This window comes from Lotus japonicus, chromosome 5 (genome assembly GCF_012489685.1).
Source record: "Lotus japonicus ecotype B-129 chromosome 5, LjGifu_v1.2".
Taxonomy (NCBI): Eukaryota; Viridiplantae; Streptophyta; class Magnoliopsida; order Fabales; family Fabaceae; genus Lotus; species Lotus japonicus.
In genome coordinates this window covers 13844079-13897187 of record NC_080045.1, presented here as the reverse complement: position 1 = coordinate 13897187, position 53109 = coordinate 13844079, and the positions used below count along the sequence as shown (strand labels likewise).

General features: G+C 37.3%; 3 protein-coding genes, 1 long non-coding RNA gene and 1 pseudogene across 6 annotated transcripts; 2 read left to right on the top strand and 3 right to left on the bottom strand.

Annotated features, from left to right (window-relative positions):
- Positions 1 to 26407: 26407 nt before the first annotated feature.
- On the top strand, positions 26408 to 38453 carry LOC130719117 (uncharacterized). The gene is made up of 17 exons (XM_057569756.1): positions 26408 to 26568; positions 32749 to 32822; positions 32909 to 32978; positions 33093 to 33205; positions 33299 to 33346; positions 33674 to 33745; positions 33834 to 33923; positions 34181 to 34354; positions 34750 to 34833; positions 35354 to 35409; positions 35683 to 35816; positions 35907 to 35999; positions 36176 to 36240; positions 36698 to 37497; positions 37571 to 37894; positions 37970 to 38249; positions 38328 to 38453. Exons 1-17 carry the CDS (start codon positions 26526 to 26528, stop codon positions 38451 to 38453), a joined length of 2646 nt encoding a protein of 881 aa, XP_057425739.1. The 5' UTR covers positions 26408 to 26525.
- On the top strand, positions 27163 to 31518 carry LOC130720531 (uncharacterized). The gene is made up of 6 exons (XM_057571182.1): positions 27163 to 27762; positions 27932 to 29149; positions 29234 to 29807; positions 29886 to 30559; positions 30651 to 30939; positions 31026 to 31518. The coding sequence occupies exons 1-6, from the start codon at positions 27515 to 27517 to the stop codon at positions 31284 to 31286; spliced, it is 3264 nt and encodes a 1087-aa protein (XP_057427165.1). The 5' UTR covers positions 27163 to 27514; the 3' UTR covers positions 31287 to 31518.
- LOC130720532 (uncharacterized) lies at positions 31564 to 32632 on the bottom strand. The gene is made up of 2 exons (XM_057571183.1): positions 32093 to 32632; positions 31564 to 32007 (listed from the first exon to the last, which is right to left on the bottom strand). The coding sequence occupies exons 1-2, from the start codon at positions 32276 to 32278 to the stop codon at positions 31783 to 31785; spliced, it is 411 nt and encodes a 136-aa protein (XP_057427166.1). The 5' UTR covers positions 32279 to 32632; the 3' UTR covers positions 31564 to 31782.
- Positions 38454 to 38632: 179 nt separating the features above from the next.
- LOC130720088 (uncharacterized) lies at positions 38633 to 40604 on the bottom strand. 3 transcript variants are annotated; one of them, XR_009012918.1, is made up of 3 exons: positions 40402 to 40604; positions 40225 to 40276; positions 38633 to 38827 (listed from the first exon to the last, which is right to left on the bottom strand). It is a non-coding gene; the product is annotated as an uncharacterized LOC130720088 (long non-coding RNA). The 3 variants fall into 3 exon arrangements; XR_009012919.1 differs by having other exon boundaries at positions 40225 to 40303; positions 40406 to 40604; XR_009012917.1 differs by having other exon boundaries at positions 40406 to 40604.
- Positions 40605 to 50224: 9620 nt separating this feature from the next.
- The window catches only part of LOC130719116 (uncharacterized), a 3809-nt pseudogene continuing 924 nt past the window's right edge, over positions 50225 to 53109 (bottom strand).

Below are 53109 nucleotides of genomic sequence, written 5' to 3'. Positions count from 1 at the left end.
GAGTTTCGATCTTATAGTTACCACACCTGCCAAAACTCTGCTTGCCAATACTGCATGCATGTATTGCCCAGTAACCTATAGGGATAAAGTTTACCATGCTAACCTAGTGTGCCTAACTCTCAAGAACCTAGATGTTATCCTAGGGATGGACTGGTTGTCTCACTACCATTGTCTTCTGGACTGTAGCCGAAGAGAGTGGTATTTCCTGACTCGGACCTTTCCGAGTAATCTATCCGCCAATCATATTAATGTCTCTCTGAATGAAGGATCTCAAGAGTATTCAGTTTTGTTGAGCTTGGAGAGTAAAGGAAATTCGGAAGTGAGTAATATTCCAGTTGTGAGGGACTTCGCGGATGTTTTTCCTGTCGATGTACCTGGTTTGCCGCCTGTACGCGACATTGAGTTTGCTATTGACATCGTACCGGGAACAGGACCGATTTCGATTGCACCATATCGGATGGCACCTGCGGAATTGGTGGAGTTGAAGTCTCAACTTGAGGATCTTCTGTCGAAAGGATTCATCCGACCAAGCGTTTCACCTTGGGGAGCACCCGTCTTATTGGTGAAGAAGAAGGATGGGAAATCTAGACTTTGTGTCGACTATCGACAACTGAACAAAGTAACCGTCAAGAATAGGTATCCGCTACCCAGAATTGATGATTTGATGGATCAACTACGAGGAGCTGCGATATTCTCAACGATAGACCTGAAGTCGGGTTACCATCAAATTAGAGTAAAGACTGAGGATATCCAGAAGACGGCATTCCGGACTCGTTATGGACACTATGAGTATCTAGTGATGCCATTTGGGGTGACAAACGCACCTGCTATCTTCATGGATTACATGAACAGGACATTCCATCCGTTCTTGGATCGATTCGTCGTGGTGTTTATCGACGACATTCTGATCTACTCAAAGAACGCTGAAGATCATGAAGGGCACTTGCGTCAGGTTTTACAAGTGTTGAGAGAGACAAAGTTGTACGCCAACCCTTCTAAGTGTGAATTTTGGCTCGAAGAGGTAAAATTCTTGGGCCATGTGATTTCTAAAGAAGGTATAGCTGTGGATCCAGCAAAGGTAGAGACGGTGTTGTCATGGGAACGGCCAAAGACCGTGACTGAGATCAGGAGTTTTGTCGGTTTGGCGGGATACTATCGTCGCTTCATTGAGAATTTCGCCAAGATCGTTGGACCCTTGACTCAACTCACGAGAAAGGATCAACCTTTTGCATGGACCGAAGCGTGCGAAACTAGTTTTCAGACAATGAAGGAACGTTTGACGACGTCACCTGTACTCGTCTTACCGCAACCAGAGGAACCGTATGAAGTGTACTGTGATGCTTCGCATCAAGGTTTGGGATGTGTGCTGATGCAGCATCGGAAAGTGGTGGCTTATGCTTCACGACAACTGAAGACTCATGAGAAGAACTATCCGACTCATGACTTAGAACTTGCTGCCATTGTGTTTTCGTTGAAGATCTGGAGACATCACTTATATGGATGCAATTTCACCATATTTAGCGATCACAAGAGCTTGAAGTACTTGTTTGACCAGAAGGAGTTGAACATGAGACAACGACGTTGGATGGAGTTTCTCAAGGATTACGATTTTACCTTACAATACCATCCTGGAAAAGCTAATGTTGTCGCTGATGCATTGAGCAGGAAAATGCATATCTCGTCAATGATGGTGAAGGAGCTACAACTGCTGGAACAATTCCGAGATTTGAGTTTGGACGTAAGATTATCCGAGGGAGAACTGAGGTTCGGGATGATCAGGATTACCAATGGATTGATGGAAGAAATCCGAGACCAACAGTTACAAGATGAATTTTTACTCGGAAAAAGGAATTTGGTAATTCAGGGTAAGGACCCGGAATTCAAGGTAGGAAGTGACAATATCCTACGGTGTAAGGGTAGAGTTTGCGTACCCAACAACCCTGACCTAAGGAGGTTGATACTGGACGAAGGTCATAAAAGTAAGCTGAGCATTCACCCTGGAATGAAAAAGATGCACCAGGACTTGAAGGTGAATTTTTGGTGGCCAGGAATGAAAAGACAAGTGGCAGAATATGTAGCTGCATGTTTGACCTGTCAAAAGGCGAAGGTGGAACATCAGAAATCTGCGGGTATGCTACAAAGCTTGGATGTACCTCAATGGAAATGGGATAGCATATCGATGGATTTTGTCGTGGCATTACCAAGAACTCAAAGAGGATATGACTCGATTTGGGTAATCGTGGATCGACTGACTAAGTCGGCTCATTTCATACCGGTGAGAACTACGTACAACGTGGATAAGCTATCAGAGATTTATATAGCTGAGATTGTGCGACTTCATGGAGTGCCAACAAGTATCGTTTCCGATAGAGACCCGAAGTTTACTTCACATCTGTGGGGAGCTCTTCATGAGGCTTTGGGAACGAGGCTGAGATTAAGCTCTGCTTATCATCCACAGACTGATGGGCAAACTGAGAGAACTATCCAATCATTGGAGGATTTGCTACGAGCTTGCGTGTTAGACAATAAGGGCAGTTGGGACACCCTATTGCCACTGATTGAATTCACATATAACAACAGTTTTCATACGACCATAGGTATGGAACCGTATGAGGCATTGTATGGCCGCAAGTGTAGAACACCTTTATGTTGGTATCAAGATGGAGAGAATTTGTTAGTAGGACCGGAACTTCTGCAACAGACAACTGAGAAGATTAAACAGATCAGGGAAAAGATGAAGGCTTCTCAGAGTAGACAGAAGAGCTATGCAGATCAAAGGCGCAGAACCCTGGAATTTGAAGAAGGGGATCATGTGTTTTTGCGAGTTACCCAGACTACAGGAGTTGGTCGAGCAATCAAGTCAAGAAAGCTGACGCCAAAGTTCATTGGACCTTATCAGATTACTCGTCGTGTAGGACCGGTAGCTTATCAGATCGCACTACCGCCTTTTCTATCAAACGTTCACGATGTATTCCATGTGTCACAACTGCGGAAGTATATTGCTGATCCGATGCACGTCATCGAGCTGGATGACATTGAGTTGAAGGATAACTTGTCTTTCGAGACACCGCCAATCAGCATTGGTGACACAAGGGTAAAGCAGTTGAGGGGTAAAGAGATCGAGTTAGTGAAGGTTATTTGGAACAAGGACACCGGTGATGCAACGTGGGAGCTGAAGGAAAAGATCAAGGAACAGTATCCAGAACTTTTTACTGACCCTTAAGTTTCGAGGTCGAAACTTTCTTTTTGGAGGGTAGTAATGTAAGGCCCAAGTTTTAACGCTTTGGATAAGTGAATAAAATAAATAAGTTATTTGATTAAGATAAATTTGGGAAGGAAAGAGGTTCAGGAAAAGTCCAAGAATGTATCGAAAAACCGAAAGAGTTATAGCACGACTAACATACGCTTAATCCTAGGTCGAAGGTATTAGTGAATAGTTAATTTACGCTTTAGGACACGATGGAAACTAATTCCAAAAATCCTCAGAGAAATGTTAGAACTTCTCTTTTCCGTCCTTAAACAACCATTTCGATGCGAAATCCTGGAATGTACGAACGTCAAATTCCAATTCTCGGAAGTTTGCCGAAACGGAATCCCTGATAGTTCGGAAAACCTAAGATCGACAGACGATGAAGACTTTTTCTATCCGGAAACTCAAACGAAGATTCCACCCGCGTTCTCCTACATCTCTCATCATTCCTAATCTTTCTTCAGAAGGAAGTTTTCTCATCCGACGATCACTGCAAAAAGTAGTTTTTCGGGATAAACCGACTTACACCGACTTATGCCGATTTTGGATCTTTTGGTTTAATTCCAAGAATTCTATTTTGAGTTCTGGAATTCTGTCGCCAGAACCTATCTTAGAATGCGCAGAGGAACGCGCAGGAAAAATCGGAATCGCAAAAAAATCATTTTTCCGTTTTTTCCAAAACCTATAAATAGTTGAAAAATTAGATTTTTTTCACAAAACCCATTTTCCCCACCCCCCAAAGCCGCGAGTTTCTAGAGAGAGAGAGAGATCCGGATCTTCGTCGATTCTTGCCCGTTTGCTTCACCGTTCGTCACTAATCGAAGACCTCGAGGTAGGTAATCTATACTCTCCTTCGAATCGTCGTTTCTGTCCATTTCTCCTGCGACTTTCTGAGTTCAAAATTTTGAGGTTTTTGAAAAACTGTTCAAATCAGTTGATTTCAGCGTCTAAACTTCTTCCCTGCATGCTCCTGAGCGTGTTCTGCGGATTAGATTTTGTCAAATGTCGACGAAATGCCGCCGGGATCAATTTCTACCCTAAATACCCATTTTTCGCCAAAGTTGCAACCTTTACGCTCTAATCTATCGACTTGGCTTAGTGCTAGTAGGATTTGTCGTCATAAACGTCGTTGTGGACGTCCCCATCCAATTTGTTTTTCAAAAATCCAATTTTGAAATTCTGAGCTAAAAATAATGACCAAACTACCCCTATATCAGTTTTCGATCCGAAAATTTTTCCGAGCCTAGAACCGTCTTAGTTACGGCTTATGTTAACCTAGGAACCAAGTTTGATCGAAGAAAAATCGACCCTCCCAATTAAGGAAAGTGGCCGAGAGCTATATCAAGGGGGGAGGAGAATCCGATTTTTCGAAAACTTGTCTTAACGCGTTAGATTGTCGTACCACGGAGGTAGTAGTGTACTGTGTAACCCTAGGACTCTTTGATTGCTGAGTTTCTGACTCTTGGTGTTGATTTCTGTGATTTTTTGCTTAAGGTTCGTTTGAGGAGATTCCAAGAAACCAAGGAGAAGAGCTTGAAGAACATTTGGAGGAGGAAGCTGGAAGACCCACCGGTGAGGGCTACTCTCTGAATTACTAGATAATGCTTTAGGTGTCGATGAAATTCGACTTGATTTATGTGTTATGCACCTAATTGCTAAATGTCTGAAATGATTTCTGAGGCTTCGGCCGAACTTGTTGAGTACTTGATGCCATGATATTGTGTGCTAAATGATTCACATGCTATGTGCTACATGGTTAACTTAGGATGTGTTGGAATATGCTGTTTATGTCTTTTGGTTGAGCTGTTTCAATGATGCTATTCCACTTGTACCTGAGATTCTGAAAAGTGAGGATTACGGGCAGGTCATGCCGAATTTTTATGAGATTTTGAGAGAGTTTTAAAAGGACGAACGGAGTTCGGACCTTGTCATGCTCCAATGGATCGAGACCTTCTCAGGGAATTACTTGGGTTTATGGGAACTTTGAACTCATAGGGAATACGATAAGACTAAAAAGAGCTATTTTTATAAAGAAATTCATAAGATATTAAACAACCTCTAAACCTTTAAATAAAGATAACAATCTCGGATGCAAGCTTTGGATTGAAGTTTAGTTTTGGAAAATGAGAAGTGTCGTCGGATCCAAGTGTTGGGAAGATTTCGAGTTTTGGGTATGTTGATACTCATTCGCTCTGGGAGCAGTTTGTTTAGCCATCCAAGGGATGAGCCGAGAAGCTTCACGGAGGTGTGAGACCTTGTGAATGCGTGATACTCCACTGAGGCGTGAGACCTTGTGGAAAGCATGGATCTTCACTGAGGCGTGAGACCTCGTGAACAGCATGATACTTCATTGAAGCGTGAGACTTCGTGCAAGTGTGTAAATTCACTGAGGCGTGAGACCTTGTGAAAGCATAAAACTTCACTGAAGCGTGAGACTTTGTGAATGTGTGAGACTCCACAGAAGCGTGAGACTTCGTGAGAGCATTGATGACTCGAAGAGTTGTCGTGAGTGGTTGCACTCTTTTGTTTATGATTAATTGTATTTTGTCGCAGAATCGACATTTACCTTAGGGTATTCTTTTAGAGACTTTAAGTTAATCTAGAACACGTGGCGACGTGTCGGGTGAGGTCGGAGACGTTGTTTGGCTAATCACTTGCATTCATGCACTCATTTTGAGGTTAATACACGGCGTGATACCGGACCTCGGTGGATTCCAAAATGGTCATAAGACCCGGATTTCCATATTTAGGACACTACGGTGGTCCTCAGTAGCAGACGGAATGGCAGACCTACGGGTTCACTGCTGATCTGACTACTTTTGTGTGGTGTAAGAGACACGCGAGCAGGAAGGTACCCACCGTGGCTGGTGTTAGGGCCGTCTCGTTGATGTCCATCCTTCTTCCGGAATGCATTTTGTTACCCAGCATTGCATTTCATGCAACATACATGCTAACTTAGTTGCTGAGTGTGATTGGTAACTGTTTATCCTATTTTTGAGGCATGCTACTTGTTTTTATGGCTCTTTATATTTATTGTGATACATGCAACCCTAGGAAGCTATCCCAAAACTTATAAGCCTGAGAGGCTAGTATTTATTATCCTATAATTATATCTGGTTTTATTAATTATATAATTCTTTGGAGTTGACCCTCGCGTCTGCTGTGTGTGTTTGGGCGGACTACGCCATTTGTCAGATGAGTATGGGGGATTGGTTTACCATGGTCAGCCCGTCAGGGGGGACCAGGTACGAGATGCTTGACCAAGACGACCCAGGTGCATGGGTGGTCGATCCCGAGGGCCACCGTGCGACCTACACCGGTCGGATCATGGAGGACCGTGTCGATCGATTCGGACGCTTGACGGAGGGAGTGATGAGGAGGCACATAGTGAGCTTCAACCTGCCTCCAGGAGTACACTGTGGACCCGGCTTGGGAGTACCTCCACCGCCACCATCTCCTTCAGATGATGAGGACCCTTCTGAGGAGTTGCCAGTAGGTGGGGCTTCGACGGAGTCTAGTCCGTCTACTGCTGCTGCTGTCGTTGCGGATCTCGTTCCGGGCCCCGAGCCCGAGAGTCCAGTGCGGGAGCGCATTAGGGTGGACAGAGAGGGCAGTGTTGAGTACGTCGACCTAGTCGTCCTGGATGCAGATTCGGATGACGACCGCGCTAGCATGTAGGATCGAGTGCTAGTGTGGGCTCCTCGGGTAGGGATAGTGTAGGAGTTGTGTCGATGCTCTGACCGTCATGCTTCCGTTTTGGGGACAGGGTAGTTTTCCTACCGGTAGCTTTTGTGTGGTTTCCTATGGAGATCACAGAGAGCTGGTTGGATTTAGGGGGTCTTTTCTTAGGCCGCTGGGCCAACTTGCTCTCAGTTTTTGTAGGTTAGTGTTGCGGACACAGTATCTTCATCTTGGACTGTACATATTGCCTTCGGGCGTTACTCTTTTCTGTCACCCGACACGAGGCATGTATATATAGTTGTATAGTAGTTCCTTTTATCTTTTGTTGGGGAGTTTTATTGCTTTTTGTCTTTAGTTATATTGTCGAAAAAAAAATAATTCACGTTTTTCCGCTTAAAGTATTTTCTTTTGGTTACTAAAGTGACGCCACCGAAATCGGGGTGTTACAAAAACATTTGCTTTAAATCTTAAGTATAACGACTTACCTTGTCTACATACTCACAAACTGGAATTGAAGCATGTTTGAATATAAGCTATAATATACCATTATAAGAATTGAGCAATGAAGATGATCGTTGTAGCTGTCTATGGATCTTCCTGTGCATTTTTTTAGAACTTCAGCAGATCCTGTGAGACTTGTAATCGGAGACCACATATTCAACCTCAGTGAACTCAAGGACCTAGGAACAAAGCCAAAAAGAATGGCTTATGGAAAAGCTAGGGTTTTTTCGAAACAAATAAAATTAGGGATTTGAAATCACCGTAAGAATTAGAGAATCAAATAGCACACCATCTGAAATCTTCCCAGCCAAGATGTTGCTAGTTGGTTGATGGGGTTTTCTCCTTCCAAGCTCTCCGTCGTCTCCCACTTCGCCGTCAGCGCCGACTCCCCCTTTGATGCCTCCCTCGTCAATCTCTTCCCCTCCGTCTGAGGCTCCTGGACCGAAAGGAAAGGAAGAATCGTTTGATTCTCTAATTCATTTTCTCTTAGTTTAGAATATAATGATTGTTTTTTTTTAACTCAAATATAATGATTGTTTAAAAAAATATAATGATACTTTTTATATAAAATAAAATCTTTCGTTATATATACATAAAAAAATCTCTAAAGTTAAAAGGAAAATTTAAACATTTTAATTAGCCAAGATAAATTTGTTTTAAAAATAAATTTTAGGTGTAGAAATTTCTCCTCTCCATTAATAACGGAATGCATTCGGTTGTTATCTCATTTGATTTTGTTTGAAATATTTAGTAAGGACTAATCTAGGTAAATCTTATATAATTAGGCCAAATCTTTTAAAATTCGGTTTCAAGATAAAATAACACAACATAAGAGAATCTATCAAATGGAATGACACGTGAATTCGATTTTTTTTAAGTATTAATTAATTTAAAATAAAAATAAACAACCTAAACCCTAATTAATTTATACTCTAAAATTAAATAAAATATTTCCAGAAATTAAAATTAAATAAATAATAAGATAAATTAAGATAAAATCAAGAAATAAACCACATAAATCCAAATCAAATCTAAAATTTTAAAAGGTAATAAATAAATATAGATAAAAACTATCAAAATCTAGCAATTCACAATAAAAACTCATAAAATCCTGAATTAATTAAAAATCCGAAAATTCAATAAAAATACCATAAAAATTAATTAATACTCTAAAAATAAATAATAAGACAAATTAAAATAAAATCATGAAATAAACAACCTAAATCCTAATCAAATCTAAAATTTAAAAATGTAATTTTTTTATGAGAATTAACCTGAGAATGACACGTGGAATTTTTTTTATGAGAATGACACGTCACTGGGAATTTACGTTAGAATGACACGTCACTAAATCAGTCTGATATGAGTTCTTCTTTTCTAATATAATATATTGATATTGATATTATGGGTTGAACCTACTTGATTTTCGATGGAGCCTTTGAATATTCTACTTTTTTTAATTCTTTACTAAATGTTTTTAAAGATATTGCCTCCTTATTGTCCAATTAAAAAGAGGAAAAATTAAGGAAAATCAAAGAGCAGGCTGCCGTCCACATTGAGCCTATAAACAATGATTGAAAATCATTAATTCTTATTAGTCCCAATACTTATTAAATTATTAGAATTAAAATTTTATAAATATTATCAACACCAATTACTCCTATAAATAGCTCAACAATTTCTCCTATCAACACCAATTCAAACAACTCACCCACAATCCACTCTGCATACTTTCTCAACGTTGAAAGGTTTAAGCATTGGTAACACCCTCCTCCGCAGCGGCACTTGGGAGCTCTAACTTGCTACATTGTCCATTGTCAAGGGAATACTTCATTACGTACGGCAAAGGATATGTCTCCACAATCCCTATCCCGTAATCGTAATTATCGAAAATAAAACACACGATGTTATTGACAACAATCGGTTCCTCTATATTCATTTCCCTATGACCAAGATCCATCGAACTGTTCAAATCTTGCCAACTATCCGTTTGAGGGTTCTATTCCTTCAGGACATATTCAAGGAAAAATCGAACATGTTGTTCGGTCGAGAGCAATTTGTACTCATCGGAGCTTAGGGACACGAACGAGATTATGTTGATATGCATATCAACAGACGTCGGGTAGTCAGCGACCGGGGAACTAATAGGGGTCCATGAACCCGTTACCGGATTACACACAATAAGACCGGGCGGATTTTGGTAGTTGTTACATTGGACGACAACCAACCCATTCCACGAAGCTAGAATACGGTCGGTCCACTGCATGAAATCGAGAAAATTTCGAGGCACCCCTAGTGAGGTCGGTTCTCACATAAATGGAGAAGTAGCACGCTTGTGGAAATTTTTTGGATAACATCTCAAAATTTGAAGAAGTGCTGATCACCAACAGCATGTGCTTAGCCTGTTCGGAACAAAATAGTTGTTCGCCGGAGAAGTTAAGTGGTTTGGCTACGCACTTAAACCTACTTACAATGTAGGCCGGCAATCGGGATAAAACGATATACAGTTCGTCAACCCACAAAGCCATACTGCGCGATGGGAAACCCAATTAGATGGTGATCAACGTGTTTGTGTGTTTGGAAAGAAAATGATAATGCCTTTTAAGTGTATTCTCTAAATATAACATTTCATGTTTAAATGTATTTCCTTTTTACCATCCAGTAAAGCATAATTTATTAATTTTTACCCTCTTAAATGCATACTTTAGATTACACATTTCGTTGTTAAATGTATTTCTTTTTTACCCTTCACTTTTACCGTCTATTAACACATCATTTAGATCGCACATTTCATTGTTAAATTTATTTCATTTTTACCCTCTATAAACGTATCATTTAGATCCCAAATTTCATTGTTATATGTATTTCATTTTTACCCTTAATTAACGCATATTTTAGATCGCACATTTCATTCATAGTTTTATTTTTTTTTTGAAATTCATTCATAGTTAGAAGTATTTCATTTTTAATAGGCTTAAAAGCATTTCATGCCCCTGATGTATGATGATCGTGCAAAAGTCGCCCCTACTCTTTTTTCATCTACATTTGTACCCTTCATATTTCTAAAAAGTGCACCGAATGCCCCTATGTCACTTTGACGTTAAAAAATGGGTCACGTCAACGTCCTACGTGGTGTGACATGTCATTAAATAAAAAAAGAACTTGGGAAAATGGGGTGGGAGATTCAAACCCAAGACCTTGAACAAACAAAACACACACTTTACCAGTTGAGCTACACAACCAATTTGTTATATCATGACCAAAGTTTTATTTATATTATACTCATTCATCATCATCTTCATAGTCTCATCATTTTCTTCATCATCTTCATCCTCAACTACATTAAAATCCTTATTTTTCCATCTCCAGAGTGACGGAGGGGCATTCGGTGCACTTTTTAGAAACATGAAGGGTACAAACGTAGACGAAAAAAGAGTAGGAGCGACTTTTGCACAATCATGATACATCAGGGGCATGAAATGCTTTTAAGCCTTTTTTAATAATTAAATCTTGTGCAAGGATATGATGCAAACCGGCTGCCCTCGTGCCGTAAGAAAATAATATTTAAATTTGTGAATCCGAAAGTCTTTAGTGGTATACTTGTCATTGCATAAATTTGTCATGATTTTTTTTCCGTTTTGCGAGGAAGCACTTGTATGTGGGGCCCACCTTTTATCTGAACTTTCAATCTATCTATACTAGATACAAAGCACAAGCCCTTAAGGAGGACAAAAATCCGAGGTGTCACTCTCTAAGCAGCTGTCCACGTGTCATATTCTCATACGGTTTTATATGGAAGTCCTTTAGTCTTCAGTTTAGCAGAACCAGTTTGTGCCGATTTCCCCATTGCGTTGGCCACAGATTTGATTTGCTCAATGTCAATTACGGGTCTCGCACAAATCAAATCAGAGTTTCTTGTGCTCTCTTATCTCCTGTTTTGTATAAATTCAGTCCAAGTCAAGCGTATCAACCACACTCATTCACAAACAAAGCAGTTCACAAATCGACTTCCACCACCACTGAAACCCCCAACCTCTCCTTCGCCGCGAAGGACCTCGACGTCGCTAAATGGAAGGGCGACCTTCTTGCCGTCGCCGTCACGGAGAACGACGTCGCCAGAAACAGCGACTCGCCATTCGAGAACCACATCCTCAACTCGCTCGACTCCAAACTGAACGGTCTCTTGGCTGAAGCCTCTTCCGAAGAGGATTTCACCGGAAAATCCGGCCAGTCCACGGTTCTCAGAAACGCCGCCGGGCTTGGATCTAAGAGACTAGCCTTGGTTGGTCTCGGCAAGTCCGCTTCTGGTTCTGCTCCGTTTAAAAGCCTCGACCTGGCAGTTGCCGCCGCTGCTAAGTCCGCTCAGGCCGCACATGTCGCTGTTGTTCTCGCCTCTTCTCAAGGATTCTCTGCTTAGTCCAAGCTTAGCACCGCCTCTGCTATTGCTTATGGTATTTGTTCAGTTTGTTACTGATTTCTGTTTTGGCACAATATGTATGTCAGTATGTGTGTGGTGTAGTTGTTTTGTGAATTGAAGTTGAGTTGTGTGGTAGGGACTGTGCTGGGGACATTTGAGGATAACAGGTACAAGTCTGAGTTGAAGAAACCAGCGCAAACATGAGAGTGGGAATGGCCCGTGCAAACATGTTTCTTTAATTGATCCTGATTTTTGGTGAACTGTTATTGTTACCCGAATTTGATAAATTATGAGGGTTTTGTTTTGTATGTATTATTTGGTATTGATATTGTTCATTCTTTTCACCATAGACCTTCATTCTTTTATATAAACTGTTAATGCCTCTTGATTGTTTAAAATGGCTTTTGGTATTGACTTGCCTCTTGCCATGCACGGTTAAATTGTTTGAATGTGATGTAATTTTGGGTCTTACTTTCTTAAGTTGTTGATATACAGATTCCTTACTGACCTGTAGTGTATGTATTTTTCTTATGCCATATGGGTTTTTACTTTTTATTATCTTATTATTTGAGATCACTGTGCTTTTTCCCCTGGTTTTAGCCTTAGGAATGCAGATTCCATACTGACCTGTACCAGATGTATTTTTCTTATGCCATATGGGTTTTTATTATCTTATTATTTGAGATCACTGTGCTCTTTCCCCTGGTTTTAGCCTTAGGAATTATTGGTCACCAATGTGATATGCTAAGGTTACTTGATTTATAATTTTGAAGTTAGAGATAGGAATGACAGTTACAATTTTATTTTTTCAAAGATAAAAGTACAAAGAAGAATGTTATTTTATGCTTATGATTTGAGTTCCATTGGAGTTTTTGTATTCCATCATTTGTTACCAACTAAAGGGTTTATCCAATTTGAAATAGAAGGTCCTTTGATGTTTGACGTTATGGTTACCTCTTTTTGTATCTTATACAGTTTTAACCAAATCCTCTAAGGATCTAATGCTGTCATGAAAAAACCAGCGCATCTTTTTTTTTTTCTTTTTCTATGATTGAGCATTTGAGCCACTGCCCACTGGTTTTTTGTTTTGTTTAAAGTTAATTTGGTTATAATGTGCTGTGATTTACAGTAGATTTCATACTAAGATCTGGCTGTACTGATCCGTTATGTTTGGGATTTACTATAGTTTCAATGCAACTAGAGTGCTCAGTTCCAAGAAACAAATGAAGGGCAATTGTTATAAGTTTTGTCTCAAAGTGATTATTTCCATTTTATTCTTATTATTCTAATTGTTCTTTATAAAAAGATGTTAGTGTGGCATTCATATCTTTTGGGTGTTATATGACAGGTCAAGCAAATGTTAATTGCACTTCTTTGTGAGTCTGGAATGAAGTTGGCAAATGAGGTGATAGAAACAATTATTGACAAGGTGAGTTTTAGACATTATAGAATACTATTTAGATATGAATACTCATTTGTATTGTGAATATTGTATTTAGATAATGAGCCCTTTCTGTAATGGGGGATTGAATCAGACACCTAGGGATCCTGCTTACCTACAGTGGCCAAGTCCTACCATGATGTATGCACATTCATATGACCAATTAAGATATTAATTTTTTTATTTTGTTAAAATCACTAATGAGATGTTTTAATCATAGAAATATATAAAAGTAATCAAGTTGTATGTAGAACTCAAATAATAAGGTGTAGGTGAAGCTATTTGTTTTAGGTAAAGAAAAATTTGGTGTGTTCTCTTCTACAGATGAATAGTGATATATATAGTATTTAGATACATTTTGAGGACCAAGTGATGTTATTAATCTTTTAATTGTACAAAGAGCTACTAAATATTTATGAACAACATGTGAATCATTTACTATAGTCGTTACATCAGTCTTTTGAGGCACTTGAAAAGACTTAAGTTCTATTCACTTCTCTTCTCATTTTCGGTTTGTTGTGATCTTTATTTTCATTTCTTCATTTGTTTAGATAAACAGGTCTAGAAACAAGTGCTTAGGAAAATCTATTAACAAAGGCATATGCAAGTTTTGGCTACAAACACTCTTCTATCTATGACTTCATTGTAGTTGAGTTTCTATAAGTTTCTTTTAATTTTCCTTTGTTTTACCATGGAGCAATTATGTTAGAAGATATAATTTTATTTCTAACTGATACTGGTTGGTTCACTTTAGGGATCATGGATCTCTGCTATGTGACAAAAAATGATGTGACTAAATGAAAAGGTGTTGTGGGTGGTTTGTATTGGTTTTGTTGCTAATCCATCTTTGTGAAAGTCATCTCTATTAAATGGTGGATGATAGTCGTCCATTCTATCTAATGAATGTGTCTATTTCAAATCGCTTATGGACTCTTGCTTTTTATCTATTTGTGCACGGGTTGCCAATTTTTTTACTTGGTTTCATTCAAAGGTGATTTTGATAGATATGGATTTTGTGAATTATCTTCACAAAAATAGTAAATGGGGCTGAATGTGTGAGTTGTCATTCTCGCAGGATTCAATTCTTATCTAAGACTCAATTTTGCTTATAGTATACTTTGATGTGTTTCTTTATTTTCAGGACTAATTGAGACCACTTGCTCATAATCAAGTGTGATCTTCGTCCTAGATATTTCGGATTGCTTGACATAAAATTAATGGACAAATCACCTTCTAACATGTACAAGTCATTTCTAAGGCTTGAAGTGGATCTGATGGAAGTGGCAAGATAACACAAAGTGAAATCAGAAGTATAATAGATTTGGGGCAGGAGTCATGTTTGATATGTCCCTTCAATGTGTTTGTAGAAGCTTTATAATGGTGTGGGACTGAATGAACGATCTTCAGGTTCATTGCTCTTTATGCTCTCTTGGTTGTGTAGGTTTTTTGTGTCCTCTTACTGATGATTTTAAAACTTTATGTTTTATGGGCAGAACAAATGGGAATGATAACAATGTTGCAGTAGAAGGTGCAAAGGAGATAGAGCAGAAAGCCAGAAACTGATTCATGGGCAACTAGGGATTCTGTTGTGTGATTTCCAACAAGCGAATATTGTGATTTATGATGGAAGAATTGAAAGTGGAGTTGGAGAGGATAGCAGGTTACGAAACACAATGTGGTGATATCCAAGAAAGAGTTGATATATAACAGTGCAGCTTGATGATTTCTTTGAAAGTTCATTTACTTGAAAATGATGATCATTTTCAAGTAGTTTTTAATAATGTGAAAACTGTCCTGTTTTTAAAAGGGAAAAACTTAGGTGCAGTACCATAAGTCCTGTTGGTACTGTTGGCCAATGAATATATGACACGTAAGTCATTCTTTCCCACTCACTAACTTCTTCACTAACTCTGTTAACGTTCATTAATCTCTCATATCTTTTTACCTCAAAAACAAAAAAAAATCCTGACTCTCCATTCTCCCCTCTCGGACTCACTTCGCTCATCACCCACTCCTCAATTCATCGTCGCCGGATCCACCGCCCCTCGTGCTTTCTCCATTCTGTCTGCCAGTACCCTTTCTCTCTCTATTTGGTCATTGCGTGAAAGAAATGAAGTGTTGGGGGTTGAATCAGACAAAAGGGGTAGTAGTGGCCTTTCAGAAGATTCAAGAATGATGACCGAGAATGACTTTTGGGAGTTGGATCAAACAAAAGGGGACAGATCTGTGAAAGAAGATATAGGAGTTTGCGGTGATGGGAGATCTGGTGGGTATTTGGGAGTTGGTGATTTTCAGTGAATAATTGGATCTAACCTTAAACAACTTGATCTCAAGACTATGGCTAAGTTTTAATTATGGGAAATTTACGGAACTTTTTATCCTTGCAAAAATGTTAGAAAAACCATGCTAAAATGGGAAGAGAGAAACGGGGAGAGAGGGAGTGAGCAGTTTCTAAGTTTCCATGAAAATTGAAATAAACAAAACGAGAGAGATGCAGAGAAATAATGGGCAAAACGATAGCTAAACGGAGAGATAACAGAGTTAGTGAGTTAGAATAAACTAATCCATGTGTCATATTTTCATTGGAAAACAGTACCAACTGGAGTTATGGTACTGCATCTAAGTTTTACCCTTTTAAAAACTCAGGATAGTAAGTCATCTTTTTTACTAATACATGCATTATTTTTAAATTCATGTTCTATGAGGCATTGCTCTGAATTTCCCTTTAATTTCATGTTCTGTTTTTAACTATGTTGTGTGTCAGTTTCACTGGTGGAGATACTTGGATTGCAATTTCAAAGAAGTCCGACATGAATCCTTTACTTCGGTCTTCGGGTGTATCAGAATGGGTTCGGTTCAGTTTTTAAGAATCATCTTTTTGGTTTGGTACAGTTCAATACGGTTCTTAGCTGAAACTGTACCATGAACAGGGCTACCCATTAGGGTGAGGTTAAATAATCCTTATGTTGTGTAGTATTTTGGTTTCCAAGTTGAGTTTAAATATGTTGTTGATAACCAATGGTAATACTGTAATAGGTGTTGATAACTAATGGCAATATAGAGTAAAAAATTTCACCTATATGAACGTTTAGAGGAAAATATTTTCAAGAATGTTGTTATACTCTTTATAAAGGTTGTATGTGTCATATATGTAACCAATGTGATATTTCTAATATATCAACTTTTTAAATAATTTTAAGAGGAGATATGCACAAGCATTACAACTTAATTGTGAAAATAGAGCTCTTACGGGGAAGAACATTCACATTAAAATATTTTCAAGTTAAAATTAACAAAAATTAAATTTCTATATAATTTTAGATTTTTTTCGTAAGTTTAGAAGTAAATATATATAAAAATATGAAATTTTGATCTAAAACTTGTGTCACTGGGATTGAAATAAAGTAACATAGATGCACATTCATTCATCACATAGTAAAATCTCTTACGGGCAGAAATATTTTACATGAAATTTAATAGTGAAAATATGTTGTAGAGTGATTTTAAACATTAATATTTATATTAATCACTATGATTGATAGTCCTAGAATGATAGAACAAGTGGTAAGAGCTAGGAGACATATGAGTTTGACGTGGGAGGTCAAGGGATCAATTCTTGGAGACTAGAGAGTGCAAGGTATTTTTCCGATCAAAAAAATTAATATGATTGATAAGGAGCGTATCAAGTGAGAGCAACGTTTATTTTGAGAAATAAGAGTATTAAATTGTGACCATTAAATCTAGCATGAATGATCAAGATTAAAACATAAAGTCACATGATTTTTCAAAAAAATCACATGATCATTAAATGACATTAAATCTCAACCGCTCATTTATAATTGTACACTCACGATTGATGCTCTCAACTCTCACAATAAACATTGCTTTCACTTGATACACAAGCTTCTTAATCGATATATTTCGTTGTTTATATCCACAAAATATGTAGATAATTATATTTTTTTTACAGTAAATAAGATTTATTTAATTCAGATGATGATTATTTGATTTATATTAATTTTTTTAAATCATACAATAATATATATTAATTTGTAATTATATTATTAATCTTTTAATAAAAGGACGTTAAATTTTTTTTTAATAAAACAATAACCGTGCAAAGCACGGGCTTAGATACTAGTCCTCTTACAATATTTTCGTTCCATTTGTCTTATAAACCAATCTTCCCCATCATCGTCGTTGAGGGCAAACGTCAACAACTAGATATTTTTTCAAACACTCACTCTATTACTGTTCAAAATACACTTTGGTCCACTAATTTTGAAATGTAAACCACGAATTTAGTTAGACCCCGTAAATTTCACCCGATCGTGAAGTTGGTGTTCTGGAGTTTGTTGTCAGCGGTACTCGTGTTAACCTAACTTAACTCTCGAAACAACCGCATACAATTTGGGTGAAATGCGTAGTTCAAGATACTATCTACCTTTATGTCACCCATCAAATGTCATGGTAAAGGTCATTAGCTTTATGCCACACAAGTACCGATGATTCTAACACAATCGCATACATATATGAGCAAATATGACGGACGTCGGATATGGTGCTAAAATCGCAATGAATTGGGTAGCTCGAGACTAGACAAAACGTTGTCAGCTGTAGTCACATGCTCTGACTCACATAGGATGGGGATATGCACATAGCTTCATTATAGGGATATGCACATCGCTCTGACTCTTATCACCTTTAAGTCACAAAGATAGCTCGAGACAATGATGCACTTACACCTATGCTTTGGGTTGGATTTTTTCCCAAGCATGCGTCTTGTTCCTCCTCTTTGTATTGCGAACCAAGGTTTGACATTACATTACACGTAGCTACATCTGTTGATAAGGACTCACATGATCATCATCTACAACGCAGGCATCAGAAGACGCGCATAAAGTGTTGGTTTATGCACTAGTAGCTTAATATTTATATTTAAATATTATAACCTAAATATGTAAGAGATACCTATAGGGTCACACGCATAGAATAGCCCACTAGAAAATATGTCTTATTGGACTAACCTATTGGATAAGCCCAATAAGGCTCCAATAAGAATTAGGATAAGCCTCATTGTGGGTGCTTATAAATAGAGCATGAGATGCTCAAACCCTAGATCAGGAAATTACACACTCTTGCCTCTGCTGGTACAAGGAGCCGCAAGGGAGATTTAGTGGGAGAGTTCGCGTGGACTGCTGTAGAGACGAGACTACCAGTGCTTTGTTTGCCCAAACTGTCTTCAAGAGGTAATCGTTAATACCCCTTTACGTGTTTGATTTCAACATGAACTTTGAAACATGCATTTTGCAAAATCTTCTCATATAGGGAATTTTATTCCGCTGCGGTAATCAACCGCATGATTCCCTTCAGTGGTATCAGAGCGTTTTTGTAAAACATGTTTTGGGTTTTATGTTATGATTTAGGAACAATCGTTGAACATGTTTTTGTGATTGAATTATATAATAATTCTATTCATGAGATTTCATATGTGTATTAGTGAATACATGGTTAAATGATTTAATTGAATGGATAGCAATATTATGTCTAGCGTGGCTGAATTTGAATGGATCTGAATATATATACATATGTCTAGCGTGACTGAATTTGTTGTTCCAGTATCAAGTTTGATGAGTTTGTCAAATTTGTTAATGTGTTTCCTCGTTCACGTTATTTTCCGGAACATATATGTCCAAGCCTTGCTTCTGTTGCTTGTGTCATTGCTATCCTTATTTTTACACTAACGTGAATGTGAATTTCAAGAGTATGATTTAAATTATGGCTATCGATTCATTTAGAATTAGATGATCTCATAATATGATGATATATATGTGTTTATAGCATGATTTAATTGGATATTATGTGATAACATTATTCTATGAACAACATGTGTTTATACTCTTTTAGCATTTTATTCATATGTTGATATGATTAATTTTGTACATATTCTATGATGTTTCGTTCTTATCTCATATGCGATATGATTGTTCAAGAGAGCCATGATTAATTTTTGTTCGCTTATTGATAGTTAGATCTTTAGGTTGTCGTTAAACAGAACATGAAGAGTTTATGTTTGTGGCTCAAAATTAGGGTTCAACAGTTGAACCCTAGCCGTCATCCTTGGTGCATGAATGGTTCATGCATTTAAGGAAAGATTGGATGCGATCCAATAATTTAATTTGAATAATTGATATGATAACTATAATGATTATGATTTGGTTGAGATATGTTGGATTCTGGCCAAGGAAAGACTTGGTACTTAATTATGTCTGTGTGACTCTCCTCCCTTTCCTGGGAATCATTATCTCATTCAAATAGTAGATCTTATTCAAAACATAAATGCATTCAAGTCTTAGATCTTGTTCAAATTTTCTAGACGAAAACTCCGTGCTAATCTGCGTAGTGTGATTTTTCGTACGCGCTTGATTATTATTATTTTTTTAATTAAACGACAACCTTTAAACAACTCGTTTTGCTTGATGAATGGTTATGACCATAGAATTTTATATTAAAATACAGCATGTGTGTTGTGCCTTGTCTTTTTTATCTCATTTGCTTCTTTCTCTCATATTTCTCCCCTCGTATGTAAAACGAGGTTTCTTGTCTTTACACTTATATAATTTTCAATACATGGAGAAGAAGGCCTTAGAGATTTTGGAGAACCTCTTGGAGATTCCATGAAGATTCTATAAGATTAGAATAATAGGCAATTTTATTTTACATTATTCTTAGGTGGCCATAACTATGTCACGTTTATGTATGTGATGCATGCTCTCGCGTTTAAATAAATTATTTAAACAAGACCCTCAACATATATTAAGTCAATTTGCCTTCTAATTAAATAACACTCGTCAAGATTAATATCAACAAGTGAAGGTTTGTCAAAGAAGGGTGATCTTGTAAATATTAATAAGGCGCGATCGGATAAATGTAATATCTAACTCTTATGTTAATTGGGCCAGACTTAACTAGGTAAGACCTAGAGGCGATTAGTTGGGCTTAAATTCATGAGATGGATTTGAATAAGAGTTGTTCACCCAGCTAACCAAGAATTGTATGAGATGCAATTGGAAAGATTTTCCTACCTAAATAACCTACTTTTAAGCGATCAGCCAAAGCTGACTTAAGAATATGAGAAATATGGATCCTGACCCACTATGTATAAGTTTGATTCAATGAGGGTTGGTTTTATGAGTCAAATAATGGGAAAAATATTTAATTAAAGACCTAATTAAGTATTTTAATTTTGATACTTACACGCATATTTTTCTGTTTATAGATAACCATGTCGAACACATCAAGTAACTTATGGTTGCGATCAATCCTTGAGAAGAAAAAGTTTCCAGGAACTAATTTTCTTGACTGGTATCGAAACTTGAGGATAGTCCTCAAGCAAGAGAAAAAGCAACATGTTCTGGAAGAAGCACTTCCTGAATCCCCGTTGAGGAAGCCCCAGCTCGTGAGAAAACATCTTATAAGAAGCTGCAAGGCGATGCTATAGATGTTAGGTGTCTCATGCTGGCTTCCATGAACTCTGAGCTTCAGAAGAAACATGAGAACATGGAAGCGTACGATATGATCGTGCACTTGAAGAAACTCTATCAAGGGCAAGCTAGGCATGAGCGGTTTGAGGTTTCCAAGAAGCTTTATCAATGAAGGCTGGCAGAGAGAAGTCATGTAGGGGCTCATGTACTCAAGATGATTGGGTATGTTCAGAACCTTGAGAGGCTTGGATTCCCACTTGGCCAAGAGTTGGCTATTGATCTTATCTTGCAATCATTGCCTGATAGTTTTAATCAATTCGTCATGAACTACAACATGAACGAGATTGAGAAAACACTGCCTGAATTGCTTGGCATGTTAAGAACTGCTGAGTAAAACATTAATAAAGGAAAGGATAAGGTCATTCTGATGGTCCTACCCAACAAGGGGAGAGACAAATCTAAGATGCCATACAAGCCCAAAAGTAAGACTTTTGGAAAGGGCAAAGAGAAGCCTAATGTTTCTGGCCTGAAGTCTACTGGTGCAGTGGCCAAGGTGGCCAAGGAAGGAAAATGTTTCCATTGTGATCGAACAGGACATTAGAAGAGGAACTGCCCAAAATTCCTAGAGGAGTGCAAGAAGAAGGGAAGTGAGACTTCCACTTCAGATATTTATGTTATAGAAGTCAATCTATCTACTTCTGCATCATGGGTATTGGATACTGGATGTTGTAAGACCCAGGTGGATTAAACGTTTAATTAACTAGTTATTTATCGACTTAAGAGCGATAAGAGCTATTAAGCTTAAGTTGATGTGTTCTTTATACTTTGTGTGTATATAAATGAATGTATTATTATATTATTATTATTTTTTTGAAAAAAAGAAAACAAGAAAACAAAGTAAAAAGAAAAAGGAAAGTTTACGTTGAGAAAGAAAGAAAAAAGGGTAACGAGATTAATATATATATATATATGTAAATGAAAAACACTTTGTTAGCACTTGTACACTTGATGACTTAAACTTGCTCAAAGTGATCTCAATTGATATCATAGAGTCCCTAATAATTTTTAGGATAATGTTTCATCTTCTAATATTTTTCTCTTAACTCTATGAGTTAAATCCTACACTACCAAAATCAATCTATACTTAACATATATATATATGTACATACATTAATTTTCAAAAGGATTTGACGTACCAGAAACAGAAACGGAACAAGTGAAAATTTATTAAATTGAAGCATTTGAGGTGTAAAACAAAAGTTACGTGTAAATGGAAGAAGGTATGTGTTGGACAAGCTACAAAGGCTATAGCAGGAGGTGGCTGTCGAAAACTTGAGGAAACATGACAAGGATTGAGTTATTTGACGTGTCGGCAAGGAAACAATTTGCTGGCAAACCTATGTAGGCTAGGAACATGACGTGCTAACATTTCAGATACAAGACAATCACTATAAAAGGAGGGCAGCGTGATTTCAAGGAGGGGAGCAAAAACAGAAAGCATTGGAACACACTTACTACTAGTTGTGAGTGTATTATTCTCTAGTGAAAATTCTTGAGTGGTTGTCTTGATTGTGATGAGATTCTTGAGTTTTTGGGGGCGGGAGCTGGGATCATTAAGCTTACCTTTTTCGAAAGCGATTAATTTTCTAAGGATACGAAGAGCGAGAATGCGTACGTGTCGGGGCTAAAGAATGAAAGAAAACGAGCCGGTACGAGGAGCGACAACGTGATTGGATCGAAGTCGCAACTTAGGAAAGAAAGTGGCTAAGGTGAGGGCACTTCGCTTCGGCTATTTATATATTGAATATATGCTATATGCTTGTTGTGAGGACTATCCTCTTAGGCTATTTATACCATTGAATATATGCTAAATGATTGTTGTGAGAGAACCTAGATGCTTGCTATTTGATAAAATGACTTGTTGTGATGATGTTTGTACTTTCATTATGATATTTGATTATCTATTAACGGTTTATCGCTTGTGTAACCGGAGGGTTTTTCCGAGTGTCGGTTTAGAGGAGACTCTAACTATGCTTTAGATCTACTGTGGTTTTCGATCAAGAGGTTTTCTCAAAAAGATTTATACAGGGTGAGATCTTTTATTTAATTTACCAAAGTTTTCGAAAAGGAACAAATCTATTCATGATTTACTTATAAAATTTCATCTAAAATAAATAATCAAGGGGTACACATATTTTGTAAATTAAAAGAGAGTTTATTTGCATTGCAAAATTTTTAAAGGGACTTCAATCAATTCTTTTTAGAAAAGAGAATTTCAATGGGAGACTTTATTTGATGATTTTTGAGAAAAGAAAGACGAGACTCGACGACAGGGTTACTTGGAGTGGAGTGACCTGTCGTTGTGTAAACTTCGGTCACTTGGAGCGGAGTGCAACCGTTGATGTTGAATCTAGATTTGGTTTTCTAGTATGACCATTTTCTTAGAGATAGACGTGAACACTGGAGAGGGTGTTCCCGTTTGTTTGGCTAACCATGATTCATATCATGCATGCATACATTTTGTTAGAATGGTGGAGTGGCCATGCCTGTCTTCTGAGGACGATGGAGTGGTCGTACCTTTAGATGTTGATACTGGAGTGGGTATCAACTAAGTGGCATTCACTAGTCAGAGGTCGATACTGGAGTGGGTATCGTACCGACAAAGTGTTGTCCCGCCTACCTCATGGAAAAGGCGTTTATATCCGGATCATTTGATGTGCCTATGTGGCATTGCATTTGCACGAGCATATAGACTAACCTTAGGGTTGTCGATTGAGCTTGATGATGAGGTGATATGTGCTATGAGTTTTGATATGCTTGAGATAAGCTAAATGTGATTTAATTGTTATGTGTGTGGGAGAGGTTTGTCATTGACAACCCTCGTATTTTACGTAAGCCACGTGATCGATAGATCTGCGTGTGGGAGCGTGAAACGTATAAGTATGTGATTATGTGTATACTGTATGACCTACTATTATATATATACATATATTATGGAAGTTGACCCTCGCACGCCATTGTATGTATTGTTTGTGTTTGGGCGGCCGGCGACTGCCAGGTGATGGGCGACTGCCAGGTGATGGCGACAACATGATCAAGTACCATGCTTTGGGGAAGGCGCAGTGGTGCTGCGGATGAGGAGGATCCATGGTGATCTGATGACGTAACGTGGCTTTGTATCAGAGTTCTGTGAAGTGTACCGTGAGTCGTTCGTGGATTTGACTACATATCTGCTGATGCTAGACCCTATTGCAGATCTTATTCGAGATCGATTGTTCGACCGTTGAGGAGAATCCCTCAGAGAGGAATAGAGTCTTGTGTAAGGCTTGAGCCTTTTGGGTAGAAAGCTTATCGTTGTTGGTTGAAGCTTGTAGGAATATCATATGAGTTTGTATTCCTTTGGTTTTAGAGGAAGGGTAGGTTCCGATGTTTTGCTACTTTGTGTCCTACCTAGTGTGGAGATCACAGGAAGCATGTCGAGCATAAGTATTTTGATATATCTTTTTGAAGACTCAACTGTACCTATACTTTTGGATATAAATTTATATATTATTGGGTAATTACTGTGTATTCGCTAGAGCATGTTGTGAAAAAAAAAAGTTACTCGCATATTTGGACTCCGAAAGTTTAGTCAGCATATTTAGTTTTGATAAAGGTTATTAAAGTGACCCTCGTGAAAAATCGGGGCGTTACAGATGTGGTTCTCATATTTGTACTAATGTGCAGCAACTAAGAAGGAGTAGATCATTGGCAAAGGGTGAGGTGGACCTACGTGTTGGAAATTGAGCAAGAGTTACTGCTTTAACTGTAGGATCCTATTTTTTAACTTTACCCACTGATTTAGTAATTGTTCTAGAAAATTGCTATTATGTGTCTGCTATTTCGAAGAATATTATTTCCGTTTCTTGTTTGGACAAGAAGGGTTTTTCATTTGTAATAAAGAACAAATGTTGTTCTATTTATTTGAATGAAATGTTTTATGCTAGTGCATCATTGAGTAATGGACTTTACGTCCTTGATCTCGAAATATCAATCTGTAACGTAAATGCGAAAAGGGTCAAAGCTAATGAATTGAACCCTACTTATTTATGGCATTGTCGCTTAGGCGATATAAATGAGAAACACATTTCCAAGCTCCATCAAGATGGATACTTGGAATCTTTTGATTTTGAATCAATAGACACATCTGAATCTTGTTTATTGGGAAAGATGGTTAAGGCTCCATTCACTAGAAAAGGTGAAAGAGCAAGTGATCTTCTAGGCCTTATACATAGTGATGTATGTGGACCAATGAGCATAATGGCTAGGGGAAGTTTTCACTACTTCATCACATTCACTGACGATTTCAGTAGATACGGTTTTGCGTATCTCATGAAACACAAATCAGAATCCTTTGAAGGTTCAAAGAATTCAAGAATGAAGTTGAAAATCAGCTTGGCAAGAAAATTAAAGCACTTCGATCAGATCGAGGTGGAGAATATTTGAGCCAATAATTTGATGACTATCTAAAAGGGTTTGTGATTGTTTCTCAACTCACTCGCCCTGGTACACCACAATGGAATGGTGTATCTGAAAGGAGAAATCGAACCTTATTGGATATGTTTCGTTCAATGATGAGTCAATCGGATCTCCCTAACTCCTTCTGGGAACATGCTTTGCTAAAGACAACTTTCACACTAAATTGTGTTCCATCTAAGGCTGTCATAAAGACGCCATATGAAATATGGACTGCAAAACGACCCAGTATGTCTTTTATCAAAATTTGGGATTGTGAAGCATATGTGAAACGTCTAATTGCAGATAAGCTTGGACCCAAATCTGATAAATGTTTTTTTGTGGGATACCCAAAAGAAATTAAGGGTTATTACTTCTATAATCCTACCGAAAGCAAAGTGTTTGTCGCTAGAACTACTGTATTCCTTGAAAAAAAAATTGTACATTAACTTGAGCATATTAAACACTAAAGTAATTAAATTTCAGTCTTTGCACTTAATGGACAAGCTAATACATAGGTTAAATTTCCTTATGTGTATTCCTAAATTCTCTCTATTTCTTTTGTAATAATTGAGTTGAAATACCTCTTGTACTTCACTTTAATAAAATTATTTGCTTATATCAGAAAAAAAAATAGGTTAATTGAAAAAGTCTTCGTCATAACTAATGAGTTTAATTTCTATTTACTGATGGTGTAAATATTTTTTACACAGTCAACCAATTTGATTTCAAGAACGTGAGAAAATATATATTTTTATTTAATTTTATTAATTGATGTGACACATCCTTACAATTTGATTGATTGATGAGGTAAAAAAACTTTAAACTATCTTTGCATAATCTTTTTTCTCATAATTAATTTTAAGTCAATTTTAATAGTTTAATTAGCAATTAATTAATTAATTGATGAAAATGCAATTGCAAAATTATTACAAAGGGATTTCTAAAAAAAAAATTATTAGTTTTCCGGTGGAGGGAAAAAAATTATGACAAGGAAAAACGAGGGGATTCGGATAGAGCGGGAGAGTTTTTTAATTTAGTTTTTATTTATTTTCCTTTGAACTCCCACGCTTTCAAAAACAAGAAAGTCACACCACCGCCAAAGGAAACAACGCTTCTCCCCTCTCGCTCACGCTCTCTTCCTCTCTCCCCCTCGAGTTCGCTTTCTTCTCTCAACTGTTTCATGCAACGCCATTTCTAGGTTCTTAGTTTCTAACATTGGCGCTTTCAATTGCAGTTCTCTGATAACTCGTCAACATGTCTGCGACTCCGGCGAAGAAGCTCATGAACGATCCTCCCGGTGAGGTTCCTTCTCTCAATCTCTCTCTTTCTCGATTCTTTTTCATGGCTCAATCAATTTCTCACTACTGATGAAAAGCACCTGCAATTTTGTGGTATGTTATCGCCGGCGTTTCGTCCGGAATCGTGTTTGTGCAGCTGTTTCAGCTATGTTCATCTTGTTGAATTTGATTTTTCTTGTGAAATTTATTTAAATCTGAACTGTTTTAGCATTAGTCTTTGACTGGATCTTACTGAACTTCAAATGACGGAAATCAAGAAATTCAATGCTTTATGTATTCCAATTATTCTATGCAATTCAACTACAATCTTGCTCTTCTTTAATTGTATCAATAATATAATTGATTGCTGTGAATAGTTTTGCCTTAGTTCGTTCGATTTATCATGGTTTTTTTTTTCCTCTTTATTTCTTTTTTTAATATGTGAACCTGAAATGCATACCTCTTGAACCTTACTGAGCCTGAGCTACGGAAATCACACTTGTGTTCGTATTATTCAATACAATTCACCTTCTGTCTTGGTCTTCTTTAATTGTAACAATAAAATACTATTGTGCTCTTGATATTTTGGTCATCGTTGGCTTTGAAATCATGTTCATTTTATAGTTTTTTGGCTTAATTGCACTTTTGGTCCCCCAACTATGGCCTTCCTGCGAAAATCGTCCCTAAACTTCAAAATTAGCAAAACTCGTCCCCCAACTATACACACAGTTGCAATTTTGGTATTCCGTTAGCATTCCGTCAGAAATCTAACGTGAGAAGCTTACGTGGCTTACTCACGCGTTTCTCACGTGATCATTCAGGAGAGAGAGTGATGAGTGGACAAACATGTGATTTTCACGTGACCTAACTAAGCTACAACAGGTCAAAATTAGGGTTTTTAATTTCAAAACCTAAGGGACCAAAATTGCAGCTCACAGAAAATCCTAGGAGAAGAGAACGATCACGATGACAGCCAAGAAGGCGACGCCGACGAAGAAGGTGAAGAAGACGACGCCGACGAAGAAGGCAACAATGAAGAAGAGCACCCCGAGGAAGAAACCATCTGCGACCAACAACAATGGACCCAAGAAGGGGACCCCGAGGAAAGTGATTGAGAAGAACGTGGATTGTGACAAGGAAGAAGCAAGTAGTGTGGTCCCAGAACGTGAAGTTTCTCGGGATGCTGTTCCTTTGCCCTCTACCCATGTGCGAAGGTAGGATTTTTTATTCTTCCCTTTATCTTTATGTCATGTTGAATGGGTAGTTGAATTAAATCAATGTTGTTTGTTGTCCTTTAGGCTTGAATTTAATATTGTCCTTTAGGCAACATTGTTGTTTGTTGAATTTAGGCTTGAATTTAATATTGTCCTTTGTTTTGTCCAGCTCCTTAGTGTCTAATAGTATAAGAATACTGCTGCATCATGGTGGGAAATTGACCTTTGAACCCAAATTTGAATATCATGGTGGTTCTGTAGAACAATTGGTTGACTGGGACACAGATGTAATATCTTCTATTGAGATGGGTAAGGAGGTATTTAAATTAGGGTATAAGGCTTTTAAAGCTTTATGGTACAGGCACCCTGGGGCAATAGGTCCAAGTGGGAATAGGCGTATAATCACTGATAAGGATGTGCACCAGTTCTGCTCTGATGTTAAGGGGTATAATCTAGTCCATTTATTTGTTGAGCATGACAATGAGATATCATTAGATGTTGTTGACTCAGATGATGATGTGGCAATAGTTGATAGGTTGGATGTGATTTGTGGAAAGTTGATTCAGGGAGGAAAGGATGTGGAAAAGGATAAGGTGATTCAAGAGGAGGTTGTTTCTGTGGCACTAGAGTGTGAGAAGGATGAAGTGGTTGAAGAAGAACCTGATAAGGAAAGGGTGGTGGAAGAAGAGGTTGGTAAGGACAAGTTAGTGGTACAAGAGGCTGAGAAGGAAAAGTTAGTGGAAGAAGAGGCTGAGAATGTAGTGGCAGAACAGGTTGAGAAGGAGAAGATAGTGACAGAACAGGTTGAGAAGGATAACCAAGTGGTGGGAGAAGAGGGAGATGATGAGTCATATCACCCTAACAGTGATGACAGTGATGATTCCTCAGTGGTGTCACTAGATGATAGTGACTATGAGGAAAACTGGGACTGGACCACAGTCTTGCCTCATGAGTCCCTTGTTGATATACCTCATGATGCTCCACCACCTGATCTGTATGAACTTTCATTACCTGTAGACACTAATGATCCAGGAGCAACATACTCAGATTTTGAAGATGAAGATGGGGATTCTGATGATTTAGAGAGTCCATCTGAAGGAGAAGGAGAGGGAAGGGCAAGGAGATACCCCAGGTTTAGACCTGCAGAAGATGGTGATAGTGTGAACTTTGTCCTTGGTCAGATATTTGACAGTAAGGATATTTTTATTCATGCTGTTAAGGAATTTGCTCTGCAACATAAGAAAGATATGAAAATAGTGAAGAATGACAAGAAGAGGGTGGTTGTTAATTGTGTCAAAGGCTGCCCATTTAATCTGAGAATCAGTAAGACAAATAACAGGCACTACTTCCTGCTTGTCACATATGAGGCTACTCACAATTGCTGCAGGTAAAACCTAATCTAGTAATTTATGTTTTGTACTCATTTTAATTTTGTTTTGACATTTGTATTGTGGTTTTTATTTTGTTCCAGGTCTGCATCAAACAGGCAGGCTAAGACTATTTTTATGGCTAGGAAGTACATGCCTCTTCTCAGGCACAGTCCTAACTTGAGCATACCTGGATTAATTGAAGAAGCAAGAAGTAGGTGGGGTATACATTTGGGGTGGTGGAAAGCTTACAGGGCAAAAGTCAAGGCTATAGAGATGATTCAGGGTGCATGCACTGACCAGTACAGTCACTTGAGAAATTATGCTCATGAACTGCTGAGAAGCAATCCTGGCAGCACTGTAATCATCAAGAGTGAGGAGGGACCTAAAGGGCCAGTGTTCATGAGAATATATGTTTGTTTGGCTGCAACAAAACAAGCATTTGCAAACACATGTAGACCTCTAATTGGTCTAGATGGATGTTTTTTGAAAGGCACTTATGGAGGGCAGCTCCTAGCAGCTGTAGGGAAGGATGGAAACAATCAAATGTTTCCAATATGCTATGCTGTGGTAGAGGCAGAAACTAAGGACTCTTGGAACTGGTTTGTGAGTTTGTTGTTGGAGGATCTAGACCAAATTAAGAAGAAAAAGTGGGCTTTTATCTCTGATCAGCAGAAGGTAAACACTAATATTCCAATTTATGCTTTATATTTAGTTAAATTTTGTTCTGACATTTGGAATGATTTTTATTTGCAGGGTTTAGTTCCCACTCTCCAGGAGCTCATTCCTGATGTTGACCACAGACTATGTGTGAAACATATCTATGGTAACTTCAGGAAGAAGTATCCAGGATCAGAATTGAAAGTGGCATTGTGGAAGGCAGCCAGGGCAAGCACAGTGCAGGAGTGGAAGAAAGAAATGGATTTGATGAAGGCATTTAGTGAAGAGGCTTACAATGACATGATGAGGCTGCCAGCAAAGCAGTGGGCAAGATCAGCCTATAGCACAGACACAAGATGTGATTTGCAGGTCAACAATATGTGCGAGGCATTTAATATGGCAGTGTTGGAGCATAGGGACAAGCCCATTATTTCTCTGCTAGAGGGGCTGAAGTTTTACATCAACAATAGGATTGTCAAGCAGAGACAATTGATGCTGAGATGGAAGACTTCAATCATATGCCCACTGATTCAGCAAAGGTTGGAATTCTCCAAGGAAGCAGCTGATAAATGCGTAGCAGTTTGGAATGGTTCTGACAATTTCAGACACTTCCAAGTGAAGAGAGATTCTGATTCTTATGTTGTAGACCTGGAAGAAAGGACATGTGCCTGCAGGAGATGGCAGTTAACAGGCATTCCTTGCTCACATTCCATTGCATGTATGTGGTTTGCACGCCGGAAACCTGAGAACTATGTGGATCCAAGCTACAGGTCAGTTTCAATCTGTAGTTCTAAATGTTGTTTTATTGTTCTTAATAAATTCCAATTTGTAGTTCTAATTGTTGTTTTGAAATAATCACAGGAAATCAACTTTCCTGGAAACATATTCTTATCTAATCCAGCCCAATAATGGGCCTAAGTTATGGCCAGAAGATCCTGCACCACCCCTGAACCCTCCTTTTGTAAGAAGAGCTCCTGGGAGGCCAAAGAAGGCTAGAAACAAGGCAAATGATGAGAAGAAGAACCCTACAAAGTTGAAGAAAGGAGGTTCTGCACTAAAATGTAGAAGATGTGGAGGACAAGGGCACAATGTAAGAACTTGCAAAGCCAAGGACCTAGCTGACAGAGAGATTCCTGTTGGAGGGAATAAGGTCAGATTCTTGTCCATTGCATGTACTCTTATATATGTTCCTATATGTAATATTATTGTTCTCATGGATGTTCTCTAATTTTGCAGGATAACCCTACACTACTGCAACCTGAGCAGAGGGATGTGCAAACTACTCAAAATGCAACTCAGGATGCACCTCCTGTGAGCCAGACCCAGGGTGATCCTCCTCTTAGCCAATCTCAGGCTCCACAGGCTCCACAATCTCAGGCTCCACATGCTCAAGCTAAAGGGAAAGGGAAAGTGAAACAGCCAGCCAAAGGGAAACAGGGACACAATGCTAAGGGAGGAAAGAAGAGGAAGCTTGGAGAAGTTAGTGGATCAAAGTAGTAATGTGTTTTAGGCTTCAAAAAGTGTAATGTGTTTTAGGCTTAAGTGACAATCTTGCAATGTGACTCTTTTTAATGTTTCTGTAATGTGGTTTAGGCCTAAGTGCCAATTGAGCAATGTGACTCTTTTTATGGTTTCTGTAATGTTGTTAAGGCCTAAGTGCCAATTGTGTACTCTACTGTGGGTGTTTGATGACAAATGAAGGCCTAAGTGCCACTGTTATTTTGTTGAATCAGTGCAGTAATTTTGTGTGTTACTTTGTGTTTTGCTTCATGACAATTGAAGGTCTAAGTGCCAAATCAACTTTGTGTGTTGCATGACAAATGAAAGTCTTGCATCAAAATACAACAGGTTTACTTTGCATCATAAAGAGATGGCTAAAATATCACAGGTTTCTAATTCATTCATGAAATACCACAGGTTTACATTGCATCAAAATCTCAATTTCATACATAACAACTACAACAAATTACATATCCCAACACCAACGATCCCCCTATTTGTTTACATAAGCAAACACCAACAGAATCATCAAAACGATACAAGTCCCCAAAGAAATCTCCAACAGCCTTTCCTTCTTCTTCATATCATCAATCTTCCTCAACAGTATACCAATAATTTTCTTCTCCCTTGCAATTTCTTCATCAAACCTATCACATTTTACTAGTCCATGATATTCATCATACCAAACAAAGAATCTGCAGCCTCTCTTGCCATGTATCTGCAAATACATAAAAACAGAGCTATGAGAGAGCAGATAACAGATATATAAGAGCAAGGAGAAGACAATGGGTAAGAACACGAACCTTGAACAGTCCACATCCGTAAAATTTTCGCCCAGGGTTGTCACCAGTCCAGGATGTAACGAGTGGAGCCTGAAAACCACAATCGCAAATCGGACCTCCCTTCCTCCTTTGTGAACAAGAATACGAGCCAGAACTTTGAGACCCACCTCCCATTTCCTTCCACCCTTCGCTTGGAGGAGCTCGCATAGCCTTCTTCTTCGTTCTTCAGGCCGTGATTCAGAGGGAGAGAGAAGAAATCAAAAACCCATCTTTCAGATCGTGGGTCGGGTGAAGAAGAAGATGGGGAGGAGATGACCGTTATAGCTTGGTGCAGGTCACGTGAGAATCACATGTTTGTCCACTCATCACTCTCTCTCCTGAATGATCACGTGAGAAACGCGTGAGTAAGCCACGTAAGCTTCTCACGTTAGATTTCTGACGGAATGCTAACGGAATACCAAAATTGCAACTGTGTGTATAGTTGGGGGACGAGTTTTGCTAATTTTGAAGTTTAGGGACGATTTTCGCAGGAAGGCCATAGTTGGGGGACCAAAAGTGCAATTAAGCCTAGTTTTTTTAACATGTTTGAACCTAAATGCTTTAGCATTCCTCTTTCAATAATACTAATTACTAATAATACTTTGTTTTGTTTCTCTCTTTTTTTAATTTGATTGCAGATGTTGTGAATGAATACATTGAAGGTCTTGTAGAGACAAATCCTGGCCTACACTATGTAGAGGGCTTTCCTCAGGTGATTTCACTTACACATAGATGCTTGATGCTTGCATTAGTGTATATTATTTTAATGGAATTATTTATTATTTTTCTTGAGTGCAGGTGAAGGTTGTGTTTCGTGCAGATATTCCATGTGGACAACGAACATACGATAAAGTTGCAGTGATATCAGGTGCGCAACCATGCAATTATTAAATCACTTTAGGGTGATTTAACCACTTCAGTTGTTTTATAATCACTCAGTTTTTCTAAAATTTAATAGCTAAATCTCCATTTTGTGTTACAGGGGGTTACTGCGACAATGAGCCTGCTCATGCTGGATTTGTGGGTGAAGGAATGCTGACAGCAGCCATATGTGGCGATGTCTTTTCTTCTCCACCTGTTAATTCCATTCTTGCTGTATGCTTATTATTGGAAGTGATATGTCATACATTTAGTTATAGAAGTATTGATCTCTTTTATAACACTGATACACCTATGATTCAAATGTAGGGGATACGGGCTGTAACTGGCAAAAAAGGATGTCTTCTAATTGTGAAGGTATTGTTTGCGTTTCCTTGTGTATAGGAGTACTTTAGAATTTAACTATTCTAAGTACAAGTGTTTAATATGTCTTTGATATAGGAATTATGTTAGATGTTATACTTATAACTTATATGCACTGAAAATGTTGTCTGTGTTAATTAAGACAATGACTAGTGAAAAGATGTAGAAGTTCATTTTTATTAACATAATGTCACACAATGTAACCCAAATAAAATATAAAAGATTTCGTACCAAATCAACTTTATGCTGTGATAATGTTTTTAAGATAGTGTGGTTTCTGAATAAGTATACATCTTAGTGTTTAACTTTGGGTGTTGATAGAACTATACTGGTGACCGCTTGAACTTTGGTTTGGCTGCTGAGAAAGCAAGAACTGAAGGTTTTGACGTAGAGGTATGTTTACGTGGCAACTGTTTTCTCTTTCTGCTTAAAAGTTAATTTGTAGATAAGGTTGACATTTATTTTTCACTTTGCATGGCAGACTGTTTGTGTTGAGGATGATGGTGCTTTACCTCCATCTCGAGGGATTGCTAGAAGAATAGGATTGGAAGGGGCTGTTCTGGTTCAGAAGGTTCATCTACAAAGACACTTCTATTCTTTCGCACTTTATTTGTTCCTTATGCACATAAATACTGATAGGCCCTCTTGTGCTCTTATATTTACAAATTTGATTTACCTAAAAAAAATGTTAACATATGAAGAGACTTGTGCGGCCGCTGTATTAATGTAATGTAAATTTTAATTTCTTGGAATTAGTATTAAGATATTATATGTAGTGCCAATATGTAATTTTTACATTTAACTATATTTTTGTTTTGCTTGAGGTAGGTTGCAGGAGCTGCTGCTGCTGCTGGTCTTTCTCTCGCTGATGTTACTGCAGAAGCAAAGCACGCATCTGAAGTTGTGGAGACAATAGGTGTTGCTTTACATCCTTGCAAACTCCCTGTTTTGGCTCTAGCAGATCGTTTGGGGCCAGGAAAGATGGAATATGGCCTTGGAATTGTGAGTCTTCTTTATTTGCTAATTGCAACATTTTCAATCTATACTTATTTGTAAATGCTTAATTATAAGAAAATAGTGATTCTTTTTTAAAACGTCCCTCAAGAAGCTGCTGAAACAAGTTTACTTGACTCCAAAAGAAGCTCATCCAGATACGCTAAAAGTTGTTACTTTTGTAACTTGAAATAAATTATTCTTTTTATTTTTCTTGCGGTTTTTAGCATACAGGTTTCGGAGTTGAAGTCATTGCATTTATCTTAATACATTATTCTCTCATAAAAAGTTGCATTGAAGTTATTTGATATTTATATCCCTATTGATTGAAGTTTGTTTTCACAGCTTTTTTTCTCAAATTCAAATTTTATATTATGTCGTAACAAATCTTACTTCTTTTATAGCATGGAGAACCTGGTGCTTCCGTGACTGATATTCAGCCTGTAGATGAGGTGGTTTCTCATGTTCTGAAGAAAATATTGTCTAAGGTAGGGTACAATATTGTATGAAAAGCTCTTGGTTGGAGTATACTAGTTGACAAGAACAGACTTTTCTTGTAACATGATGTAACCCATCAAAGAATAAAAGAAATTACTAGTGTATTTGTGATGAATGGACTTTGATGCCCAACCTACGTATTATGGTTATGGGGTTTTCATTTTATTTCCTCTTTGTATTTGAAAGAGATTGATAACAGAGAGATTAAATGAATTTCTATTGTCCAGTCACAACCTACTTATATCAGTGCCTGATTTTTAGTGTAACGTTTGTTTTAGTGAAAACACATAGTAGAGAAGTTATACTTAGAGTATTGCATCTATTTTTGACAAGAAGTAGGAACAAGAATTGATGTTTGTAGGTTGACCCAAAAATTGCATCTATTTATCTATATAATCTGTGCTTCAACACAAATGTTTTGAATATTGACATTTTTTTAATCCTTGAGTGCAATGTAATTATCATTCTTTTGAGTGAGTTACAATATTTTTCTTTTGGAATTTTTTGCAGGAAACAAACTATGTTCTGATAACTCCAGGTTCTAGAGTGGTCCTCATGATCAATGGGTAGGTTCATGGATGTTGTCTTTGCTTGGGAACTAAAGTCAATTTTTAAGTATTTTATACTCAGACATACCTTGTTTTTAACACAAGAGACTTTTTCTTGGACTTGAACATGTGACCTCAGTCACATGACTACAAATATTTACCATTGCGCCAAGTCTCTCATTCGAAGCCAAATTTCAAATATTACAGAAAAGTGCTTTCTATTATTTTATTGATGTTCAGGACTTCCTTTGAGAAGATGGTTTATTTATCTACAAATTTCTTCAAATGCAGGTTAGGCGCCACTCCTTTAATGGAACTAATGGTTGCCGAAGGCAAAGCAGCAGTTCTTAAATTTCTGGTGGAGCATGGAATGGCTGTTGATAGAGTTTATACAAGATCGTCTATGACTTCTCGAAATATTCAAGGTTGGTTGCCATATATGATGCTAATTAGTTTTTATTTGTAATTCATAAGTTGATAAATGTATATGATTATTATATTTCAATTTTTCTCAGGTTTCTCAATTTCTATGATGAGGGCTGATCCTTCTATTCTCCAACGACTAGAGGCTGAAACTAAAGCTCCTTACTGGCCTGTTGCAGTTGAGGGTCAGTACATTGTTCTAGTTCTTATCTATCAATTGTATTACATGGAGATTTACTATGTCTTGTTGTTATTTGTTATTATTATGTATTGTTCTAGTAATGATATGGAGTTCTTTAAATCTACATTAATCTGTAATATTATAAATAGGAGCTAAATAGAAGTTGTTCTTTCTTTAAAGGTAATCAACTGCCAACTAAGCTTCCTGTTCCAGTTCCACCATCTCGATCAGCAAAGAGTAGTGAGGTAATGTGTTAATGGAAATTTATACATCCTGGGAAATTATGTGTCATTTCTCTTCCATGGGAAGTTACAATGGTAGTATAAGAAAAGAAGAAACTAGTTAATGGCAAATCATGTTTAACAAATTTCATCACTGTAATTGAGATAGCTGGCTTCCCAGTGTGCTACATTTTTGCTATTTTATAGTTATGTTCAGCTAATGAGTTGTGTTCAATGAACTGGGTATATTAGCTATTATCCACTAACCATGTTTAACAAACGAATGATGGTTGTTTCATCTAGGTGTGAGTAGTGTTGTGAATCAAGATTTTTAAACCATTGAACCTAACAATTCATGCTAGTAGATGATTGAAGTCCTAAATGGTGTGAAAAATGCAAGTTTTTTCTATAAATCAACTTCCATGTTTTTTTCATTGTTTTCTCACTAGTACTAGGTCTGATGAGGAACTTATGCATGCAGGCTGGGTGTGCAACTTACGTGCCTGCAGAGTGTGGACAATCATCAGTTCCTAATCCTGGTTCCTTGGACATTCAATGGCATTCTGCTGTCAATCAGAGTGTGGACTGGAAGTTCACACTTCTTACCATTGTCCGGAAGTACATAGTCACCAGTCCAAAGATGGTTAAATGTGTATTCAAATACATTTTAGCCTACAGTTTAATTGTAGCAGCGGTGTTCATTTTAATCTCAAAATATAGAAGCTTCAATTCTGTGAAGATTTTGCCTACAGTGCTTGCTCTCAGTTGGACAGCAGAGAAACACAATTCTTCAATTCCAAGTCCAACTATAATGCCATGGGTGGTACTGGCCGCTGTTTTTATTCTACTGGCCTTTATGGTGCGTTCCTCCGGCGCTAAGCATAGTAAACATCAAGACGAGTGGGAACTTGGGGCAGAGATTGATAAAAGTCACCAAAGAAATACTATTTTTGAGGGGAGGTATCATGGACGGGAAATGGCGGTTAAAGTCCTCCCCTATGCTAATTTTGAATTAGCACAAAAAGAGATGTCCACTCTAAAGAAAGTGGATTGGCACCCAAATGTCTTACGGTTTTATACCGAGAAGGTGGGCAGTACCGCACATATGATTGGATTAGAAAGGTGCGGATGCAGCTTAAAACAACTCCTAGGATACTACAAATATGGGAACAATCCGGGAAACTCACAATGCAAGGAGTTTTTGTCAAATCTGAAGAAAGACATGAAAGTACTATGGATTCAGGATTCTGTTCCCTGTACACAATTCATGGCAATTCTGAGGTAATTTTTTTTTAATATTTTTTAATTAGTCCTATAGTATAATTTATTAAATTTATTACTATTCATTTCACAGAAACATTGCTGAGGGGATCTACGCATTGCATAGCGCAAATATTGTTCATGGAAACATGAACACCCGGCATGTGTTGGTGACTAAAGAAGGCAGAAGCATAACTGCAAAGTTATGTGACTTTGGTAAAAGCCAAGAAATGGTAGGTGATGATTTGATCAAAGGAAAGTCTCGAGATATGTACAACATTGGAAGAATCTTCTATGAATGTGTGCATGGAATATCCATCGATGAGAAACTTAAATATGTGGTTACACCTCGCATGTTTGATCATCCCGAAACGACGCTGCTGCTAAATGCCTTATTATCAAATGTTCCTTCAATGAGGTAAGTTAGATTTCAGTGTTGAATATTAAGTTAATGATTTTCTATAATTATCTCATGTGTTTTTCATTTGTCAAGGCCCACAGCGTTGCAGGTCATCAACCATCCCTTCTTCTGGGATGAAGAGAAAAAAATAATGTTTCTAAATGAAACCTCCAACCGGCTATTCAGGGAACATTTTAACTCATTTTCGGTCACTGAACTGGAAAAGTGTAGCCATAAGGTGTTCAAAACAAACTGGGACAAATTGATTGATGAAAGTCTTTTACACACTGGCCATGACGGAACAAGCCTCCGGTCCTTATTAAGATGCTTCAGAAACGCCTATCAACATTATGACAAAAGTTCAGAATTGAAGGTTTTAAATTTTTTTGTGAAAATTTTAATTTTTTATTTGAAAGATATACGCTTCTAATTTTGTTTTTAATTTGTTCAGGTTGGAAAACTCCATAAGGAGTTCTTTGAGTACTTTGGAAATAAGTTTCCTCAACTGTTCATGGAGGTGTATGGCGTTGCTTTGAAACAGTTTAGTAGTGAGATGCAGTTCATAAGCTACTTTTAGTTGTTGAATTTCTCTAGCATGAGAGGGATATACAGTCCCTTCTACAGGTTCCAATGCCCCATGTGTAAACAATTCAAATTTACACTCTTTTCAAATTTCAACAGCACTTAATTTCTCCCTCAGACCTATTATCATGCTTGAGGTTAAGAATTTAACTAGACTACAACTGAGGTAATTTGTAGTGTATTTATTGTAAAATTCTTTATAATTGTAATTGATCGTTGTTAAGACATGGAAATTGAATCACTACAAAACAAATCATTTTATAGTAAAACAAATCCTTTTTCATTTAGAATTTAAGAATCAACTCTTGAGCCTCCTTTATATCCTGCATGCTGAATAGAAATGAACTATTGAGCCTCCTTCTTTATATCCTGCATAATGAATAGAAATTAATATAATGATAGGGATAGAATAACAAATGGAAAGCTATTTTCCAAATAAAGGAATAAAAAAAGAATAGGTAAAGAGCATGGTTTTCAATTCAGATCTTAACTGTATTGGTTTTGAATAGGTAAAAATCATTTTCTTTACATATCACACACAACTTATTATAGTTTTCCAGCAGAAGTAATTAGTGAAGAGCTTGAGAAATCATGTTTCCTACTGCATAACCATTCCTAGCACTGAGTGCTGCAAGCCTGCAACACCTCTAAGCTCAGGATCCTCAACCTATAAATGCAACCAGTTTTTCTGAGTTTCGCAAGATATTCCAGCTATATGGGAAAATTGGCAGGCAGAAAAATCTATTATTAACTAAGATCTACAGCCAAATAATTTTGATTATGAATCTCAAAATGTTCAATCATCCATAGAAATTAGAGCTTACTTCTCTAGACATTATCTAGAATACACTAAACTATTCTAAACTGCTATACTTAGGCGGTAGTGAGAAGCCTATAAATAGGAAACCTTATCTATTACTTGAGGTGTGGAGAAGCATTAAAACTTCCCCTCCTGTAAACTTTCTATATCATTTCTAATAAACCACTTTTCATAACTAAACCATGAAAGCCACACGGCTATACCTTCCAGTTTCTAAAAGGTATAACCCGAATCACCTGAAACATTAAAAGTAAAATCACCTTGACTGCCTTCTTCCTTCCCTAACTGATATGGCCAGTAAATCATGTCAATGTAAACTCCAACAAAGATTTATAGGTAATGCTCTAATCATTCAGAAGAGATCCCAATGCATCTAATATGGGAAAAACATGATCATATATCAGAAAGGCAGTAAACTATGCATTTATCAAATTTGAAATGTAAAAAAAATATTTGATCCAAGGAGTTAATTAGTGATACAAGAAAACCTCTCATCTCCAGTCTCCTCCATATATATTATCAAACTATATTTTAAAGAAAATGAGTACCATGTTTGTGATGCTCTGAGCCACCCGTGTTTCAATCCTTCATTTGAAGCACTAAGAAATCCCACAAGGGGAACCATGTCTATGTAGAGAACTGGCACATTGGTGCTTATTTTCAGTAGATAAGAGTTAAACATAAAATGCTCCTATTAGTTTCACTTGAGTGATTTGATAAGAGGGTGACAACAGTAAGAAACAATGGGCATATGAATGTTTCTAATTATCAAAAGGCCATGGGAAGACCATTGGCACTACACCTCGACATGGTTGACTATGGGTGCATCAAATTAAAGGGTTTCAGTTCCACCTATTCCGCACTCGATGTCATAAATCATAATCCAACAGACTATGCTATCTATACAACAACAGTGAAACAATAGTTAAGATGAAGGGATACTTACTGTAAGAAACATTGGGATGACGTAAACTTGAGTCCTACGCGCGCGGCTACATCTTGCAATCAGAGGCAGGACAAATTTACTAAAATTACAAAGTGTGTTGAGATTGTATGTGGCTAGCGCCAGAGAATCAATTGAAGGAAAAAACTAAGGTTGAGGTTGGGGAATGAAATTGATTACCTACCGTCGTTTGTGGGCTGTGCATTGTGCAGAGAGAACAGAGCAATGTCGTTGTTGTTGTAGCCATTTTTTGATCCGAAGAAGAACTGGGTATTAAGGCTATCGTACGGATTGAGGAACGATTTCTATCGCAGTGACCATGTAAAAGCATGAGAGGGAGCTTAAAGGGGTGTTTTACGTTGGATGGGCAATACAAAAGTCATAGTCACGTTTGAATGGGTTCATTCCTTGCGGTAAGAAGATTTCAAGCTTGTTAGAGATGGGAGCTGACACCTCAGCTTAAAACATGATGTGGCAAATTTTAATATAGGAATAAGGCTGATTTGTCGACGTTATAGCGCGCGCTTCAGAATTATTATATTATAATAGACTAGACTAAGACCCGCGCGTTGCGCGGGCGTATACATTTGTCATAATTGTTAAGAATAAATTACATTCCTCTTTAAAACTAAGTGGTTTTGAATAGCAAGATAAAGAAATTAAAGTTGATAAATAAAATTTCACACAATGAATTTCAGTAGTTCAACTCATCAAACATTGATCCTGAAAGAAAAATCCTCACTTTCTAACTCTTCATGGAGTAGATTAATAAACAGCTCTTTGAAGCTCTTAAAGGTGGTATATAGAGATCCTTTCATCTTCATAGTTAAAACACAAGAAGAAGAGTAAAACTTTGTCCTTGAAAGATGAACATGACATCAAATCTATCCTTCAATGAATGAAACAAATTTTAACTAAAATTAGTTCTTAAATTGGAATCATTGGTCAGAGAAGTATAACATTGGCGACATTTGTAGGAATTTGATTGACCAGGTCAGAAACCAATGGTCATTTTTAAGGTTAGTAGCAGTACCTTAATACAAAAACAAAAGGACATTTGTTTTATGATCATAGCAAAAATCAAAAGTGAATCTATTATCTATATGTTCTAAACTTTGACAAATTAGTGAAAGGTTTCACCAAAAGTAGTCCACTCAACAGAGCGGCTGAAATATAGTTAAAACCTGGCCAAAAGTTTTTTTTGGAAAACAGAAGTCTTTATTCAATGGATAAATAGTACAACATACAAACAGAATTAAAGGCAACAGAGATAATCTCAAAAAAAGAAAACAAAGGAAAAACTACATGAAAAACAGAAACAACAAAAAGGAGCCTCCAAGCGTGAGAACAAACGGGTCACAGTAGAATCCAAACAGCAAGTGCATAAGAATAACAGGCTCTTCCAAACTTCCCAGGGGAATGAAGTAAACCAGGCAAAAATTTATGGAGATAAATTTTCCAACTGAACCCCTTTCAATGAGGTCATGACCTTGAATAAGGTTGTTTCTTTGGATTCCATGGCTAACCACTCTATAAAAGATACGGTCTTCAAAATCAAAGATAAAATATTCATATTTAACCCTTAAAACTTCAAAAACTTGATAACATAGGAATTATACTTATTAGTTTAGACTATCAAATTCACATTTAACCCTTAAAACTTCAAAAACTTGATAGCATGAGAATTTTAGTTATTAGTTTAGAATATCAAAGGAAAGTTCCAACATAGGTTAAAGAAACATTTAATTTACCATAGTTTCTTTCTCAATAACCAAATAAAAACACTCACCATCAAAAGATAGCTCTAGCATATCAGCTATCTAGATTAAATTACATGACAAAATCAATATTAATGGTCAATAGAAGATAGTATCTTTAATAAATCAGTTAATCATGTTTGCCAATTACTCTAACTAAGGTTGTGGCAAGAGTTTGAATATGAACCTTTCTAACCACTGCCAAGTAGGTGCCATTTTATTTTCTATTAAGAATCTAAGTATCGGTGGGAGTTCCAATATCCAACTATGATGATCCTTTTAGCTATAATGTGTTAGAGTGAGGATAAATGTACATGTTGGGCTTACTAAGGTTAAACAATTAAACCTCTTGTCTTGTATCAACATCCAAAAGTATAAGCAGTTAAACAAAATCACATCAATGATTTTAAATCTGACAACTCTCAGCTCTTCTTTGGGACGAATATCCAGTGACTGAAGTGAACTGTACTATTGAAACAACAACAATAAGAAATTCAATGTTCTTCAAAGAAGCACTTTATGCAAATGGAAACAGGTCAGCGACCTCTATTTTGTGAGAAAATAAACTGCTAGCTCTAGGTTCCTGAAAACATATTTTTTTTAAACTAACTTACATTATCAATTATTTACCCTTGAAATTCTTGAAGAACAATTGTTAGTAAGTTGGAAATTCCTTTCATGCACGACACTCTTCCTCTGAAAGATTTCCATTATCCAAGTCTTGCATGCTTATCAAAAAAAAAAAATCCAAGTCTTGCATCATCATAAAAGATAATTGTCATATAACATAATTAAATAATCCTCAGGAAAAGCTCAGTATTATATAAGTCTACCTTGATTTGAGAAGCCATGTTATTTGCAATAACTCTCGGTTGTATCTGCTCTACAACAACAACTTCATGCATAAAATTTCTGCTCTACAGTAGCAGCTGCCTGGCTCCTTGGACCTTCATTCATTGATTCTCAATTTGCTATTTGACCCTTAAGGCTAGAGATAGGATAAAAAGTCAAGTACTTTATAGGTGTGTTTATAAAAATGGGATAATTTTAAGTAGGTTTAAATACTCTGGAGGTCCCTGAAATTGTCTGCCTTATGAGAATAAGTCCCTGAATTTTTTTTTTTCCGATTCCGAATCCCTGAAATTATTTTTTTAATCAGAATAAGTCCCTACTAGTGTTTCCAGCCTATGTGGCTCAATTTTTGCGGAGTCATTTATTCCACGTGGCTTTTCAATTTTTTAAAATACACGTATATTAAAAAAATAAAATTAAACATTAAAATTTAAAATTAAAATGTTATTAACCTAATTAACCCTAAATCTAATTAACCATAAATCCCTAAAAATATTTTAATTTAAAATTTAAATGTTAAATTTAAAATTAAAATGTTATTAACCTAATTAACCCTAAATCTAATTAACCCTAAATCACTAAATTTAATTAACCCTAAAAAGATTTTAAATTAAAATTAAAATATTTTATTTTATTTTTTTAATCCATGTGTATTTAAAAAAAATAGAAAAGCCACGTGGAATAAATGACTCAGCAAAAATTGTGCCACATAGGCTGGAAACACGAGTAGGGACTTATTCTGATTAAAATTTTTTTTTCCAGGGATTCGGAATCGGAAAAAAAAAAAATTCAGGGACTTATTTTCGTACGGCAGACAATTTCAGGGACCTCCAGAATATTTAAGCCTTTTAAGTATTTTGGATTTCTTTACCCATGACAAAACAATAAATCACAATCTCTAACAAAGGAACCAAATTTGATTCAGAACATGCACAAACACAAATGTTACCTTCTGCGAGTAGTGGACAGAATTTGATTAGTGCTTGATCATCATACCTGTATCGTTGGTATGCTTCTCTCATGTTTAATCAATATATTAGCAAATCAATTTTGAACAAAGAGGAAGAGAGAAATCTTACGTTTATTAAGACCTCGAGTTCGATGTGTCTTGCTCTAATTTTGCTACAGCTAGCTGAAACATATAAAAGAGAGAAAAGGATTAGGGCCAATAGTCGTCAGATGTTTCGTGTTAGAGGCAGAAAGAATTAGAGTTGAGTAGAGAGAATTGAAAGGGAAGAGGGAAGGTTTACCTTCAGCTCCATGGTGAATGTCTCACTGGGTTTTTGCATTAGATCATCGCTTGCATCAGCAAAAATTCCAGTAGACCAGTGATTGTACAATAGAGAAGCAAATTGCGCATTTGGATTATAGAGAGAAGAATGTGTGATCGTGAAGAGGTTGAATGAAGAAGAACATGTGAAAACTGTGCAGACCAGAGAAGAACACATTGTCGCTGGAGAAGAAGAATATGGAGGGGAACGGCCAGGGAACACTTGCACCAGTTACAACAGCACATATATCGATCAAGGGAGGGTCATAACTGATAACGCATTTCGACGCTGCCGTGCTTAGATGTGACGATTCCACGGTGGAGGAAATCTGCATGAAGGCGGACAGGTTCACCAGAGAAGAACACACGGGCAGCGGAGAGGAAGAACGGGAAAGAATGAAAGGGAGGTTGAGATCGAATGGGAGGGGTTTGCGAAAGGAGATGCGATGAGGGAGAAACATGAATCACTATCTGTGGTTGGGACAAGATTATGGGTGCTGGACGAAGAAGAGGTCGTGTAGGTGTAGGAAAATGGTAATGTAAAAATCGTAACGTAAAATGGTGTAACGGAAGGAAGGGTATGTGATGCAGGAAGAGTTTTGATAACTCGTTTATTGTGTAACAGGCGAAATTAATCCTGATGCCACCACTGCAAAATGGTAACCTAAAATGGTGTTCAGGTTAGAGATGCTCACAAGAGGTAGAGCAGGACACCTCACATAAAAAGCTGACATGACAAATTTGTGTGAGAATAGAAGAATGAGGTGGCGACGTTAGATTGCGCGCTTTAGCATTACTATATTATAATAGATACTGATAAAATGGACAATTCATACATTTGCGAACATAGCCAGCACTGGTTTTACTTGTAATTTCTTACCATTTCCATCAATAGTACAAGAAGATCACATGCTTTATGTCTCATCTATTTTTGTGTTCTATGTTCACATTTTGCTTATAGTACTAGTTCACTTGATTAGGACAATTTGAATATATTAACACACTAGCACAATGAACAAGAAGGCAAAGAAGAACTGAGATATTACATATTTACAGGTCTTCTTTGTTAACACAGAGAGCAACATGGAGAATTTCTGTATATTTTCATTATTCTTTTGCTGTAGCAGCTATAGACATATATATCAATACAAGAGACAATCACGGTCTCTATTTTAGGAAGTAAATAATCTAATGCTAATATTGCTATAGCCTTAAACCAGGGAATACAAATTGATTCTACCAATCTATAATTATGCCTAATTGACAGCTCATGCCAACACTCCCCCTCAAGATGGTGTGAATATATCTATGAGACCCATCTTGTCAAGTGAGTTGTGAAAGACCTTGCTAGAAACTGCCTTTGTAAGCATATCAGCAAGTTGGTCTTCAGATTTAACAAACGGAAAGCGAACTATCTTGCTTTCAAGGTTTTGTTTGATGAAGTGTCGATCCACCTCAACATGTTTGGTTCGATCATGTTGGACAGGATTATGAGAAATGTCGATAGCTGCCTTATTATCACAGAATAATTTCATCTCTGTGCTAGGTGGAAAACCCATCTCAGTATGCAGCCTTTTAAGCCAAAGAAGTTCACAAAGTCCTTTTGCCATTCCTCTGAATTCAGCTTCAGCACTAGATAATGCCACAACTTTTTGTTTCTTACTTCTCCATGTAACCAAATTCCCTCCTACAAAAGTAAGATAGCCTGATGTGGATTTCCTGTCAGTGATATTCCCAGCCCAATCAGCGTCTGTATAGCTATCAATATTTAAATGATTATTCTTGGAGAACAATAGTCCTTTTCCCGGAGAGGATTTTAAATAACGAAGAATCCGAATTACAGCTTCCATATGATCCTCACTAGGACAATGCATAAATTGACTTACAATGCTAACGGCATAGGAGATATCAGGTCTGGTGTGGGATAAATAAATCAGCTTACCAACCAGTTTCTGATATCTTTCTTTATTAGTTGGCACCTGATCTGCATACTCTCCAAGCTTGTGATTTTGGACCATTGGCGTATCAGCTGGCTTGCAGTCCAATAAACCCGCTTCTGAAAGTAAGTCCAACACATATTTTCTCTGAGAAAGGAATATACCTTTCTTTGATCTAGCCACCTCAATTCCTAGGAAATATTTGAGTCCTCCAAGGTTCTTCATCTCAAACTCTGTGGCCAACTGATCTTGGAGTCTAGAAATTTCTTCCACATCATCCCCTGTAATTATCATGTCATCAACATAAATTATCAAGGCTGTTACTTTCCCCAATCGGTGTTTCAAGAAAAGAGTATGATCTGAATTGCTCTGTTGGAAGCCATATTTTCTCATGGCCAAGCTAAACCTGCCAAACCATGCTCGTGGCGATTGTTTCAGCCCGTACAATGCTCTTTGCAACTTGCACACAACTTCAACCTTAGAAGATGGTGTGTAGCCCGGAGGAATATCCATGTAAACCTCCTCCTCAAGATCACCATGGAGAAAAGCATTTTTCACATCAAACTGGTGTAGTGGCCAATCTAAATTTACAGCAAGAGACAATAAAACTCTGACCGTGCTCAATTTTGCCACCGGTGAGAAAGTTTCTTGATAATCAATTCCATATGTTTGTGTATATCCCTTTGCCACAAGTCTCGCCTTGTATCTTTCAATAGATCCATATGCTTTGTGTTTAATGGAAAAAACCCACTTGCATCCCACTGTTTTCTTTCCTTTTGGCAATGAAATGAGGGTCCGAGTTCTATTCTTTTGCAAGGCTTCCATTTCCACTTCGATGGCTTGAACCCAATTTGGATCAGTTAGAGCTTCTTCTATTCTGTTGGGGATGTAACATGAAGATAAGTTGTTCACAAATGCTTTGAGGGGCTGTAATAATCTCCCAGTAGACACATAATTGGAGATTGAGTATTTTGACCTCCTTTCTTCAAAATCTGGTGAGTACCGATTTGGTGGCTTGCCACGATTATGTCTGAAAGGTAAATTATAACTTGCGGAAATGTCCAAGTTATTAGTGGGAGAAGATATTGTAGGAGTGGTATGACAACTTACCTCAGTGATATTCGCAGGAGTTGGGAGTTCTTGTACTGAAGAGTAAGGGGGGTCAATTTCAAATTCGGAAGATTCAGCCTCTTGAATAATGCCAGCACATTGTCCCTCTTCATGTTCAATATTAGCTTCACTAGTATCATGTCTTTCTTCCAGTTCAGAGTTCAATTCATTTCCTTGCTCATCATCGGTTCCAATATTCTCACAAATCATCTCTGCATTATCATTACTAACATAAATTTGGTTGACCTCAAGTCCTGGCCAATTCTGCCAAATATTCTTTTCATCTTGCATCTCCCCCTGAAAAGAAGAATTTGAGCCCACTGGAGGGAAAAAAGTTTCAGACTCCAAGAAAGTAACATCCATAGTGACATAGGTGCGTTTGTGGGTAGGATCATAACAACGATATCCCTTTTTGTGTGTCCCATAACCTAAAAAGATACACCGAACTGCACATGGATCAAGTTTTGTGCGTTGATTTTTATGAAGATGAACAAATGCAACACACCCAAAAACTCTAGGGGGGATCACTAGAATAGTAGGTAGGGGAACATATGTAGAAAGAACTTCCAATGGGGTTTTAAAACTCAGTACCTTTGAAGGCATACGGTTCAATAGATGTACAGATGTGACAACAGCATCTTCCCAGTATCTGCAAGGCACATGTGCTCCAATTAATAAAGCACGGCCGTTTCTAAGATGTGTCTATTCTTCCGTTCTGCAATTCCATTTTGTTGGGGTGTTTGAGCACAAGAGGTTTCATGGATTAAGCCATTTCTCTTGAAGTACTCTTGAAACTCCTTATTAATATATTCTCCACCATTATCAGAACGAAGGATCTGGATTTTTGCTGAGAATTGCATGGAAAGACCGAAACACACCAAACACATCATTTTTATGTTTCAGCAAGTACAACCAAGTCATTCGAGTACAATCATCCACAAAAGTGACAAACCAACGAATGCTAGAAGAATTTGTAACAGGAGAGGGTCCCCACACATCAGAATGAATCAATGCGAAAGGAATTTCACTTTTATTCAAGCTTATTGGATAAGAAGCACGATGGCTTTTGGCTAACATGCAAGTTTGACATTTAAAATCTGAAATATCTATCTTGGAAAACAAAACTGGAAATAGATGTCTCATGCAACTAAATGATGGATGTCCCAAACGATGATGCCATAGCCAGATCTCTTTCTCTTTTGCATTCGTTTCCTGTTGCATATGATAAGCCTTGCCCGGACTGAAATCATCCATGTAATATAACCCCCCTCTCTTAGTACCACGCCCAATGATCTCCTGGGTGAGAATATCCTGAAGAAGGCAAAAATTAGGATACAGTAGAGCAACACAATTTAGCTCCTCAGTAGCTTGACCTACTGAGATTAATTTATTTGAGAGTGATGGAACTAATAAAGTGTTAGATAATGATAGAGAATGGAAAAGAACAACAGTTCCAGCCCCTGTAACTGGATATGTGACCCCATTAGCATTTGCAATACTTGTTCTTCTTGGTGGAGTGAACTTGATAAATTCACTAGAATCAAATGTCATGTGATCAGTTGCTCCTGAGTCAATTATCCAGTCTGTGTTACTTTTCTGGTTAGAAGTATGGAAAGCTTGAGCACACTTACCTTCTTGATTTGGTGCATTCACCCCATTTGAAGATTCTACTTGTGAGGTGAAGGATAATTGTGGCTCTGCGTTCATTAGGGAAACCTGTCCAGAGCTCCTATTGACAGCTTTTTCCTGTGTTTTTCGGGTCTTGAGTTCATGCCACCATTCTGGGAACCCATGAATCTGAAAGCAAGTTTCACGGGTGTGTTTCATATTTCCACAATGAGTACATCCTCCCCCTTCCAATGGTGCCTTAGCTTTGCCGGTTTTGTTCATTTTCCCACTACCTGCAGCAGGAGATATTTGAATGAGGGAGGGTGGTTGTTTGCCCATCTTGATTCCCTTGGAAGCCATAACTGCACCAGTTGTATCTTCAGTTCCTGTTATCATCACAGCTTGTCTGATATCTTCCCTTCGAACATGGGCATAGGCTTGCTCTACTGTGGGAAACGGTTGTAGCTGCAGTACATCACTCCGAATTTTATCAAGTCGATCATCCAATCCATCAAGGAAGATATAGACTCTGTCTTCTTGGGTAATTGCATTGTACTTTGATATATCAGCAGCGCACACCATTGGGTTAGGTCGTCGAAAGTCAATTTCTCACCACAAGCGTTGAAGGTCATTGTAATATTTTCAATGGACCCTCCGGCCTGTCTCATTCGAGTCACCTGTCTTTTTAAGTCATATACTTGGGACGTATCAGTTCCATCAAAAAAGGTTGTAGAAATAGAATCCCATACCATTTTTGCAGTGGGAAAGCGGATGAAATTCCCTATCAGGGATGGATCCAAGGAGTTGATCAGCCAACCCTTCACAATTACATTTTCTGTTCTCCATTTTCGGAATGTCGGATCTGTGGCTGGAGGCTCCGGAGTATCTCCATTGATGTACCCAAGTTTGTCTTTGCCTGAGATGTACATCTCGACAACTTAGGACCATAGGGGGAAGTTCGTGCCATCCAGTTTGATGCCAATCTGTGCAGCAGGAGCATCAACCATGGGTGGGTGGATCTGGGTCTGATTCTGAGTTAGAAGTTGTGCCATTCTTGCTGTAAAATCCTCGAAGATCTTGTTCATGGGGTTTCCTTTGTCTTGCTTTCCATCAGCAGGTTCCCCCAAATTAATTTCTTCTTCCATAGCTAGTGATTACTTCTGGTGGTCAGAAATCAATATCAGAGATTAGGATCGTTGCTTCTGCTCTGATACCATGTTAACACAGAGAGCAACATGGAGAATTTCTGTATATTTTCATTATTCTTTTGCTGTAGCAGCTATAGACATATATATCAATACAAGAGACAATCACGGTCTCTATTTTAGGAAGTAAATAATCTAATGCTAATATTGCTATACCCTTAACCCAGGGAATACAAATTGATTCTACCAATCTATAATTATGCCTAATTGACAGCTCATGCCAACATTCTTAACATAGTTGATTCATAATTACTACAATTTAATTTACAGTTTCCAATATACTCCTAATTTATGCAAGATGCCAGCAACCACTCCCCAGAAAGTGATTTCTGCAAAGATCACATATAACAGAGTTCCCAACCTCTATGAGTGCCATACATTGTTGAATACATGATTCTGTATCCAATTTACCTGTTTGATTGTTTTCATGTGACATAAAAATGATTAGCATCCCTAGTCCTGACTAGTTAGTTGATAAGCATGACAATTAAGTGTACAATATACATAATATGAATGAAACAGTAATTTATAAGGTTCTTACTAGTGAGTTATCAGGATCTTTGTAATACCATCCATTTACAAATGCTGCAAAGATGCCCTGAGCTGCCATCACAAACACTAGCATTGCATTCCTTCCAATCCATTCCAAAAACAAGAATGGAGTACGAAAGCCCCAAACATCAATCTGTTTCATTATATTCATCAAGAATATTAAAGAAGAATCATAAGATGGAAGAGTATAAAAAAGACCAATAAAGGTTTTTTCTATTTAAGAACTTCATATATTCCACTTTACCACTATGTAGAACACAGAGATGACAATTCCAGCTGCCCCAGCTGTGAAACAAACATAGCTGAAGCTGTAGAGTTGCTTGTTAATTGGGATAGCTGCAGTTTTCAATGGAAAATTTTGTAAGACTTAACTTGTACTAGTGGTATATTTCCTCAACAAGTTTTAACGAATGTGTTTGAATTTCCGTTACCAAGTCTATTTGGTTTGTCATTAGAAAGTACGAAAACAGGAAAATAACATATCTCGATGCACTTTTTGTTGAAGTAGCAAGCCTTGAGATATTTTATTTTAGTGTTTACATATTTTCTAACGGTAAGACAAATCGAAATTTTTGATTGGAAATGCATGTCTCACTACAGATTGATGAAATAAGTGTTTTTTTTTTTGTGTGTGATGGTAACAAAATTCCAATTAGCACTCATTAAGAGTTGCAAGGAACATGTCTCACTAGCTCACCATTTGTAAAATGAAGGATGATGCCTAGGATCAATAACACAAAGCCCATTGAGAGCCATTGCTTGAGCCTCTCAGAATGACCCTGTCGAAATGTTTTACGCATTAATTAAGTACACATTTGAAAATTCGTTCTAAAGACAAAATCAGTTTTATGAAGAAGCTTCTGTAATTGATTATGAGAAAAGAGACGCTGAATCAAAACATGGTATAATTTTCACTTATGAATCAAGACAGTTTTGTGCATAGAGGTAAAGTTTGTAACCTTGAAATTAAATGAATCAAGACATGGCCGTAGTGGACGCCAATGGTGCCAGAGAGGATAGCTGATATGGAACTAGTTAAAAAGAAGCAGTAGAAGACAGTTAAAATTTTCTTCATCAAACATAGCTTATTTATAAGAAAACATTTATCATAAATGGATGAATATCTATTTCAAAAGGGAAAAAATTACCTCAAGAAGCCCTCTGGTTCAAATGGAGCGCGACACCAGGTTGGAGCATCTTTACGAAGAGGACCATCACCAGGAGAACTAAATGTACATGCCTGCAAAATGTATAGAAAAAAATATTAGAAGGGAAATGATACAGTCAATTTATTTATAGCATGTTTGGTAACACGGTGGAACACAAAGAACTTAATCACTTTAGAGTACTATTGCCTCATCAGATTTTGAGTTCTAGCTCAACCAAACACAAACTTAGATGGCCAACAAAAAATGTTCAAAAGATATGATTAGACAAAGTAATTCAACAAAACTAAAGAAAAACAATGACCGGTCTGGTTCTGAGAACACTGTTAGTCAGTACTATAAACTGACCTTCAAACGTGTCCAAACAGGCTCTGAATAAAGATGATTAATCCCCCAAACTTGTCTATCCACATAACCAACTGCGTTGCATGCAGGAAAAGGAAAAAAATACGAAGAAAAGAACATATATAACCCAATTTATCAATGTAACAATTTGAGAATTTGGTACAAATGGAAAGAGATTACATACAGTGCATGTATCTCTTTTGTTCGTCACTGTTATAATCCACGAAACTCCAATCTGGAACATAGAGGGTGAACATCGTGACCATGTAAATGACAAATGCCACAAAGCCCCCTAACCTATGTGTAAAAACAACACACATATAAATGCATGTGTCAATAATTAATCAAAGCAATTATTCACAATCTCTATGATAATTTTATTCAGTTAATTTCTTCAGTTCAATTATGAATAAATGAAATGTGTTATATGTATATTCTCACCATTGCCAACGATAGGAAGTAAAAATGGTTAGGTGTCCAGGGCTCAAAGTAGTGGGCCTAAGCTTGGAGGTAAATTTAAAATGAACATTATTTCTCATACATAGTAAACAAACGTTACACGGTTATTCAATTAAATTTTATCACATCATAAAAAATATATTTGTCTTAATTTAAATTTAAAATGAACATTATTTCTCATACATAGTATACTGTGATTGATTGTCAGTATTTTACATACCACTCATATGTGCTGATCAATTGATTGTATCATTTTTTACCACCAAATAGGGTCATGTATCCTTTAGAATTGGGATGTTAAAACAATGGGACAGAGTACGTAGTTCTATTTACCTTGCAAAAGTATACCCCAGAAGAGAAGCTTCAATGTCCTAATGATAATCTTCTTTACGGCAACCTTAACTTTGGGAATTCTCTGCGTTAAATGTTACAAGTTATGTACAACTAATACTATATGCTGATTAGAATGGAGAATATTAACCCAAGCTAGTGCTTTATAAGAGTACCTTTAGTGCAAGAGCTATAGCAACCCCAACAATGAAGAGAAAGAAAGGCATAACGAAATCAGCCAAAGTGCATCCATTCCAAGGGGAGTGATCTATGCGTGGATAAGCTCCTCCAGCAACA

Bases quoted from the DNA above. Each gene is read 5' to 3' on its own strand.
- LOC130719117 (XM_057569756.1), top strand. From the start codon at position 26,526: ATGTCTGCGACTCCGGCGAAGAAGCTCATGAACGATCCTCCCG. The intron at 33,347-33,673 runs GTATTGTTTGCG...GGGTGTTGATAG, and splicing joins GATGTCTTCTAATTGTGAAG to AACTATACTGGTGACCGCTT. The intron at 37,498-37,570 runs GTAATTTTTTTT...TTCATTTCACAG, and splicing joins CAATTCATGGCAATTCTGAG to AAACATTGCTGAGGGGATCT.
- LOC130720531 (XM_057571182.1), top strand. From the start codon at position 27,515: ATGACAGCCAAGAAGGCGACGCCGACGAAGAAGGTGAAGAAGACGACG. The intron at 27,763-27,931 runs GTAGGATTTTTT...TGTTTTGTCCAG, and splicing joins CCCTCTACCCATGTGCGAAG to CTCCTTAGTGTCTAATAGTA. The intron at 30,560-30,650 runs GTCAGTTTCAAT...AAATAATCACAG, and splicing joins TATGTGGATCCAAGCTACAG to GAAATCAACTTTCCTGGAAA.
- LOC130720532 (XM_057571183.1), bottom strand. From the start codon at position 32,278: ATGCGAGCTCCTCCAAGCGAAGGGTGGAAGGAAATGGGAGGTGGGTCT. The intron at 32,008-32,092 runs GTTCGTGTTCTT...ATGTATTTGCAG, and splicing joins ACGGATGTGGACTGTTCAAG to ATACATGGCAAGAGAGGCTG.